This window comes from Salvelinus fontinalis, unplaced genomic scaffold (genome assembly GCF_029448725.1).
Source record: "Salvelinus fontinalis isolate EN_2023a unplaced genomic scaffold, ASM2944872v1 scaffold_0396, whole genome shotgun sequence".
NCBI classification, from domain to species: domain Eukaryota; kingdom Metazoa; phylum Chordata; class Actinopteri; order Salmoniformes; family Salmonidae; genus Salvelinus; species Salvelinus fontinalis.
In genome coordinates this window covers 54,755-126,843 of record NW_026600605.1, presented here as the reverse complement: position 1 = coordinate 126,843, position 72,089 = coordinate 54,755, and the positions used below count along the sequence as shown (strand labels likewise).

Below are 72,089 nucleotides of genomic sequence, written 5' to 3'. Positions count from 1 at the left end.
TTTTGTTATTAAATATTGTAAATTGGAATAGGTGAGTTGTCTTTTAGAGTTATCAGAAATATATGGAAAGGTCTGCTCAGTCCAAGATAACCAATTGATTACAGCATTACACCAAAAATGGAGGCAGGAGGAGTGGTCTGTCTAATTTAAAGGATCAAAATTTGCAGCGGAATAAAAATAAAAAATAGGAATGTATACCAGTATCATTTGAGGACCAGGATGTTGATATGTGCCATACATGTTGCAAAATTGTTGGGAAGAGATTTTTTATTTACCGATTCCATGGTACAGGGTGTATGAGATGATTCAAGACTTGTGCTTTTCAGCTAATGCAAATTTTGTTGTGAGAATACAGAATTGACCATTTCTTTTAGTATTGCCCTCAAGTAGGTTCTCAGGAATAGCTGAAAATGCAAAACATTGATCTAAAATTGACCCTAGATATACTGTTGGAGATCAATTACTAATAACGGTTTTCAAGTCTGTAGAGTCTATTCAATAGAAATGGTATTTTAATCACAGCATAGTTGAAATATACATGCTGCGTAGAAATATAAAGTGTGTGGCCAGCAGAGACAGGTGGGATGGGCTAAGGGAAGTGGAGGGTTGGGATGTGGGGGTGGAGTTGCTGGGTGAAGGATAGAATGAGATGTAAAATAAATTCCAGATAAAACATACATTTGAATGACACTGAGGGGCTGTGTTGATACAGTTGAGGCTTATGCCATGAAGGTGTTTGTACAAATGCATACTACTTCAAATGCTCAGATGGACATGGTGCCATACATGCACTCAAACATTGTTGGCCTGGCTGTTTCTCTTATTTGGTGGTGCATGGGGTAGGGAATGGATTTCTTTTATGTCTCAGGTTGGAATGTGATGGTTGAGGGGCAGCTCTTGGATGGCTGTATCGGTCAGGTCCCCCTTTGACATTGTGGGAGATTTGTTGACGTGCGTCTCTGGATAAGAAGCTGTTAGACTAATGTGATGTAGTTGGGCAGCTTCACTGCAAGTATGTTTATTAACCTCTACTGCCTCAGAAACCCGGATCCGGGAGCACCCCCCACCCCCCACACACTGTTTAGCATAGCTTCACAAGTAGATAGTAGCATCTAAATATCATTAAATCACAAGTCCAAGACACCAGATGAAAGATACAGATCTTGTGAATAAAGCCACCATTTCCGATTTTTAAAATGTTTTACAGGGAAGACACAATATGTAAAGATGTAAATCTATTAGCTAAAAACACATTAGCATAATCCACCATCTTTTATTTGTCCACCAACACCAGTAGCCATCACCAATTCGGCTAAACTAAGATATTTATAGCCCCTAACCAAGAAAAAAACTCATCAGATGACAGTCTGATAACATATTTATGGTATGGGATAGGTTTTGTTAGAAAAATGTGCATATTTCAGGTAGCTGACATAGTTTACAATTGCACCCACCGTCACAAATGGACTAGAATAATTACAATGAGCAACGTGTTTACCTAACTACTAATCATCAAACATTTCGTAAAAATACACAGCATACACTAATCGAAAGACACAGATCCTGTGAATACAGACAATATTTCAGATTTTCTAAGTGTCTTACAGCGAAAACACAATAAATCGTTATATTAGCATAGCACATAGCACATAGCAGCCCAGCATTGATTCTAGCCAAAGTGAGCGATAAAAGTCAACATCGCCAAAATATATAAATTTTTTCACTAACCTTCTCAGAATTCTTCCGATGACACTCCTGTAACATCATTTTACAATATACATATACAGTTTGTTCGAAAAGGTGCATATTTAGCCATACAAAACCGTGGTTACACAATAAAAATACTAGGAAATCAAGCCTCAATATGTCTGACGTCATCTATCAGAGTGATCTAGTTTATTCGAAAGCTAATCATATACTTGACTAAAAAATACAGGGTTTACAGGAATCGAAAGACAAATTAGTTCTTAATGCAACCGCTGATTTACATTTTTAAAATTATCCTTACTTTTCAATACAGGGTTCGCCAAGTGAAGCTATACCAAACAAAATGGCGAAATATGCGTTTAAAATATTTCGACAGAAACACGATTTATCATATTAAATATTGCTTACTTTGAGCTGTTCTTCCATCAGATTCTTGGGCAATGTATCCTTTCTATGTTATAAACGTCTTTTGGTCGATAGATGTCCTCTGTCCTTCGAAATGTCCACCACCAACGACCGACACCCCAAAACGTGTCCAAAGTTTCAGAGTGCACAACAAATAAATTCCTCAAAATCGCACTAAACGGATATAAATTGCTATAAAACGGTTCAAATTAACTACATTATGATGTTTTTAACACCTATAACGAGTAAAAACATGACCGGAGAAATATTGCTGGTTAAAAAACGATTTGGAACGAGGCAGGTCCGATGTCCTTCACGCTTTTTTATAATGGCTGTGAATGTCCCATCGATTCCATTGAAAACGTGATGACGTACAGACACCCAGAGGAAGACGTAGGCAGTGTCGGTTTCTTCATAGCATTCACTGTCGCCTTAAAAACAGACCCCAGATCAGAGGTAAAAATTTCTGAAATCTGAACCCTGTCATGAAAAGTGCTGTAGAAATTGTTCTGTACCACTCAGAGACAAAATTCCAACTTCTATAGAAACTAGAAGGTGTTTTCTATCCAATAATATGCATATTGTACGATCAAGAATTTAGCACGAGGCAGTTTAATTTGGAGACACAAATATGCTAATGCGGAACAGCACCCCCTATAGTTCCAAGAAGTTAAGAGAAGAAATAGTCTAGCTGAATTTACACAGTAACATTTGGTTCATGATCCAACCACTTCACTATCAATATTTGTAGGGTCTACACAGTGTATAAAAATGTCTCACGCATCCAGGTCTGCTTTGTGACCAGATTAGCTGATGATTAATTACAAATTAGGACCATTAAGGCACAAAGGTACAAATGAGACCGGTGAACACCGTGTGAGAGAATACCGGACACATGGTAAGTAATATTGATGTGACATTTAGTAATATACAAGAGTCAACCAGTATCTTCTTCCAGCCACGTCATTTAATTCAGACCAACAACCACAGTTCAGAGATTGTTTAAGAAATGTTTCAGCACAAAATGCACAGGTTTACAATGGTCACTGAAGTTGATTTGGCGGTTGGAGGAAAACAGCAAGACCCAATGAAAATGTCCCAGAAGCCTTGTACATCTTCAGGTTCCCCAGGAAGATATCCTGCAAGACAAACCATCAGTACCAGCATTCTAGTTCCCAGTCATGTGTGCGTGAACATATACAACACTCACATTCAGTAACAGGTGTAAGCCACATCCAAGTACTTATAGGTTCCGACACAGGGGTCACCGAACACGGAGTTGGATACCTTGACGATACACTGGCGCTCTCCGTCACACCTGTGTGAAACAGGTAGAGGTTAACATCACAGCCAATGAGTGCCTAAGGGTAAATGCACACTAAAGGTTTCAGTACCTTTCTGCCATAGTGCTGGTGGTGGATGGGCTGAGGCAGTTGGTGTTTTTGAGTTGTTTATGTGGGCGCCCAATGGAACACACATCGTGTTGACGACGACCATAGTTGGCACGCTGAATATGGATCTCACCCCGATCTGAGGAAGAGGATGAAGAAAAGGATTACCAAATCTGGTTGTATGTGTGGGCTAGTGACTAACATACGTCTCCACATGAATACACTGTACGGTAGTGTTGACCAGCTTACCACATAGTAGTTGAGAATCAGAGCCTTCACATATGATGCTGCAAGGACAACACAGGAGTTACACCACACTGGCCAGACATACATTAGCCTGGTGAAGTGTTATTGACGGGCACTAATAAGGTACGTTGATTTCAGGTGCATTTTAAGCATGAACTAGAACATATAAAGTTAAGTGTGTCATCTTCCACCGTTATTACCTTATAGCTTAAATCCCTTATGAACAGTTCAAAATACTTACATTAAGCAAACTGGCTGGCTAGACCTAAACTGGTGAAAAATTCATCAACCCGCTACACCAAATACATCTTTCTATGCAGTTTGTGCTGTGACATCTGTCAGATTAGCTATAAGCCCTACAAAGCTGTTGGAGTTGTGCTAGCTAGTTACCGTTCACTGAAACATGTTCAGTTGTAAATCAGATTAAGTGAGAACAAACATCAAATGATCTTAAGCCACTTCCCCACCATGTTCTTGCTGGCTAAATGATCTAGATATGTAAATAAAACAAGGAACAGCAGCATAGTCAAAGATGTTACTGCATAAAGGGTCAATGCAGATGGTCGGGCTAGTCATTCAGCAGTTTTATGGCTTGGGGGAAGTAGAAGCCGTTCAGGGTTCCAGACTTGGTGCATCCGTACCATTTTTCATGGAATAGTAGAGACCAGTATGACTTGGGTGGCTCGAGTCTGTATGTAGGGCCTTCAGACATGTGGTGTCGAGATCCTGATGGCAGGGAGCCCAGCCTGAGTGATGATAGTGTGTACGGCCCGGTACCTCTGTAACACCTTGCAGTCAGATGCCATACTTAGTGGTGATGCAGCCAGTCAAATCTCTCAATGGTGCAGCTGTAGAATTGAGGTTCGGAGGGCTGATACCAAATATTTCTAGCCTCCTGGTAGGGAGGGGCTCGGCCCTCTGTTTCCGGTAGTCCACTATCAGTTCCTTTGTCGTCTTGGCACCTCACTTCCAGGTCCCTGACCTCCCTATAGGCTACGCTGACTAAAGTTGTTGCCGGCTACATTTTTCAATAACCACAGCTTGTTGGCTAGCTAGCAGGTGAGGGTGGTTTACACGTTGAGAAACACATGCATGTATTAAACCCCTTTTGGCCATAAGAAAACATAAATTAAAACATAGTTAGCAAGCTGGTACCAACCTATTCTATTCCTTTTCTAACTATCAGCATAGAACACTCTTTTACAAAATAGTAAAGTGGGTAGGAGTATTAAACAATATCCCAACATGCCACAGTCATACATATAGTAAGTTGAATCTAATTATGGATCTTGGTGCCCACCACTTGGTGCCCAAGCATTATTAGCACACATTCAGAGACTGACTTGTTTCTTGCTGTTGGACACAGGAGTATTTGATGTCCAAGTATTTGTAAGTCCCGACACAGGGGTCTCCAAAAACGAAATTGGATGCCGGCACAACACACTCGCTCTTCCCACCGCACCTGTGTGTTTCAAAGACAGGTAGAGTTCATGAGTTACTACAGGTACACACTACAGGTTCCAGTACCCTTCTACCATCTTCCTGGTGGTGGTTAACACTATAACCAAGGAGTTTCTACAGGTAAACAGCACAGGTTCCAGTACCTTTCTGCCATCTTGCTGGTGGTGGATTGGCTGAGGCAGTTGGTGTCGGTGAGTTGGTTATCGGGGCGCCCAATGGAACACATATCGGGTTGACGACGACCATGGTTGGCACGCTTGATTTGAATCTTACCTCCATCTGAGGCAGACGGGGAAGAGAGAATGAAAAGGAGAAAGGTGAGGGACAAAGGAGAGCCAAGTCTGGGTCTCTATGGTGTGGGCTAGTGACGCTAATCTACAGTACAAACTATCTTAGGTGGTCAGTGAGTATACTGTTCAGCAGTGTGGACTAGCTTACCACATTGCAGTAAAGCATCAGAGCCTTCACACGTGATGCTGATTGCTGCCAGGACAAATAAACAGGAATTACACACTACTCACATTAGCTTGGTTAAGTAGCATCATCATTATTACATACAGTACCTCCATCCGTTAGTGTACAGCAAGCTGCAGCCAGCACTGAAACAACATCACACAGCTAGTTCAGCAACATTCAACATCATATGCACTTGGACCATGAAGCTACAATTCAGCATTTGAGTTAAACCTAGTGGATTATAGTTAAATTCAGCATTTGGTCTCTTATTCCAGAAATGCAACGTGACAATTATATATATTTTTTGACCAATAGAAATTGAATGTACCTCAATTCATATAACATGTACTTCATTTACTCTCAAATACAAACATTTGGTCATACATATTTAAATTGTAATCTGCATCACATACAGAGTTTGTATACTCACATGTGACCACCGTCAGTCTGAACATGCTCATGATGCCAGGTACAGGAGTGGTAGTACCAGAGAAAATGCAACTGATGATATCTAGACCAAATACACCTGGTATTTATGTTATGTGACATGTCTTAATTGACCCAGGTTTATCTATTTGTCTCCAGGTGCACCTCATTGCAATTAGGGGCCGGCGTTTGCTGGTCTTTACCTGGCTATTGAGTCAGTCTCATGGAGTTAGATGGAGGACTCTAGGTGGATAAAATCCATTTTGACATGAACATTGCCATTGAGGGCTTCCAACATTTTAAAGTAGTCATCTAGGTGGGGATCTTTGTTAAGGAAGAATCACACGGGCCACATGCAGTCGCAAAACCTTTGAGCATTGCAGATATAATTTTCATGATTAGAGACAATGTATTTCCTGGTCAGTCCCTGGATGGTAGACCAGATGCTGCTGGAAGTGGTGTTGGAGGGGCAGTAGGAGGCACTCTTTCCTCTGGTCTAAAAAATATCCCAATTCCCCAGGGCTGTGATTGGGACACTGCTCTGTGTAGGGTGCTGTCATTTGGATGGGATGTTAAAACCTCTACCGCTTCTCTCCATCATTTCCGATTTTTAAAATGTTTTACAGCGAAAACACAATATGTATTTCTATTAGCTAACCACAATAGCCAAACACACAACTGCATATTTTCACCATGTTTCCACCGCATAGGTAGCTTTCACTAAACCGACAAAATAGAGATTAGTCACTAACCAAGAAACAACTTCATCAGATGACAGTCTTATAACATGTTATACAATACATTTATGTTTTGTTCGAAAATGTGCATATTTGAGGTATAAATCATAGTTTTACATTGCAGACACCATCAAAAATAGCACCAAAGCAGCCAGAATAATTACAGAGAGCAATGTGAAATACATAAATACTCATCATAAATGAATCCAGCCAATATTTCCGATTTTTTAAGTGTTTTACAGCGAAAACACAATATAGAATTATCTTCTTTGGGATAGGGGGGTGCTGTTTTCACTTTGTAAAAAATCGTTCCCAAATTAAACTGCCTCGTACTCAATTCTTGCTCGTACAATATGCATATTATTATTGCTATTGGATAGAAAACACTCAAGTTTCTAAAACCGTTTGAATTATATCTGTGAGTAAACCTAGCTATTTTGTCCCACAACGTCCAGATTTGTTTCTGACACTTTTTCTGACACACATATTCTGACCAAATAGCTATTCATAAACATAACTAAAAAATACATGTTGTATAGGAAATGATAGATACACTAGTTCTTAATGCAATCGCCGTGTTAGAATTCTAAAAATAACTTCATTACCACATAAGGCTTACGTTATGTCGACTGAGTGCCCAAAACCTGGGCGCAAAACCAATAGTACACAGTTCGACAGATATATGAAATAACATCATAAAATGGGTCCTACTTTTGCTGATCTTCCATCAGAATGTTGTACAAGGTGTCCTTTGTCAAGAACAATCGTTGTTTGGATTTAGAACGTCCATTTTCCTTCTTGATTTAGCAAGCGCACTAGCCAAGTGGCGCGAAGATCTCCTTTTTGAACAAAGGCACACAACGCAACACGCCTAACGTCCCGAATGAATTTAAAAAATCTAATAAAACTATATTGAAAAAACACACTTTACGATGATTTTGTCACATGTCTCAAATAAAATCAAAGCCGGAGATAGTAGTCGCCTATAACGAAATCCAGGTCCAACTTTGCGCCTTCCTGAAAACAGAAAATGGGAGACACGTCATTCAAAGAGGACGTATTCCATCTCAGACCAAGATAAACACTCCATTTCTTCTCTCACTGCATCTTGACATCCAGGGGAAGTTGTATGACGTGCATGGATACTAATAGGTATCATTCCCATTTATAGGTATGACTTTGGAATAGTGTTTAATACTCCTACCCACTTTTACTCTCTTGTAAAAAGTTAGCTCTGCTGATAGCTAGAAAAGGAATATAATGGGTTGGTTCCCCTATGGTACCAGCTTGTTAACGTTATTGGATTAAATGCGGTTTTATGGCCACAACGGTTTTCATGCAGGCATTTGTTTCTCCACGTGTAAACCACCTGTTAACTAACCCTAGCAAGCACATAAAATGTGGTTATGCAAGATCTTTAGTTTACGTAGCCTACAGGGAGGTCAGAGACATTTACATTTTACGTCATTTAGCAGCCGCTCTTATCCAGAGCGACTTACGGTGGTAGTGAGTGCATACAGTTTTTTTTTTATACTAGTCCCCCGTGGGAATCGAACCCACAACCGTGGCGCTGCAAGCGCCATGCTCTACCAACTGAGCTACACGGGACTACAGAGACCTGGCGGTGTGGTACTAAGAAGACAAAGGAACTGATAGTGGACGACAGGAAACGGAGTGCTGAGCCCCTCCCTACCAGGATGCTAAAAGGATTTGGTATCAGCCCTATGATCCTCAAATCTACAGCTGCAACCGAGTATTTTGACTGGCTGCATCACCACTAGGTATGGCGTCTGACAGGAAGGTGCTACAGAGGGTATTGCGTACGGCCCAGTACATCACTGAGGCCGCACTCCCAGCCCTCAGGATCTCGACACCACGTGTGTCTGAAGGCCCTACATATTCATTGACTCAAGCCACTCAAGTCATACTGGCCTCTGATACTCCATAACAGATGGTATGGGTGCACCAAGTCCAGAACCAACAGGACCCTGAATGGCTTCTACTTCCTCCAAGCCATAAAACTGCTGAATGACTACCCTGACCATCTGCATTGACCCTTTTTGCAGTAACCTTTTTGACTTGTCTCATATGCTGCTGCTGCTGTTCCTTGTTATATGTACATATCTCGCTCAATTAGCTAGCAAGAACATGGAAGGGAAGTGTCTCAAGCTAATTTGATGGTTGTGCACACTAAATCTGGTTTACCACTGAATGTTTCAGTGAACGGTAACTAGCTAGCGCAACTCCCACAGATTGATAGGGTCTATAGCTAATCTGACAGATGGCACAGCACAAACTGCATAGAAATACAGATTTGGTGTAGCGGGTTGACCTGTTTCACCAGCTTACCAACTGTTCATAAGTAAGTGAAACTACAAGGTAATGGTGGAAGATGACGCGCATAACTTTAGTTCATGCCAACACGTTTAAAATGCACCTGAAATCAACATTCCCTATTAGTGCCCATCACTAACACTTCACCTGGCTAATGTGTCTTAATTTGTGGTCTAACTCCTGTTGTCCTTGCAGTAAGCAGCATCATATGTGAAGGCTCTGATTCTCAACTACTATGTGGTAAGCTGGTCAACACTACCGTACAGTGTATTCATGTGGAGACGTATGTTAGTCACTAGCCCACACATACAACCAGATTTGGTAATCCTTTTCTTCGTTCTCTTCCTCAGATCGGGGTGAGATCCATATTCAGCGTGCCAACTATGGTCGTCGTCAACACGATGTGTGTTCCATTGGGCGCCCACATAAACAACTCAAAAACACCAACTGCCTCAGCCCATCCACCACAAGCACTATGGCAGAAAGGTACTTAAACCTTTAGTGTGCATATACCTGTAGGCACTCATTGGCTGTGATGCTAGCCTCTACCTGTTTCACACAGGTGTGACGGAGAGCGCCAGTGTATCGTCAAGGTATCCAACTCCGTGTTCGGTGACCCCTGTGTCGGAACCTATAAGTACTTGGATGTGGCTTACACCTGTTACTGAATGTGAGTGTTTAATATGTTCATGCACACATGACTGGGAACTAGAATGCTGGTACTGATGGTTTGTCTTGCAGGATATCTTCCTGGGGAACCTGAAGATGTACAAGGCTTCTGGGATATCTTCATCAGGTTGTGCTGTTTTCTGCCAAATTAACTTCAATGACCTTGTAAACCTGTGTATTTTGTGTAAACATTTCTTAAACAATTTCTGAACTGTGGTTGTTTGTGTGAATTAAATGAAGCGGCTGAAGAAAAGACTTGTTGCCTCTTGTATGTTTCTAAATGTCACAATTGTTACTGACCATGTGTCCATTATTCTCCTTTCAGCTGACTCGTTGGTACCTGCTGTTAACGTGCCTTTGTCTTGATGTTTGTATTCTGTGCCCACCTTTAGGCAGTTGTAGACAAGGGAAATACTCATTGTGATCAGACTTTCCTGACCACCTCAGGCGGCGTGATCTGGATGGTCAAACTATTTATAAATCAATTGTACCTGCCTCTTAAATTACTGACAGGTAGTACCGTTGACTTATGTCAGCAGGCCTCATGGTCCAAATTTGTATGCGTCACCAGCTAATCTGGTCACAAAGCAGACCTGGATGGGTTAGACATTATTATACAATGTGTGGAACCTACAAACGTGATGGGATCAGGTCGAAGTGTAAATTAAGCTAGAGGCTATTTCTGCTCTTAACCTGTTGGGGATGGAGGCGCTGTTTAGACTATTTATGCTAATTTGGCTAATTTTTTAAACGGCTTCCCACAAAATCCTTGATCGTACAATATGCATATTATTATCATTATTGGATAGAAAACAGTCTATAGTTTCTATAGGAGTTGAAATTTTGTCTCTAAGTGGAACAGAGCCCATTCTACAGCAATTTCCCTGACATGGAGTCAGATTTGAGAAATGTTGGCCACTCTTCTGAAGTCAGTTAAAAGGGCACTGTCGTTGCTATGACTATACGGACACTTCTTACGTCTTCCCCTGGATGCCTTTACGTGATGACGATTCCAACGGGGTTGATTGCGCGTTCACAGGCCCTACAAATGAAAAAACCCTGAAGCTAGTCATTCTTTGTGAACTGCGTCATGAGCCTAGAGGACACCGGCGCGCACCTGTTCCAAGCGTTAGTTTAGCCTGTTATATTTCTCCGGTCATCTTTTCACTCGTTATAGGAGTTAAAAACATCATAAGGTAGTTAATTTAAAGCGTTTTATAGCAATTTATATCCGTTTAGTGCGATTTTGGGACATTTATTTTTGCAACGATGTGAAAAGTTGGGCACGCTTTTCAGTTCATCCCGAACGCAGTTGACATTTCCACATGGCAAGAGGACAGCTTTCCACCAAAAGACGATTTCTCCCAAGAAAGGATCCTTTGCCCAAGATACTGATGGAAGAACAGCTCAAAGTAGGACATTTTTATTATGATAAATCGTGTTTCTGTCGAAACATTTTAGTGGCTTAGGACGCCATGTTTTTTGACGTAGCTTCGCTTGGCGCAAACTGTATTGAAAAGTAAGGATAAATTAAAAAATGTAATAACGCAATTGTATTAAGAATTAAATTGTCTATCAATCCCTGTCCACCCTATATTTTTTAGTCACGTTTATGAGTATTTATGTATAAGAGTAGATCACTGTCTAAGTGGCGCAAGGAAATTTTCTGACCAGCTGAGTTACATTTCACATTGTCTAACCATGATTTTGGTGGCTAAATATAAACATTTTCGATCAAACTGTATATGCATGTTGTAATGTGATGTTACAGGAGTGTCATCGGAAGAATTCTGAGAAGGTTAGTGAAAAAATTAATATCTTTTGGCGATGTTGACTTTTATCGCTCACTTTGGCTAGAATCAATGCTGGGCTGCTAATTGCTATGTGCTAAGCTAATATAACGATTTATTGTGTTTTCGCTGTAAGACACTTAGAAAATCTGAAATATTGTCTGTATTCACAGGATCTGTGTCTTTCGATTCGTGTATGCTGTGTATTTTTACGAAATGTTTGATGATTAGTAGTTAGGTAAACACGTTGCTCATTGTAATTATTCTAGTCCATTTGTGATGGTGGGTGCAATTGTAAACTATGCCATCTACCTGAAATATGCACTTTTTTCTAACAAAACCTATCCCATACCATAAATATGTTATCAGACTGTCATCTAATGAGTTTTTTTGTTGGTTAGGGGCTATAAATATCTTAGTTTAGCCGAATTGGTGATGGCTACTGGTGTTGGTGGACAAATAAAAGATGGTGGATTATGCTAATGTGTTTTTAGGTAATAGATGTACATCTTTACATATTGTGTCTTCCCTGTAAAACATTTTAAAAATCGGAAATGTTGACTGGATTCACAAGATCTGTGTCTTTCATTAGCTGTATTGGACTTTAATGTGTGAAAGTTAAATATTTTAAAAAAATATTTCTTTTGAATTTCGCGGCACTGGTTTTTCAGTGGGGGGGGGGGGGGGTGTGCCGCTAGCGCCACGCTGATCCTAGACAGGTTAAACATACTTGCAGGGAAGCTACCCAACTACATCAAATTAGTCATCGAACATCCTCTGATCCAGAGAGACACACAGGTGCAACACCCTGCTCAAAGGCACATCGAGAGATCTCAACACTGTCAAATGTGCCCCCCCCCGAACCACAGTTCCAAGAGCAGCCCCTCAACCATGTGATTCCAGCCAGAGAATATGTAGAATAACATTCCCTACCCTATGCACCACCAACGAACAAGAGAAACAACCATGAAAAACATCCAGGACAATATAACAGCAAGGTCAACAATGTTTGAGGGCATGTACGACACCATGTCCATCTTGGTGCCATTGAATGTATGCCTTTGTTCAAACACATGCATGGCATCAGTTTAACTGTAACAATATAGTCCCTCGGTGTCAATAATGTATTTACCTTTAATATGGAATTTTTGTCTTTCATTCTATCCTTCGCCCAGCAACTCAACTCCCACTTGACTCTATTGGCAACCCTTTTTGGCTTTCTACGCAGCATATCCTTCAACAATACAATTTATTTCTAATTGAATCTACAGACTGAGTTAATATTTTACTAAGCGTTAGTATATTACTATTTCACTGACCTGGTCTCCAGATATCCAACAGTATTTCTAGGGTCAATTTTAGATCAATGTTATGCATTTTCAGCCATTCCTGACCGGCTGCTTGAGGACAATACTGAAATAACTTGTCAATTAACCTGATGAGGACATGGGGCGATGTTGTCACTTTGGGGGAAAAACGTGCCCAATTTAAATGGCCTCGTACTCAATTCTTGCTCGTACAATATGCATATTATTACTATTGGATAGAATACACTAGTTTCTAAAACCGTTTGAATAATATCTGTGAGTGAAACAGAACTCATTTGGCACAAACTTCCTGACCAGGAAGTGGAAAATCTGAAATCGATGCTCTCTTCTGGGTCCTGCCTATAAATGGACATGATATCTATTAGTATACATGCACGTCATACACCTTCCCCTGGATGTCAAGACGCAGTGAGAGAAGAAATTGAGTGTTTATCTTGGTCTGAGATTGAATACATCCTCTTGGAATGACTTGTCACCGATTTCTGGTTTTCAGGAAGGCGCGAGGAGGACAGTGGGATTGCCTTTTGAAAAGCTGTCGTTATAGGCGACTACTATCTCCGGCTTTGATTTTATTTGATACATGTGACCATGTCGTAAAGTATGTTTTCAATATAGTTTAATTAGAATCTTGAAATTTATTCGGGACTTTAGGCGTATTGCGTTCTGTGCCTTAATTCAGAAAGGAGAGCTTCGGGCCACTTGGCCAGTGTGCTTGCTAATTCAAGAGGTAAAAACGACGTTCTAAATCCAAACAACGACTGTTCTGGACAAAGGACTCCTTGTCCAACATTCTGATGGAAGATCACCAAAAGTAAGAAACATTTTATGATGCTATTTCATATATCTGTCGAACTGTGTACTAGTAGTTTTGCGCCCAGGTTTTGGGCACTCGGTCAACATAACGTAAGCCTTATGTGGTAATGAAGTTATTTTTAGAATTCTAACACTGCGATTGCATTAAGAACTAATGGATCTATCATTTCCTATACAAAATGTATTTTTTTGTAATGTTTATGAATAGCTATTTGGTCAGAATAGATGAGTCTAATAGAAATATCCGCACATTCTGGGAAAAGGACGCTACGTTAGCATAATGGATAACCACTGATTTCAGCTCTAAATATGCACATTTTCGAACAAAACATAAGTGTATGTATAACCTGATGTTATAGGACTGTCATCTGAGGAAGGTTTATGAAGGTTAGTGAAAATTAATATCTTTTGCTGGTTTATTCGCTAACGCTAACGTGCCTATTGCTATCTCTAACGTGCCTTGATTAATGTTTGCGGTTTTGTGTAGGCTATTCTATTAAGCTAATATAATGCTATATTGTGTTTTCGCTGTAAAACACTTAAAAAATCGGAAATATTGGCTGGATTCACAAGATGCTTGTCTTTCATTTGCTGTACACAATGCATTTTTCAGAAATTTTTTATGAGTATTTAGGTATTCCACGTTGGTCTCTATAATTACTCTGGCTGCTTTGGTGCAATTTTTGACGGTAGCTGCAATATAAAACTGATTTATACCTGAAATATGCACATTTTTCAAACAAAACATAGATTTATTGTGTAACATGTTATAAGACAGTCATCTGATGAAGTTGTTTCTTGGTTAGTTTGGTTGGTTCTTGGTTAGTTAGATTGCCTTTGTGCATGCTACCTGTGCTGTGAAAAATGTCTGTCCTTTTTTCTATTTGTTGGTGAGCTAACGTAAATATATATTGTGTTTTCCCTGTAAAACATTAAAAAAATCGGACATGTTGGCTGGATTCACAAGATGTGTATCTTTAATTAGCTGTATTGGACTTGTTAATGTGTGAAAGTTAAATATTAAAAAATAATAATAATTGAATTTCGCACTCTGCCTTTTCAGTGGAATGTGGGAGGAGTTCCGCTAGCGGAACCCCGAGGCTAGACAGGTTAATGTGTGAAAGTTAAATATTTCAAAATATTTTCAGTGGGAGGAGGTCCGCTAGCGGAACGCCTGGGCAGACAGGATAAATCTGTATCACCAAAAAATCTGCAGCGCTTTGATTGTATGCCACAAATATTCAGCATTTTATTGGCAAGAATTCTATGAAACTTTAGCTGATAAGCACAAGTTTTTAATCTACGGATACACCCTGTACCATGGAATCAAAAATCTCTTCCCAACAATTTTGCAATCTGTATGGCACTGATGTCAACATCCTGGTCATCAAATGAAACTGTCATACATTCCCATTTATGGTATTTTTTTCCCCTCCAAGTTTTGGTCCTTTATATTTGGCAGACAGACCAGTTCCCTACTTCGTCCTTCTGCCACCTGCCTCCATTTTTGGGGTAATCAATTGGTTATAATCTTGGATTGAGCAGACTTAAATAAAAATAAACAAATGAATTAATATGGATAGGCACATTGTGTCTGGTTTAGCGTCCCAGATAAAGCTAAATATTTTTTACTTAATGATTTGAAAAATGAGTCAGGAGTACAGTCAGTGTCTAAAGTTTTGAGAATGACACAAATATTTTTTTCCACAAAGTTTGCTGCTTCAGAGTCTTTAGATATTTTTGTCAGATGTTACTATGGAATACTGCATTATAATTACAAGCATTTCATAAGTGTCAAAGGCTTTTATTGACAATTACATGAAGTTGATGCAAAGAGTCAATATTTGCAGTGTTGACCCTTCTTTTTCAAGACCTCTGCAATCCACCCTGCAGTCAATTAACTTCTGGGTCTGACTGACTGATGGCAGCCCATTCTTGCGTGATCAATGCTTGGAGTTTGTCAGAATTGGTGGGTTTTTTTTGTCCACCCACCTCTTACGGATTGACCACAAGTTCTCAATGGGATTAAGGTCTGGGGAGTTTCCTGGCCGTTGACCCAAAATATCAATGTTTTGTTCCCTAAGCCACTTAGTTATCACTTTTGCCTTATGGCAAGGTGCTCCATCATGCTGGTAAAGGCATTGTTCGTGACCAAACTGTTCCTGGATGGTTGGGAGTAGTTGCTCTCGGAGGATGTGTTGGTACCATTCTTTATTCATGGCTGTGTTCTTAGGCAAAATTGTGAGTGAGCCCAGAAGCAACCTCACAAATGAATGGTCTCAGGATGCTTTACTGTTGGCATGACACAGGACTGATGGTAGCGCTCACCTTGTCTTCTCCGGACAAGCTTTTTTCCGGATGCCCCAAACAATCGGCTGGTCTTTTTGTGGCAGGGCTGAAATACAGTGGAAATGTTTTTTTCAGATTCCGTCATCGCAAAGAGGGACTTTGCAAATAATTGCAATTCATCTGATCACTCTTCATAACATTCTGGAGTATATGCAAATTGCCATCATACTAACTGAGGCATCACACTTTGTGAATCTTAATATTTGTGTCATTCTCAAAACGTTTGGCTATTACTGTAGGCAGCGAAATAAATAAGTGAGTAAACTGAGATGTGACTAAGTAGTTAATCAGGGCAAATGTTCCATAAATAGACAGGTATTTACCTCTCCATGGTTACAGGATCTTGTCTGTTATCAATTGTAATTTATTGTGTAGGGCTCATTTAATATTTTTTTATATAAATATCAGTTATGCTCATTTTAAAGATACAACTTTTACAATAATATTCAGTTTTTTTTTAAAGATCCAATATGTAACATTGTACACTTATCATAATTAGGTTTTAGTCCAGAGAGTCCAGAAAAGATATCTAGATCTTCTATGAGAATTTACCGGCATCTAGCTTGCGGAACTAATATAAAACTTGAGTCATCGGCATACATGGACACCTTTGTTTTTAAGCCTTGGATTTCAAATCCTCTAATGTTGTTATTTGATCTGATTTTAATAGCTAGCATTTCGATGGCCATAACGAATAGATATGGAATAGATATGGTGGCAGCGGACACCCTTGTTTTTCTCCGCTGACAATTCAAAACTCTCTGAGTTCATAAAATGTTTCTTACTTTTGCTGATCTTTCATCAGAATGTTGGACAAGGTGTCCTTTGTACAGAACAGTTGTTGTTTGGATTTAGAACGGCAACTTTCCCTCTTCATTTAGCAAGCGCGCTAGCCTAGTGGCACAAAGCTCTCCATGTCAACAAACGGAAGAGAACGGAACACGGCAAAACTCCTGAAAAATTTTCAATAATCTGATGAAACTAGATTGAAAAAACATACTTTACGATGAAATGGTGACATGTATCAAATAAAATCAAAGCCGGAGATAATAGTCGCCTATAACGGCAGCTAAACAAAAGGCAATCCCACTGTCCACCTCGCGCTCTTCAGAGTACCGAAAATTTATTTTTTTATTTATTTTATTTATCCGTTATTTTACCAGGTAAGTTGACTGAGAACACGTTCTCATTTGCAGCAACGACCTGGGGATTAGTTACAGGGGAGAGGAGGGGGATGAATGAGCCAATTGTACACTGGGGATTATTAGGTGACCGTGATGGTTGAGGGCCAGATTGGGAATTTAGCCAGGACACCGGGGTTAACACCCCTACTCTTACGACAAGTGCCATGGGATCTTTAATGACCTCAGAGAGTCAGGACACCCGTTTAACGTCCCATCCGAAAGACGGCACCCTACACAGAGCAGTGTCCCCAATCACTGCCCTGGGGCATTGGGATCTTTGTTTAGACCAGAGGAAAGAGTGCCTCCTACTGGCCCTCCAACACCACTTCCAGCAGCATCTGGTCTCCCATCCAGGGACTGACCAGAACCAACCCTGCTTAGCTTCAGAAGCAAGCCAGCAGTGGTATGCAGGGTGGTATGCTGCTGGCAAATGGGGGACACGTCATTCCAAGATGATGTGTTCCATCTCAGACCAAGATAATCACCTCATTTCTTCTCTCACAGCCTCTTGACACCCAGGGGAAGGTGAATAACGTGCATGTATACTAATAGGTCTCGTGCCCATTTATAGGCAGGAAGAAGAACAGAGCATCGATTTCAGACTTTCCACTTCCTGGGCAGGAAATGTGCTGCAGAATGAGTTCTGTTTCACTCAGAGAAATAATTCAAACGGTTTTAGAAACTAGATAGTGTTTTCTATCCAATAGTAATAATAATATGCATATTGTATGAGCAAGAATTGAGTACGAGGCCGTTTGAAATGGGCACCTTTTATCTGGCTACTCAATACTGCCCCTTGCAGCCCAAACAGGTTAATCATGTTTACAGTAGAGTACCTGTACTGGGGATCTGTGGTCAATAAACTGCCTTCAAGCGCAGGGGTCTCCCTTCACAGGAGTGGCAAATGGGATCATATAAATGCACAAAATCACTCGGACCAGCCTTTCCGGACCGTGGCGGTGAAGCCTGATAAGTGCAACACCCAAAGGGCTCGCACGTTGAAGGGCTAGGCACCTGTCCAGCAGCCCTGAGAATCGACAGTTGAGAGGAAGAGGACATACGCTCAGCCACCAGAACAACACATTATGGGGATCTGACCATAGAGAATGATAATCACAGTATATCATCTTTATATGTGTCCCAATATGGTGTCCGTGAGCCCACGGGCAGCTCCATTCCAATCAAATAACAAATGTAATTACATTAGAGACAATCGAGACGATATTCATTTTATTAAATTAGACAATTTTCTTCTATAATTTCATGATTTGGCAAAGACACTAAAAGGATGCAGAGCGCAACAGAGTGTTTTGTTTGAAAAGGGACTGTATGAAGCAAAATCTGGCAATTTACTGCCACCAACAGTTATCTTCTTATGGATAGGGGGCAGCATTTTCACATTTGGATGAAAAGCGTGCCCAGAGTAAACTGCCTCCTACTCAGTCCCAGATATTAATATATGCATATTATTAGTAGTATTGGATAGAACACACTCTGAAGATTCTAAATCTGTTTGAATGATGTCTGTGAGTATAACAGAACTCATATGGCAGGCAAAAACCTGAGAAAAAATACAACCAGGAAGTGGGGAATCTGAGGTTTGTAGTTTTTCAACTCAGCCCCAATTGAATAAACAGCAGGATATGGGTCATCTTGCACTTCCTAAGGCTTCCACTAGATGTCAACAGTCGTTAGAACGTTGTTTCATGCTTCTAATGTGAAGGGGGGCTGAATGGGAGGGGAATGAGTCAGAGGTCTACCAGCAGCCTCGGTCTCATGATGCGCGGTCAGAAGAAAGTTACCTCTCGTTCCATTGCTTTTCTACAGACAAATTAATTCTCCGGTTGGGACATTATTGAACATCTATGATAAAAACACCCTAAAGATTGATTCTATACATCGTTTGATTTGTTTCTACGACCAATATTATAACTTTTTGGAATTTTCGTCCGACATTTCCGCTGGACTTGCCCACGCCTCGTGAGTTTCGATTTGTTTACTAAACGCCCTAACAAAAGGAGGAATTTGGACATAAATGATGGACTTTATGGAACAAATCAAACATTTATTGTCGAACTGGGATTCCTGAGAGTGCATTCTGACGAAGATCATCAAAGGTAAGTGAATATTTATAATGCTATTTCTGACTTATGTTGACTCCATCATGGCGGATATCTTCTTGGGTTGTGATTGTCACTGAGAGCCGTACTCAGATTATTGCATGGTTTGCTTCTTCCGTAAAGTTTTTTTGAAATCTGACACAGCGGTTGCATTAAGGAGAAGTATATCTTTAAATCTGTGAATGACACTTGTATCTTTTATTAATGTTTATTATGAGTTTTTCTGTGATTTGATGTGGCTCTGTGCAAATTCACGGGATGTTTTGGAGTCAAAGCCAAATGTAAACTGAGGTTTTTGGATATAAATATGAACTTGATCGAACAAAACATATATGTATTGTGTAACATGTTGTCCCAGGAGTGTCATCTGATGAAGAATATCAAAGGTTAGTGATTCATTTGATCAATATTTCTGCTTTTTGTGACTCCTCTCTTTGCTTGGAAAATCACTGTCTGCTTTCTGTGACTAGTTAATGACCTAACATAATGATATGCTCTGCTTTCGCAGAAAAGCTTTTTTGAAATTGGACACTGTAGTTGGTTTAAAATACCATTTCTATTGAATAGACTCTACAGACTTAAACCGTTATTAGTAATTGATCTCCAACAGTATATCTAGGGTCAATATTAGATCAATGTTTTGCATTTTCAGCTATTCCTGAGAACCTACTTGAGGGCAATACTAAAATAAATGGTCAATTGATTCTGTATTCTCACAACAAAATTTGCATTAGCTGAAAAGCACAAGTCTTGAATCATCTTATACACCCTGTACCATGGAATCGGTAAATCAAAAATCTCTTCCCAACAATTTTGCAATATGTATGGCACATATCAACATCCTGGTCCTCAAATGATACTGGTATACATTCCTATTTTTATTCCGCTGCAAATTTTGATCCTTCAAATTGGGCAGACAGACCACTTCCCTGCCTCCTTCTGCTGCCACCTGCCTCCATTGTTGGTGTAATGCTGTAATCAATTGGTTATAATCTTGGACTGAGCAGACCTTTCCATCTATTTCTGATAACTCTATAAAAGACAACTCACCTATTCCAATTTACAATATCATTTAATAACAAAATTCCCCTTTCAAACTGTTTCCTGGAAAATACAGGTATTTTATCAACCAGCGCATTTAAATTCAGCATTAATATTTATTCTATCTTTTCAGGTGGATGACATTTAAATTGTAGCCAGCTCTGCAATGCTTGTTTGAAAAAGAGAGATACTTAGAAAAAGGTATCATTTGCAATCAATCAAAAATCAAACATCGAAATCTGTACACAGGCAAAAGGGCTATTTAACAGTGGATCAACTTTTCTTAGTATTTTACTTGAGAACCATTTAGGGTTCAAATAAATCTTTTGACTAAGTGAAGATTTTAGAGATGTTAGTGCTTTTATATTTAATAATCTCACAACACCCAAATCATATTCATTATAGCTAGGCCTGCATACCACCTCATTCATCCCCCCTCTTCTCCCCTGTAACTATTCCCCAGGTTGTTGCTGTAAATGAGTATGTGTTCTCAGACAACTTACCTGTTTAAATACAAATATACAAATGGATAAATATAGATAGGCACACTGTATCTTGTCATAATTAGGTTTTAGTCCAGAAAAGTTATCTAGATCTTCAATGAGACATTACAGGGATCTAGCTAGCAGACTAAATATAAAACTTGAGTAATCGGCATACATGGACACCTTTGTTTCTAAGCCTTGGATTTCTAATCCTCTAATGTTGTTATTTGATATGATTTAATAGCTGGCATTTTGATGGCCATAACGAATAGATATGGTGACAGCGGACACCCTTGTTTAACTCTTCAAAACTCTCTGAGAAGTAGCCGCTATTTACTATTTTACACCTGAGGTTGCTATCCAGTACTTTTACCCATTTCTAAGAGAATCACCGAAATTGTAAACATCCAGGCATTTTATGAATACATTTCTAGCACGTAATTGCCTGTAGACCCTGTCACATACGTCTATTGTCTGGGCCATTGAATTGCGACTCCATTTTGTCCCTATACTGACATTCTGCTTGTTTGATTGCCTTGTGGAGGGAATAACTACACTGTTTATATTCAGCTATATTCCCCGACCTCTTTCCATGTTTGAATGCGGTGGTTTGCGCTTTCAGTTTTGCGCGAATGCTGCCTTCTATCCACAGTTTCTGGTTGGGGTAGGTTTTAATAGTAACACTGTGTACAACCTCTCCAATGCACATTCTAATAAGTTCACTCACAGAGTCGGCGTATAAATCGATTTTATTGTCTGAGGCTTCCCGGAATATTTTCCAGTCCACGTGATCAAAACAATCTTGAAGTGTCGATTCCGATGGGTCAGACCATCGTTGAATGGTTTTAGTCACGGGTACATCCTGCTTGAGTTTCTGCCTATAGGGCGGTATGAGCAAGATGGAGTCGTGTTTGGATTTGCTGAAAGGAGGGCGGGGGAGGGCCTTGTATGCATCGCGGAAGTTAGATTAACAGTGGTTGAGTGTTTTGCTTGAGCAGGTACGAAAGTCAATGTGCTGGTAAAATTGAGGTATACTTGTTCTCAAAATAGCTTTCCTAACATCCCCAGCTTCAATAAATCAGCCTGAGGATATATGGTTTCCGGGGGAAGGGGGGGGTATATACGGCCGTGACTATAATCAAAGAGAATTGTCTTGGGAGATAATGCGATCGGCATTTGACTGTAAGGATTTCTAGGTCAGGTGAACAAAAGGACTTGAGTTACTGTATGTTCAGAAACCACCACCCTTCCACTTACCAGAGAGATGGTTTTTTTCTGTCGGCGCGAAGCATGACGAAACCCGACAGCTGTATCGACTCTGACAACATATCCCGAGTGAGCAATGTTTCCATGAAACATAGCATGTTACAATCTCTGATGTCTCTCTGGAAGGCAACTCGTGCCCTAATTTCGTCCACAAATTATTACTTAATTTCCAACGGACGTGAAACGAGGCGACCATCTCTGTCTGTGCCAACTTTTGATCATTTAGCTTCCTCCTTTAAAATATAATTTGGAGAATCACAGGTAACTTTATTTTTGTAATAGATTACATTAGATGGTTCTAAAATAAGTTCATCCATTTCTTTTTGTTTTTCCTCTAACTTATTTTTTATCTGTAGTTTTTTTTTTGCTTCCTGTACGATTAGAGAATGTATTTCCCTTGTTAGTCCTGTCTCTTTAGCCAGAAACTGCTTTTTAATTGTTGTTGAAAATTGAAGTGAATAACCTCTGAAGGTACATTTTAAAGGTATTCCAAACAATAAGGGGATTTGCTGAACTTATGTTGTACTGGAAAAATTCAATTATAAATTATTTTGTCTAAGTTAAAAATAAATTGTCACCCAGTAAACTTTGATTACATGTCCAATATCCCCATCGGCGTGGACATTCCGTAAGAGTTATGTGAAACTCCAATTAGATGTTGATCCGATCACATTCAGTCTCCTATTGTCCATTGGTTTGATTTGGGATGAGCACAGCAGTACCACAACGACAGTACCACGGGACATATTAATGATGGTATAATTAAATAAAAAATTAACTATGTGGATCACGTCGCCATTTCCAGGTTGCTGATATTCTGTTTCGCCTAATTTAAGTTTGACAAAAGTATAGTGTCGCATCATTGTACCATCTAAACTGCAGTGAAATATATTTTCAGACCAAAAAGTACTATTTTCAGCTGTTGAACACTGGTGTACAACAATGTAACTCAGCATTGAAATAGCGCATTACAGATCTACCACTTTGACTTGATTTCAATGAGGGATAGATCAATGTTGGTGTATTGCCAAAATGTGTGGGACAGTGCCAGAGATACCTTTGAGGAGATGGGGAAACTCCATTGGCATCATATTAATGCCCATTTTGTATGTTGCCCATACGTTGTCAATGGGCTGCGCAGTGCGTTCTGGACTATTCTGGAACAGGGAGAGCTCTTCAAGGAGTGAATGGGAATCAATTGGGCGCTAGCTCAAAACCCCAACTTTAGCATGAATTCCGTGAACAAGTGCAAAATTGTAACTTTGATCCGAGATGTTTGATAATATCGTATTGCTTTGGAATAGTGACATGATCTACTTTTGAGGAAAATAGGCAGGTTACTCGACTTTGAGAAGGCATTGCGCGATGATTAGCTTAGCAACCGTGTGACGCATTATGCCAACGTGAATGTGATTCGTCAAAAGTTTGTGGGGCGTTATACGTTTCTCCATTCATTGGCCAATGGGAGTTTATCTCCTACTGTTCTTTAAAAATGTAAGGGAAGTCCCCCCCCAATTGTACAAAATAACATGGCAAGTTATTGGCACCGGGCGCAGCATATGCACGATGGACAAATACACTATTTCTGGAGGTGTTTCATCCAAAGTTGATGGCAAATGCATGCTGCAAATGAGCTGTGTAACACTCCAAAATTCCTATAGTGGGCGAGTGTGTTCTAAATTTTTCATAGGCCTTTTGTAACGCAAGTCAAGACCCAAGAGTAAAATTTTGAAATTTTGAAAGTTTTGGCAAAAACTTATCACCCCCTTAAAAAAGTGCCAATTGCAAATGTAACGTGCATTCTTTAAATACTTTAGAAATACAAAAGTGAACGTCCTGATGACCTCAGGATGGCCAGGCAGTGATAATGGTTCCTCTCCATCGCTCGTTGTGTGAAATTTCATCATGTCGATTTTGGTGATGGTACCCTCCCGTTGAAACAAATTGCAAATGCACAAAAGTCAACAAGCAAGTCAACTAGCAAGTGTCAACAAAAGTCAACTAGCAAGTGTCCATCAGTCAATTGGAGAGTTTCAGACACCAAACTCACTTTTTCCAACTCCTTTAGAAGCCAACTATAACATATTTCAGAGCAGGCCCAAAATTCACAGCGCCTTCCATTTAAACCATAATAAAACAAATAATACGTAGTTATGTTCTAGCTGCGGATCCAGTTCTCACATTGTGTTTAGCCCTATGTGAGGCGACCTCGAATACCAAGTTTCGGCTCGATAGGTCATTCGGTGCCTGAGAAATACCTTAATTGGTGCTGAAAATCCACTTTTTTCATTGCCTTGCTACGCGGTCCTTGAACGAGCAATCAAAAAGGCTCGTTGGGGTCTGTCTCTATGGGCCGAGCCGGTTTCTATGCACCTAGTCTTGAGACTCTGGGACTTTTCTAAATGTCGTCAGTTTCGTTGAGATGAAAAGGAATTGAAAACATAGCCAATACACAAGGCTGTTTATCGGTCTGAGAACCTTCTAGAGCCACATAACTCACCATGCACAATCAACCTGAGGTCTAGAACAGGTTTGTAAAGTTTCAGAACTCTAGGTCTGACGGTTCTTTAACCTCTACAGAGTACCTAACCCGGATCCGGGAGCACCCCCCCCCCCCCACACACTGATTAGCATCGCTAGCATAGCGTCACAATTAAATAGTAGCATCTAAATATCATTAAATCACAAGTCCAAGACACCCAATGAAAGACACAGATCTTGTGAATAAAACCACCATTTCAGGTTTTTTAAATGTTTTACAGGGAAGACAAAATATGTAAATCTATTAGCTAAACACGTTAGCAAAAGACACCATTTTCTTACTCCAACAGTTTCTTACTCCATCAGGTGCTATCACCAATTCGGCTAAACTAAGATATTGATAGCCACAAACCAACAAACAAATTTATAAGATGACAGTCTGATAACATATTTATGGTATAGCATAGTTTTTTTTTTTTAAATGTGCATTTTTCAGGTATAAATCACAGTTCTACATTGCAGCTGCAATCTGATATAGTGCTGATGCAGCTAGAACAATTACAGAGACCAACGTTATATAACTAATTACTTGTCTTAAAACATTTCAGAAAAAATACACAGCGTACAGACATTGAAAGCCCAACATCTGGTGAATCCAAACAATATTTCAGATTTTTTAAATGTTTTATAGCGAAAACAAAATGTATCGCTAATTAGCATAACCAGGCCAGCCAGAACCGGCTGGACGCGCCCGACCAGTTCACATGCACGACAGATATATGAAATAACATCGTAAATTGGGTCTTACTATTGCTGGTCTTTCATCAGAATGTTGATCAAGGTGTCCTTAGTCCTGATGAGTCGTTCAATCCATTCACAATGGCAACCTCCCCTCTTCATTTAGCCTGGTACTGGTCGACTGGCACGGTCAATTCCCAAAGTTAAAAAACTCAAAGAACGGAACACGGCAAAACTCCCGAAAAAATTCTAATAATCTGATTAAACTATATTGAAAAAACATACATTACGGTGATATGGTCACATGTAGCAAACAAACTTCGACACGGAGATAGTTTTCATCCGTAACGTCAGCATAACAAAAGACAATGCCACCTCTGAAAACGCGCATCTCAGAAACCGGAAGTTGTCGGTCACGCTAAAGAAATAAGTCTTATTTCACGTCAGTACAAGATAAACAAAAAATTTCTCCTCTGACGTCTTCCAAACACCCATAGGAAGAAGTAGGAAGTGTCATTCGGGTCATAGGTGGCGTGACCATATATAGGCAGAGCTTTGAAGCGAGCATACACATCTTGCAATCTTTTTCAGGCTCAGGGAAAGTGCTGTGAAATGACCTGTGTTTGACTCAGAGACTCAATTGGAACGGTTTTAGAAACCATAGCTTGTTTTCTATCCAATGCTATATGGTTATATGCATATAGTAACAGCAATAATTGAATAAGAGGCAGTTTAGTCTGTAGAGGCAATTATGCTAATGCGAAATAGCACCCCCTGTATTCTCAAGAAGTTAAAAGTTGGAACAAAAGTAATTACCACAGGCACTGTCTGCCTCTTAGCCCCTCAGTGTGTCCCTCCATCATTTCTGTTTGGGTGTGTAAATTTTTCTTTGAAATCTGATGGGACTAATGACTGATTTACAGTTCAGGAGGGTTGCCTAATCACAAATATGAAGTTTTGGAAAGATTTGACATTTTTAACCCTTCAAAACAGCCCATTTGACACCAATTATGGCACTTCCGGTTGGCACAGGAAGCTGAAAGTAAACACATATTCTCACTGGAGCATGCTGTTAGAGAATCCTGAGTTTTAAGTCTATATGTTAAAAATTGACTGATTTACATAGGGCTGAATGCACTATTTCTCTCAAATTGCAGGTTGGGTATTGCAAAGACTTTTAGGGTGATTTTCACCACTTCCGGTTGCTCCAGGAAGCTTAGAATCGACACAGGTAGACCTCATGTTGGCCTGATGGACTGTCATCAAAGACAGGATCATAAGACATTCATAACCCACAAAGGCTTCAGGTTGAATTTAGGGGAGCAGTCAATGTATTCCTATGGAGCGAAATGTCATTGTAAACTGTTTGATGTAAACACCTTCTTTTAACTGTGAAGGGTTAATGCCACAAGGTCAAAGTTAGGCTTGCACAGATCGGGAGGACCTTAAGAACATTCCTGAGGTGAAATTGTGTTTCTAACCTTAACGGTTCTCTCTCTGTCTCCCAAAAGCAAATGAAATTGACATTGAGGTCAAAAGGTCATTTGTGTCCGTTCTCTTGTAACGGTCGCTGCGCTCAGACCGAGCGAGCTACGGTCAAGCGGGGCATCCCGTTGAACTCGGCACGGCCTGGAGAATATGGGGATGTCATTTTAGTGGTGATTTCAGAATGCTATTTCGGTGCATTCATGGAAGGCGCCGTGAATTTCGGGCCTGCTCTGAAATATGTGATAGTTGGCTTCTAAAGGAGTTGGAATAAGTGAGTTTGGAGTCAGATGGTATCAGTTTGGTGTCTGAAAATATCCAATTGACTGATGGACACTTGCTAGTTGACTTTTGTTGACACTTGCTAGTTGACTTGCTAGTCGACTTTTGTACATTTGCAATATGTTTCAACGCGGGGGTACCATCACAAAAAGCGACATGATGAAATTTCACGCAACGAGCGATGGAGAGGAACCACTATCACTGCCCGGCCATCCTGAGGTCATCAGGACGTTGACTTTTGTATTTCTAAAGTATTTAAAGAATGCACGTTACATTTGCAATATGAAAAACATCACATCATATTGCAAATGTAACGTGCATTTGCAATATGAAAAACATCCCATCATATTGCAAATGTAACTTGCATTCTCTTAAATACTTTAGAAATGCAAAAGTCAACGTCCTGATGACCTCAGGATGGCCGGGCAGTGATAGTGGTTCCTCTCCATCGCTCGTTGCGTGAAATTTCATAATGCCAATTTTGGTGATGGTACCCTCCCGTTGAAACATATTGCAAATGTACAAAAGTCAACTAGCAAGTTAGTGTCCATCAGTCAATTGGATATTGTTAGACACCAAACTGATACCATCTGACTCCAAACTCACTTTTTCCAACTCCTTTAGAAGCCAACTATAACATATTTCAGAGCAGGCCCAAAATTCACAGCGCCTTCTCTTTAACTTCTACCGACTCAGAAACCCGGATCCGGGAGCACCCCCACCTCCCCCACTAGTAAAAAAGCTGAATAGCATAGCTAGCATAGCGTCACAATTAAATAGTAGCATCTAAATATCATTCAATCACAAGTCCAAGATACCAGATGAAAGATCCACTTCTTGTGAATCCAGCAATCATTTCTGATTTGTAAAATGTTTTACAGGGAAGACACAATATGTAAATCTATTAGCTAACCACGTTAGCAAAAATCACCATTTTTCTTTGTCCACCATTTTTTCTCACCACCAGTAGCTATCACCAATTCGGCCAAATAAAGATATTGATAGCCACTAACCAAGAAAAAACCTCATCAGATGACAGTCTGATAACATATTTATTGTATAGGATAGGTTTTGTTAGAAAAATGTGCATATTTCAGGTATAAATCATAGTTTACAATTGCACCCACCATCACAACTCGACTAGAATAAATACAGAGAGCAACGTGTATTACCTAATTACTAATCATAAAACATTTCTTAAAAATACACAGCGTACACTAATTGAAAGACACAGATCCTGTGAATCCAGACAATATTTCAGATTTTCTAAGTGTCTTACAGCGAAAACACAATAAATCGTTATATTAGCATAGCACATGTGCAAACATTACCCCAGCATTGATTCACGGCAAAAGGAGCGATAGCATTATCACCACTAAAATGTATTAATTTTTTCACTAACCTTCTCAGAATTCTTCAGATGACACTCCTGTAACATCATATTACAACATACATAGAGTTTGTTCGAAAATTTTGGGAAATTATGTAGTAATTTGTGGATGAAATTAGGGCACGAGTTGCCTTCCAGAGAGACATCAGAGATATTAACATTCTATGTTTCACGGAAACATTGCTCATTCAGGATACTTTGTCAGAGTCGATACAGCCATCGGGTTTCTTCATGCGTCACGCCGACAGAAAAAAACATCTCTCTGGTAAGTGGAAGGGCGGTGGTTTATGAACATACAGTAACTCAAGTCCTTTTGTTCACCTGACCTAGAAATCCTTACAGTCAAATGCCGACCGCTTTATCTCCCAAGACAATTCTCTTTGATTATAGTCACGGCCGTGTATACTCCCCCCTTCCCCCGGAAACCATATATCCTTAGGCTGATTTACTGAAGCTGGGGATGTTAAGAAAGCTATTTTGAGAACAAGAATACCTCAATTTTACCAGCACATTGACTTTCGTACCTGCTCGAGCAAAACGCCTCGACCCCTGTTAATCTAACTTCCGCGTTGCATACAAGGCCCTCCCCCGCCCTCCTTTCAGCAAATCCAACCACGACTCCATCTTGTTCATACCGCTCTATAGGCAGAAACTCAAGCAGGATGTACCCGTGACTAAAACCATTCAACGCTCATCTGATCCATCGGAATCGACGCTTCAAGATTGTTTTGATCACGTGGACTGGAAAATATTCCAGGAAGCCTCAGACAATAAAATCGATTTATACGCCGACTCTGTGAGTGAACTTATTAGAATGTGCATTGGAGAGGTTGTACACAGTGTTACTATTAAAACCTACCCCAACCAGAAACTGTGGATAGAAGGCAGCATTCGCGCAAAACTGAAAGCGCAAACCACCGCATTCAACCATGGAAAGAGGTCGGGGAATATAGCTGAATATAAACAGTGTAGTTATTCCCTCCACAAGGCAATCAAACAAGCAGAATGTCAGTATAGGGACAAAATGGAGTCGCAATTCAATGCCCCAGGCAAGAGACGTATGTGACAGGGTCTACAGGCAATTACGTACTAGAAATGTATTCATAAAATGCCTGGATGTTTATAATTTCGGTGATTCTCTTAGAAATGGGTAAAAGTAATGGATAGCAACCTCAGGTGTAAAATAGTAAATAGCGGCTACTTCTCAGAGAGTTTTGAAGAGTTAAACAAGGGTGTCCGCTGTCACCATATCTATTCGTTATGGCCATCAAAATGCCAGCTATTAAATCATATCAAATAACAACATTAGAGGATTAGAAATCCAAGGCTTAGAAACAAAGGTGTCCATGTATGCCGATTACTCAAGTTTTATATTTAGTCTGCTAGCTAGATCCCTGTAATGTCTCATTGAAGATCTAGATAACTTTTCTGGACTGTCTGGACTAAAACCTAATTATGACAAGATACAGTGTGCCTATCTATATTTATCCATTTGTATATTTGTATTTAAACAGGTAAGTTGTCTGAGAACACATACTCATTTACAGCAACAACCTGGGGAATAGTTACAGGGGAGAAGAGGGGGGATGAATGAGGTGGTATGCAGGCCTAGCTATAATGAATATGATTTGGGTGTTGTGAGATTATTAAATATAAAAGCACTAACATGTCTAAAATCTTCACTTAGTCAAAAGATGTATTTGAACCCAAAATGGTTCTCAAGTAAAATACTAAGAAACATTGATCCACTTAAATAGCCCTTTTGCCTGTGTACAGATTTCGATGTTTGATTTTTGATTGCAAATGATACCTTTTTCTAAGTATCTCTCTTTTTCAAACAAGCATTGCAGAGCTGGCTACAATTTAAATGTCATCCACCTGAAAAGATAGAATAAATATTAATGCTGAATTTAAATGCGCTGGTTGATAAAATACCTGTATTTTACAGGAAACAGTTTGAAAGGGGAATTTTGTTATTAAATGATATTGTAAATTGGAATAGGTGAGTTGTCTTTTATAGAGTTATCAGAAATATATGGAAAGGTCTGCTCAGTCCAAGATTATAACCAATTGATTACAGCATTACACCAAAAATGGAGGCAGGTGGCAGCAGAAGGAGGCAGGGAAGTGGTCTGTCTGCCCAATTTAAAGGATCAAAATTTGCAGCGGAATAAAAATAGGAATGTATACCAGTATCATTTGAGGACCAGGATGTTGATATGTGCCATACATATTGCAAAATTGTTGGGAAGAGATTTTTTATTTACCGATTCCATGGTACAGGGTGTATGAGATGATTCAAGACTTGTGCTTTTCAGCTAATGCAAATTTTGTTGTGAGAATACAGAATCAATTGACCATTTATTTTAGTATTGCCCTCAAGTAGGTTCTCAGGAATAGCTGAAAATGCAAAACATTGATCTAAAATTGACCCTAGATATACTGTTGGAGATCAATTACTAATAACGGTTTTCAAGTCTGTAGAGTCTATTCAATAGAAATGGTATTTTAATCACAGCATAGTTGAAATATACATGCTGCGTAGAAATCCAAAGTGTGTGGCCAGCAGAGACAGGTGGGATGGGCTAAGGGAAGTGGAGGGTTGGGATGTGGGGGTGGAGTTGCTGGGTGAAGGATAGAATGAGATGTAAAATAAATTCCAGATAAAACATACATTTGAATGACACTGAGGGGCTGTGTTGATACAGTTGAGGCTTATGCCATGAAGGTGTTTGTACAAATGCATACTACTTCAAATGCTCAGATGGACATGGTGCCATACATGCACTCAAACATTGTTGGCCTGGCTGTTTCTCTTATTTGGTGGTGCATGGGGTAGGGAATGGATTTCTTTTATGTCTCAGGTTGGAATGTGATGGTTGAGGGGCAGCTCTTGGATGGCTGTATCGGTCAGGTCCCCCTTTGACATTGTGGGAGATTTGTTGACGTGCGTCTCTGGATAAGAAGCTGTTAGACTAATGTGATGTAGTTGGGCAGCTTCACTGCAAGTATGTTTATTAAGAGAAGAAATAGTCTAGCTGAATTTACACAGTAACATTTGGTTCATGATCCAACCACTTAACTATCAATGTTTGTAGGGTCTACACATTGTATAAAAATGTCTCACGCATCCAGGTCTGCTTTGTGACCAGATTAGCTGATGATTAATTACAAATTAGGACCATTAAGGCTGCTGATTTCAGAAGTACTACCTGTCAATGATTTGAGGATCAGGTTCAATTGATTAAAATCTAGTTTGACCATCCAGATCACACCGCCTGAGGTGGTCAGGAAAGTGATCACAATGAGTATTAAACTTGTCTACAACTGCCTAAAGGTGGGCACAGATTACAGACAGCAAGACAAAGGCACGTTAGCCCCAGGTACAAATGAGACGGTGAACACCGTGTAAGAGAGAATACCAGACACATGGTAAGTAATATTGATGTGACATTTAGTAATATACAAGAGTCAACCAGTATCGTCTTCCAGCCACTTCATTTTATTCAGAGATTGTTTAAGAAATGTTTCAGCACAAAATGCACAGGTTTACAATGGTCACTGAAGTTGGTTTGGCGGTTGGAGGAAAAAACAGCACGACCCGATGAAAATGTCCCCAGAAGCCTTGTACATCTTCAGGTTCCCCAGGAAGATATCCTGCAAGACAAACCATCAGTACCAGCATTCTAGTTCCCAGTCATGTGTGCATGAACATATTCAACACTCACATTCAGTAACAGGTGTAAGCCACATCCAAGTACTTATAGGTTCCGACACAGGGGTCACCGAACACGGAGTTGGATACCTTGACGATACACTGGCGCTCTCCGTCACACCTGTGTGAAACAGGTAGAGGTTAACATCACAGCCAATGAGTGCCTACAGGTATATGCACACTAAAGGTTTCAGTACCTTTCTGCCATAGTGCTGGTGGTGGATGGGCTGAGGCAGTTGGTGTTTTTGAGTTGTTTATGTGGGCGCCCAATGGAACACACATCGTGTTGACGACGACCATAGTTGGCACGCTGAATATGGATCTCACCCCGATCTGAGGAAGAGAACGAAGAAAAGGATTACCAAATCTGGTAGTATGTGTGGGCTAGTGACTAACATACGTCTCCACATGAATACACTGTACGGTAGTGTTGACCAGCTTACCACATAGTAGTTGAGAATCAGAGCCTTCACATATGATGCTGCTTACTGCAAGGACAACACAGGAGTTACACAGCACTGGCCAGACATACATTAGCCTGGTGAAGTGTTAGTGATGGGCACTAATAAGGTACGTTGATTTCAGGTGCATTTTAAGCATGAACTAAACTATATAAAGTTAAGTGTGTCATCTTCCCCCGTTATTACCTTGTAGCTTAAATCCCTTATGAACAGTTCAAAATACTTACATGAAGCAAACTGGCTGGCTAGACCTAAACTGGTGAAAAATTTGTCAACCCGCTACACCAAATACATCTTTCTATGCAGTTTGTGCTGTGACATCTGTCAGATTAGCTATAAGCCCTACAAAGCTGTTGGAGTTGTGCTACCTAGTTACCGTTCACTGAAACATGTTCAGTTGTAAATCAGATTAAGTGTGCACAAGCATTAAATGAGCTTAAGCCACTTCCCTGCCATGTTCTTCCTGGCTAAATGATCTAGATACATACAAGGAACAGCAGCATAGTCAAAGATGTTACTGCAAAAAGGGTCAATGCAGATGGTCGGGGTAGTCATTCAGCAGTTTTATGGCTTGGGGGAAGTAGAAGCCGTTCAGGGTTCTGTTGGTTCCAGACTTGGTGCATCCGTACCATTTTTCATGGAATAGTAGAGACCAGTATGACTTGGGTGGCTCGAGTCTGTATGTAGGGCCTTCAGACACGTGGTGTCGAGATCCTGATGGCAGGGAGCCCAGCCTGAGTGATGATAGTGTGTACGGCCCGGTACCTCTGTAACACCTTGCAGTCAGATGCCATACTTAGTGGTGATGCAGCCAGTCAAATCTCTCAATGGTGCAGCTGTAGAATTGAGGTTCGGAGGGCTGATACCAAATATTTCTAGCCTCCTGGTAGGGAGGGGCTCGGCCCTCCGTTTCCGGTAGTCCACTATCAGTTCCTTTGTCGTCTTGGCACCTCACTTCCAGGTCCCTGACCTCCCTATAGGCTACGCTGACTAAAGTTGTTGCAGGCTACATTTTTCAATAACCACAGCTTGTTGGCTAGCTAGGGTTAGTTAGCAGGTGAGGGTGGTTTACACGTGGATAAACACATGCATGTATGAAACCCCTTTTGGCCATAAGAAAACATTGAATAAAACATAGTTAGCAAGCTGGAACCAACCTATTCTATTCCTTTTCTAACTATCAGCATAGTACACTCTTTTACAAAATAGTAAAGTGGGTAGGAGTATTAAACAATATCCCAACATGCCACAGTCATACCAATAGTAAGTTGCATCTAATTATGGATATTGGTGCCCACCACTAAGTATTATTAGCACACATTCAGAGACTGACTTGTTTCTTGCTGTTGGACACAGGAGTATTTGATGTCCAGGTACTTGTAAGTCCCGACACAGGGGTCTCCAAAAACGAAATTGGATGCCGGCACAACACACTCGCTCTTCCCACCGCACCTGTGTGTTTCAAAGACAGGCAGAGGTCATGAGTTCCTACAGGTACACACTACAGGTTCCAGTACCTTTCTGCCATCTTGCTGGTGGTGGATTGGCTGAGGCAGTTGGTGTCGGTGAGTTGGTTATCGGGGCGCCCAATGGAACACATATCGTGTTGACGACGACCATAGTTGGCACGCTTGATTTGAATTTTACCTCCATCTGTGGGAGATGGGGAAGAGAGAATGAAAAGGAGAAAGGTGAGGGACAAAGGAGAGCCAAGTCTGGGTCTCTATGGTGTGGGCTAGTGACGCTAATCTACAGTAGAAACTATCATAGGTGGTCAGTGAGTATACTGTTCAGCAGTGTGGACTAGCTTACCACATTGCAGTAAAGCATCAGAGCCTTCACACGTGATGCTGATTGCTGCCAGGACAAATAAACAGGAATTACACACTACTCACATTAGCTTGGTTAAGTAGCATCATCATTATTACATACAGTACCTCCATCTGTTAGTGTACAGCAAGCTGCAGCCAGCACTGAAACAACATCACACAGCTAGTTCAGCAACATTCAACAGCATATGCACTTGGACCATGAAGCTAGAATTCAGCATTGGTCTCTATACTCCAGCATTTCAGTTATACTTAGTGTATGATAGTCAAGTTGAGCATTTGGTCTCTTATTCCAGGCACACAATGTGACATTTGTTATATGACTTTGTTTTGAATAGTTTTTTGCCCAATAGGAACTGAATGTCCCCCAAATCATATGACATGTACTTCTGTTACAAACATTTTGGTCATATATATTTAAATTCTAATCTTCATCACATACAGAGTTTGTATACTCACATGTGACCACCGTCAGTCTGAACATGCTCATGATTCCAGGTACAGAAGTGGTAGTAACAGAGAAAATGCAACTGATGATATCTCGACTAAATACACCTGGTATTTATGTTATGTGACATGTCCTAATTAAACCAGGTGTATCTATTTGTCTCCAGGTGCACCTCATTGCAATTAGGGGCCGGCGTTTGCCGGTCTTTACCTGGCTATTGGGTCAGTCTCATGGAGTTAGATAGAGGACTCTAGGTGGATAAAATCCATTTTGACATGAACATTGCCATTGAGGGCTTCCAACATTTTAAAGTAGTCATCTAGGTGGGGATCTTTGTTAACCTGTTTGGGCTGCAAGCTGAATATTGAAAAAACTGGAAAATGTGTGCACATTTTCAAACGGCCTCCTAAGAAACTTTTTATTTTCCAATATGCATATATACTGTTGGATAGATAACAGTCTATAGTTTCTAAAAAGGTTTGAATTGTTTCTCTAAGTCGAACAGAAATATTTTTACAGCCATTTTCCCAGCCGAATTGAGATTTCCAAAATGCGATGTGTCTCTTTAAGACCTTCTCTATAAAAGGCCCTTTGACTTGGGACCATAGAAACACTTCACACGCCTTCGTCAGGCTGTAATGCGGAAGTGAGAATTGAAAGGAGTCGAATATCTCGTCCATGGACTGAATAACACACCTTCTTGTGAGACCTGCGCAGTTAAAAAAAAATTCCGGGCGCGAAGCAGAATTTGGTCTCGGCTTCTGGAACAAGGTAGATAACGGTGAATATGATCTCTGACTACGATATTATTTGATACATGTCACAAAATCATCCTAAAGTATGTTTTTTCAATATACTTTAATTATATTATTGCAATTTATTCTGGACTTTAGATGTGATACGACGGAAGAATTTTTTGAAGAAACGCTGAGTAGCGCCGCAATGCTATTGTGCTTGCTAACCAAAGAGGGAAATAATTCGTTCTGGAACCCAACTAAAGACTCTACTGGACATTGGACCCCGTTACAACATTCTGATGGAATATCAACAAAGATAAGACCCAATTTGGGATGCTTTTTCATATATCTGTTGAGCTGTGCTGTGCTAACTGGGCTAACTGTGCTAGGCTAGCGCTTGACCAATGCTAGTGCTGACTTATGCTAGCTTATGTTGTTAGCTAATATAACAATATATTGTGTTTTCGCTGTAAAACACTTCAAAAATCGGAAATGTTGGCTTTATTCACACGATATCTGTCTTTCATTAGCTATCCACCATATGTTTTTCTGAAATGTTTTATGAGGTGTAATTAGTAGCCGACGTTGGTGTATGTATTTTCTCTGGCTACTCCCGTCTGGATTCAGACTCTAGCTATGTGTTAGCATTTTTGGGTAGCATCAATGTAAAACTGATTTATAGCTAAAATATGCACTTTTTATGAACAAAACATAGATTTATTGTGTAACATGTTATATGACTGTCATCTGAGGTAGTTTTTTCTGGGCTCTTTAGGTTGGTTTTAGTTTATTTCGGTTGGCTTGTGCATGCTACTTGAATCATAATTCATACTTCATAATCATATCCATACGTGTCTGTCCACTTTTGTATTTGGTGGTGAGCTAACATAAATATATGTGGTGTTTTCTCTGTAAAACATTTAAAAAATCGGACATGTTGGCTGGATTGACAAGATGTTTATCTTTCAAATGCTGTATTGGACTTGTTAATGTGTAAAAGTTAAATATTTTTAAAAAATAGATTTTGAATTTCACGCCCTGCAGCTGTTGTCATTTTCGTCCGATTTCGGGCTTGCACCCCAAACAGGTTAATGACCTAACATAATGATATGCTCTGCTTTCGCAGAAAAGCTTTTTTGAAATTGGACACTGTAGTTGGTTTAACATCTGGGACTGAGTAGGAGGCAGTTTACTCTGGGCACGCTTTTCATCCAAATGTGAAAATGCTGCCCCCTATCCATAAGAAGATAACTGTTGGTGGCAGTAAATTGCCAGATTTGGCTTCATACAGTCCCTTTTCAAACAAAACACTCTGTTGCGCTCTGCATCCTTTTAGTGTCTTTGCCAACTCATGAAATTATAGAAGAAAATTGTCTAATTTAATAAAATGAATATCGTCTCGATTGTCTCTAATGTAATTACATTTGTTATTTGATTGGAATGGAGCTGCCCGTGGGCTCACGGACACCATATTGGGACACATATAAAGATGATATACTGTGATTATCATTCTCTATGGTCAGATCCCCATAATGTGTTGTTCTGGTGACTGAGCGTATGTCCTCTTCCTCTCAACTGTCGATTCTCAGGGCTGCTGGACAGGTGCCTAGCCCTTCAACGTGCGAGCCCTTTGGGTGTTGCACTTATCAGGCTTCACCGCCACGGTCCGGAAAGGCTGGTCCGAGTGATTTTGTGCATTTATATGATCCCATTTGCCACTCCTGTGAAGGGAGACCCCTGCGCTTGAAGGCAGTTTATTGACCACAGATCCCCAGTACAGGTACTCTACTGTAAACATGATTAACCTGTTTGGGCTGTAAGGGGCAGTATTGAGTAGCCAGATAAAAGGTGCCCATTTCAAACGGCCTCGTACTCAATTCTTGCTCGTACAATATGCATATTATTATTACTATTGGATAGAAAACACTATCTAGTTTCTAAAACCGTTTGAATTATTTCTCTGAGTGAAACAGAACTCATTCTGCAGCACATTTCCTGGCCAGGAAGTGGAAAGTCTGAAATCGATGCTCTGTTCTTCTTCCTGCCTATAAATGGGCACGAGACCTATTAGTATACATGCACGTTATTCACCTTCCCCTGGGTGTCAAGAGGCTGTGAGAGAAGAAATGAGGTGATTATCTTGGTCTGAGATGGAACACATCATCTTGGAATGACGTGTCCCCCATTTGCCAGCAGCATACCACCCTGCATACCACTGCTGGCTTGCTTCTGAAGCTAAGCAGTGTTGGTCCTGGTCAGTCCCTGGATGGGAGACCAGATGCTGCTGGAAGTGGTGTTGGAGGGCCAGTAGGAGGCACTCTTTCCTCTGGTCTAAACAAAGATCCCAATGCCCCAGGGCAGTGATTGGGGACACTGCTCTGTGTAGGGTGCCGTCTTTCGGATGGGACGTTAAACGGGTGTCCTGACTCTCTGAGGTCATTAAAGATCCCATGGCACTTGTCGTAAGAGTAGGGGTGTTAACCCCGGTGTCCTGGCTAAATTCCCAATCTGGCCCTCAACCATCACGGTCACCGAATAATCCCCAGTGTACAATTGGCTCATTCATCCCCCTCCTCTCCCCTGTAACTAATCCCCAGGTCGTTGCTGCAAATGAGAACGTGTTCTCAGTCAACTTACCTGGTAAAATAAATTTTCGGTACTCTGAAGAGCGCGAGGTGGACAGTGGGATTGCCTTTTGTTTAGCTGCCGTTATAGGCGACTATTATCTCCGGCTTTGATTTTATTTGATACATGTCACCATTTCATCGTAAAGTATGTTTTTTCAATCTAGTTTCATCAGATTATTGAAAATTTTTCGGGAGTTTTGCCGTGTTCCGTTCTCTTCCGTTTGTTGACATGGAGAGCTTTGTGCCACTAGGCTAGCGCGCTTGCTAAATGAAGAGGGAAAGTTGCCGTTCTAAATCCAAACAACGACTGTTCTGTACAAAGGACACCTTGTCCAACATTCTGATGAAAGATCAGCAAAAGTAAGAAACATTTTATGAACTCAGAGAGTTTTGAATTGTCAGCGGAGAAAAACAAGGGTGTCCGCTGCCACCATATCTATTCGTTATGGCCATCGAAATGCTAGCTATTAAAATCAGATCAAATAACAACATTAGAGGATTTGAAATCCAAGGCTTAAAAACAAAGGTGTCCATGTATGCCGATGACTCAAGTTTTATATTAGTTCCGCAAGCTAGATGCCTGTAAATTCTCATAGAAGATCTAGATACCTTTTCTGGACTCTCTGGACTAAAACCTAATTATGATAAGTGTACAATGTTACATATTGGATCTTTAAAAAAAAACTGAATATTATTGTAAAAGTTGTATCTTTAAAATGAGCATAACTGATATTTATATAAAAAAATATTAAATGAGCCCTACACAATAAATTACAATTGATAACAGACAAGATCCTGCAACCATGGAGAGGTAAATACCTGTCTATTTATGGAACATTTGCCCTGATTAACTACTTAGTCACATCTCAGTTTACTCACTTATTTATTTCCCTGCCTACAGTAATAGCCAAACGTTTTGAGAATGACACAAATATTAAGATTCACAAATTGTGATGCCTCAGTTAGTATGATGGCAATTTGCATATACTCCAGAAAGTTATGAAGAGTGATCAGATGAATTGCAATTATTTGCAAAGTCCCTCTTTGCGATGACGGAATCTGAAAAAAACATTTCCACTGTATTTCAGCCCTGCCACAAAAAGACCAGCCGATTGTTTGGGGCATCCGGAAAAAAGCTTGTCCGGAGAAGACAAGGTGAGCGCTACCATCAGTCCTCTGTCATGCCAACAGTAAAGCATCCTGAGACCATTCATTTGTGAGGTTGCTTCTGGGCTCACTCACAATTTTGCCTAAGAACACAGCCATGAATAAAGAATGGTACCAACACATCCTCCGAGAGCAACTACTCCCAACCATCCAGGAACAGTTTGGTCACGAACAATGCCTTTACCAGCATGATGGAGCACCTTGCCATAAGGCAAAAGTGATAACTAAGTGGCTTAGGGAACAAAACATTGATATTTTGGGTCAACGGCCAGGAAACTCCCCAGACCTTAATCCCATTGAGAACTTGTGGTCAATCCGTAAGAGGTGGGTGGACAAACAAAAACCCACCAATTCTGACAAACTCCAAGCATTGATCATGCAAGAATGGGCTGCCATCAGTCAGTCAGACCCAGAAGTTAATTGACTGCAGGGTGGATTGCAGAGGTCTTGAAAAAGAAGGGTCAACACTGCAAATATTGACTCTTTGCATCAACTTCATGTAATTGTCAATAAAAGCCTTTGACACTTATGAAATGCTTGTAATTATAATGCAGTATTCCATAGTAACATCTGACAAAAATATCTAAAGACTCTGAAGCAGCAAACTTTGTGGAAAAAAATATTTGTGTCATTCTCAAAACTTTAGACACTGACTGTACTCCTGACTCATTTTTCAAATCATTAAGTAAAAAATATTTAGCTTTATCTGGGACGCTAAACCAGACACAATGTGCCTATCCATATTAATTCATTTGTTTATTTTTATTTAAGTCTGCTCAATCCAAGATTATAACCAATTGATTACCCCAAAAATGGAGGCAGGTGGCAGAAGGACGAAGTAGGGAACTGGTCTGTCTGCCAAATATAAAGGACCAAAACTTGGAGGGGAAAAAAATACCATAAATGGGAATGTATGACAGTTTCATTTGATGACCAGGATGTTGACATCAGTGCCATACAGATTGCAAAATTGTTGGGAAGAGATTTTTGATTCCATGGTACAGGGTGTATCCGTAGATTAAAAACTTGTGCTTATCAGCTAAAGTTTCATAGAATTCTTGCCAATAAAATGCTGAATATTTGTGGCATACAATCAAAGCGCTGCAGATTTTTTGGTGATACAGATTTATCCTGTCTGCCCAGGCGTTCCGCTAGCGGACCTCCTCCCACTGAAAATATTTTGAAATATTTAACTTTCACACATTAACCTGTCTAGCCTCGGGGTTCCGCTAGAAAAGGCAGAGTGCGAAATTCAATTATTATTATTTTTTAACTTTCACACATTAACAAGTCCAATACAGCTAATTAAAGATACACATCTTGTGAATCCAGCCAACATGTCCGATTTTTTAAATGTTTTACAGGGAAAACACAATATATATTTACGTTAGCTCACCAACAAATAGAAAAAAGGACAGACATTTTTCACAGCACAGGTAGCATGCACAAAGGCAATCTAACTAACCAAGAACCAACCAAACTAACCAAGAAACAACTTCATCAGATGACTGTCTTAACATGTTACACAATAAATCTATGTTTTGTTTGAAAAATGTGCATATTTGAGGTATAAATCAGTTTTACATTGCAGCTACCGTCAAAAATTGCACCAAAGCAGCCAGAGTAATTATAGAGACCAACGTGGAATACCTAAATACTCATAAAACATTTCTGAAAAATGCATCGTGTACAGCAAATGAAAGACAAGCATCTTGTGAATCCAGCCAATATTTCCGATTTTTTTAAGTGTTTTACAGCGAAAACACAATATAGCATTATATTAGCTTAATAGAATAGCCTACACAAAACCGCAAACATTAATCAAGGCACGTTAGAGATAGCAATAGGCACGTTAGCGTTAGCGAATAAACCAGCAAAAGATATTAATTTTCACTAACCTTCATAAACCTTCCTCAGATGACAGTCCTATAACATCAGGTTATACATACACTTATGTTTTGTTCGAAAATGTGCATATTTAGAGCTGAAATCAGTGGTTATCCATTATGCTAACGTAGCGTCCTTTTCCCAGAATGTGCGGATATTTCTATTAGACTCATCTATTCTGACCAAATAGCTATTCATAAACATTACAAAAAAATACATTTTGTATAGGAAATGATAGATCCATTAGTTCTTAATGCAATCGCAGTGTTAGAATTCTAAAAATAACTTCATTACCACATAAGGCTTATCTTATGTTGACCGAGTGCCCAAAACCTGGGCGCAAAACTACTAGTACACAGTTCGACAGATATATGAAATAGCATCATAAAATGCTTCCTACTTTTGGTGATCTTCCATCAGAATGTTGGACAAGGAGTCCTTTGTCCAGAACAGTCGTTGTTTGGATTTAGAACGTCGTTTTTACCTCTTGAATTAGCAAGCACACTGGCCAAGTGGCCCGAAGCTCTCCTTTCTGAACAAAGGCACACAACGCAATACGCCTAAAGTCCCGAATAAATTTCAAGATTCTAATTAAACTATATTGAAAACATACTTTACGATATGGTCACATGTATCAAATAAAATCAAAGCCGGAGATAGTAGTCGCCTATAACGACAGCTTTTCAAAAGGCAATCCCACTGTCCTCCTCGCGCCTTCCTGAAAACCAGAAATCGGTGACAAGTCATTCCAAGAGGATGTATTCAATCTCAGACCAAGATAAACACTCAATTTCTTCTCTCACTGCGTCTTGACATCCAGGGGAAGGTGTATGACGTGCATGTATACTAATAGATATCATGTCCATTTATAGGCAGGACCCAGAAGAGAGCATCGATTTCAGATTTTCCACTTCCTGGTCAGGAAGTTTGTGCCAAATGAGTTCTGTTTCACTCACAGATATTATTCAAACGGTTTTAGAAACTAGTGTATTCTATCCAATAGTCATAATATGCATATTGTACGAGCAAGAATTGAGTACGAGGCCATTTAAATTGGGCACGTTTTTCCCCCAAAGTGACAACATCGCCCCATGTCCTCATCAGGTTAATTGACAAGTTATTTCAGTATTGTCCTCAAGCAGCCGGTCAGGAATGGCTGAAAATGCATAACATTGATCTAAAATTGACCCTAGAAATACTGTTGGATATCTGGAGACCAGGTCAGTGAAATAGTAACATACTAACGCTTAGTAAAATATTAACTCAGTCTGTAGATTCAATTAGAAATAAATTGTATTGTTGAAGGATATGCTGCGTAGAAAGCCAAAAAGGGTTGCCAATAGAGTCAAGTGGGAGTTGAGTTGCTGGGCGAAGGATAGAATGAAAGACAAAAATTCCATATTAAAGGTAAATACATTATTGACACCGAGGGACTATATTGTTACAGTTAAACTGATGCCATGCATGTGTTTGAACAAAGGCATACATTCAATGGCACCAAGATGGACATGGTGTCGTACATGCCCTCAAACATTGTTGACCTTGCTGTTATATTGTCCTGGATGTTTTTCATGGTTGTTTCTCTTGTTCGTTGGTGGTGCATAGGGTAGGGAATGTTATTCTACATATTCTCTGGCTGGAATCAGATGGTTGAGGGGCTGCTCTTGGAACTGTGGTTCGGGGGGGGGGGGGGGGGGGGGGGCACATTTGACAGTGTTGGAGATCTCTCGATGTGCCTTTGAGCAGGGTGTTGCACCTGTGTGTCTCTCTGGATCAGAGGATGTTCGATGACTAATTTGATGTAGTTGGGTAGCTTCCCTGCAAGTATGTTTAAGAGCAGAAATAGCCTCTAGCTTAATTTACACTTCGACCTGATCCCATCACGTTTGTAGGTTCCACACATTGTATAATAATGTCTAACCCATCCAGGTCTGCTTTGTGACCAGATTAGCTGGTGACGCATACAAATTTGGACCATGAGGCCTGCTGACATAAGTCAACGGTACTACCTGTCAGTAATTTGAGAGGCAGGTACAATTGATTTATAAATAGTTTGACCATCCAGATCACGCCGCCTGAGGTGGTCAGGAAAGTCTGATCACAATGAGTATTTCCCTTGTCTACAACTGCCTAAAGGTGGGCACAGAATACAAACATCAAGACAAAGGCACGTTAACAGCAGGTACCAACGAGTCAGCTGAAAGGAGAATAATGGACACATGGTCAGTAACAATTGTGACATTTAGAAACATACAAGAGGCAACAAGTCTTTTCTTCAGCCGCTTCATTTAATTCACACAAACAACCACAGTTCAGAAATTGTTTAAGAAATGTTTACACAAAATACACAGGTTTACAAGGTCATTGAAGTTAATTTGGCAGAAAACAGCACAACCTGATGAAGATATCCCAGAAGCCTTGTACATCTTCAGGTTCCCCAGGAAGATATCCTGCAAGACAAACCATCAGTACCAGCATTCTAGTTCCCAGTCATGTGTGCATGAACATATTAAACACTCACATTCAGTAACAGGTGTAAGCCACATCCAAGTACTTATAGGTTCCGACACAGGGGTCACCGAACACGGAGTTGGATACCTTGACGATACACTGGCGCTCTCCGTCACACCTGTGTGAAACAGGTAGAGGCTAGCATCACAGCCAATGAGTGCCTACAGGTATATGCACACTAAAGGTTTAAGTACCTTTCTGCCATAGTGCTTGTGGTGGATGGGCTGAGGCAGTTGGTGTTTTTGAGTTGTTTATGTGGGCGCCCAATGGAACACACATCGTGTTGACGACGACCATAGTTGGCACGCTGAATATGGATCTCACCCCGATCTGAGGAAGAGAACGAAGAAAAGGATTACCAAATCTGGTTGTATGTTGGGCTAGTGACTAACATACGTCTCCACATGAATACACTGTACGGTAGTGTTGACCAGCTTACCACATAGTAGTTGAGAATCAGAGCCTTCACATATGATGCTGCTTACTGCAAGGACAACAGGAGTTAGACCACAAATTAAGACACATTAGCCAGGTGAAGTGTTAGTGATGGGCACTAATAGGGAATGTTGATTTCAGGTGCATTTTAAACGTGTTGGCATGAACTAAAGTTATGCGCGTCATCTTCCACCATTACCTTGTAGTTTCACTTACTTATGAACAGTTGGTAAGCTGGTGAAACAGGTCAACCCGCTACACCAAATCTGTATTTCTATGCAGTTTGTGCTGTGCCATCTGTCAGATTAGCTATAGACCCTATCAATCTGTGGGAGTTGCGCTAGCTAGTTACCGTTCACTGAAACATTCAGTGGTAAACCAGATTTAGTGTGCACAACCATCAAATTAGCTTGAGACACTTCCCTTCCATGTTCTTGCTAGCTAATTGAGCGAGATATGTACATATAACAAGGAACAGCAGCAGCAGCATATGAGACAAGTCAAAAAGGTTACTGCAAAAAGAGTCAATGCAGATGGTCAGGGTAGTCATTCAGCAGTTTTATGGCTTGGAGGAAGTAGAAGCCATTCAGGGTCCTGTTGGTTCTGGACTTGGTGCACCCATACCATCTGTTATGGAGTATCAGAGGCCAGTATGACTTGAGTGGCTTGAGTCAATGAATGTAGGGCCTTCAGACACACGTGGTGTCGAGATCCTGAGGGCTGGGAGTGCGGCCTCAGTGATGTACTGGGCCGTACGCAATACCCTCTGTAGCACCTTCCTGTCAGACGCCATACCTAGTGGTGATGCAGCCAGTCAAAATACTCGGTTGCAGCTGTAGATTTGAGGATCATAGGGCTGATACCAAATCCTTTTAGCATCCTGGTAGGGAGGGGCTCAGCACTCCGTTTCCTTTCGTCCACTATCAGTGCCTTTGTCTTCTTAGTACCACACCGCCAGGTCTCTGTAGTCCCGTGTAGCTCAGTTGGTAGAGCATGGCGCTTGCAGCGCCACGGTTGTGGGTTCGATTCCCACGGGGGACTAGTATAAAAAAAAATGTATGCACTCACTACCACTGTAAGTCGCTCTGGATAAGAGCGGCTGCTAAATGACGTAAAATGTAAATGTCTCTGACCTCCCTGTAGGCTACGTAAACTAAAGATCTTGCATAACCACATTTTATGCGCTTGCTAGGGTTAGTTAACAGGTGGTTTACACGTGGAGAAACAAATGTCTGCATGAAAACCGTTGTGGCCATAAAACCGCATTTAATCCAATAACGTTAACAAGCTGGTACCATAGGGGAACCAACCCATTATATTCCTTTTCTAGCTATCAGCAGAGCTAACTTTTTACAAGAGAGTAAAAGTGGGTAGGAGTATTAAACACTATTCCAAAGTCATACCGACATAACGTTAAATCCAAATATGGACATTGGTGCCCACCACTAAGTATTATTAGCACAAATTCAGAGACTGACTTGTTTCTTGCTGTTGGACACAGGAGTATTCGATGTCCAAGTACTTGTAAGTCCCGACACAGGGGTCTCCAAAAACGAAATTGGATGCCGGCACAACACACTCGCTCTTCCCACCGCATCTGTGTGTTTCAAAGACAGGTAGAGGTCATGAGTTCCTACAGGTTAACAGCACAGGTTCCAGTACCTAACTGCAATCTTCCTGGTGGTGGTTAACACTATAACCAAGGAGTTTCTACAGATAAACACAGGTTCCAGTACCTTTCTGCCATCTTGCTGGTGGTGGATTGGCTGAGGCAGTTGGTGTCGGTGAGTTGGTTATCGGGGCGCCCAATGGAACACATATCGGGTTGACGACGACCATAGTTGGCACGCTTGATTTGAATCTTACCTCCATCTGAGGCAGATGGGGAAGAGAGAATGAAAAGGAGAAAGGTGAGGGACAAAGGAGAGCCAAGTCTGGGTCTCTATGGTGTGGGCTAGTGACGCTAATCTACAGTACAAACTATCATAGGTGGTCAGTGAGTATACTGTTCAGCAGTGTGGACTAGCTTACCACATTGCAGTAAAGCATCAGAGCCTTCACACGTGATGCTGATTGCTGCCAGGACAAATAAACAGGAATTACACACTACTCACATTAGCTTGGTTAAGTAGCATCATCATTATTACATACAGTACCTCCATCCGTTAGTGTACAGCAAGCTGCAGCCAGCACTGAAACAACATCACACAGCTAATTCAGCAACATTCAACATCATATGCACTTGGACCATGAAACTACAATTCAGCATTTGAGTTAAACCTAGTGGATTATAGTTAAATTCAGCATTTGGTCTCCTATTCCAAGAATGCAACGTGACAATTATATATATATATTTTTTGACCAATAGAAATTGAATGTACCTCAATTCATATAACATGTACTTCATTTACTCTCAAATACAAACATTTGGTCATACATATTTAAATTGTAATCTGCATCACATACAGAGTTTGTATACTCACATGTGACCACAGTCAGTCTGAACATGCTCATGATGCCAGGTACAGGAGTGGTAGTAACAGAGAAAATGCAACTGATGATATCTAGACCAAATACACCTGGTATTTATGTTATGTGACATGTCTTAATTAACCCAGGTGTATCTATTTGTCTCCAGGTGCACCTCATTGCAATTAGGGGCCGGCGTTTGCTGGTCTTTACCTGGCTATTGAGTCAGTCTCATGGAGTTAGATAGAGGACTCTAGGTGGATAAATTCCATTTTGACATGAACATTGCCATTGAGGGCTTCCAACATTTTAAAGTAGTCATCTAGGTGGGGATCTTTGTTAAGGAAGAATCACACGGGCCACATTCAGTCGCAAAACCTTTGAGCATTGCAGATATACATTTCATGATTAGAGACAATGTATTTCCTTATTCTACATCTCGGAGAGACATATTTGTTAAACACAGCATATGTGTTTATAACCTTCCAAAATGTTGCATCCTTCTGAATGCACCCCATTATTAATTTCTCCATTATTCATTATACATTGCCAGCAGCATACCACCCTGCATACCACTGCTGTCTTGCTTCTGAAGCTAAGCAGGATTGGTCCATGTCAGTCCCTGGATGGTAGACCAGATGCTGCTGGAAGTGGTTTTGGAGGGGCTGTAGGAGGCACTCTTTCCTCTGGTCTAAAACATGCCCCAGGGCTGTGATTGGGACACTGCTCTGTGTAGGGTGCTGTCCTTTGGATGGGATGTTAAATGGGTGTCCTCACTCTCTGAGGTCATTAAAGATCCCATGGCACTTATCGTAAGAGTAGGGGTGTTAACCCCGGTGTCCCTACTAAATTCCCAATCTGGCACCCAAACCATCAAGGTCACCTAATAATCCCCAGTTTACGATTGGCTCATTCATCCCCCTCCTCTCCCCTGTAAATATTCCCCAGGTCATTGTTGTAAATTAGAATGTGTTCTCAGTCAATTTACCTGGTAAAATAACAGATAACTAAAATTTTAATGATTCAATCAGGAGGGATCAGTCAATTAATTATACTCTTGTGCAAACACTGCATAACCTGTCTCCCTCGCCAGCAGCCAATGAAATTGCAGTGAGCCAAAAAAAACAGAAATCTCATAATTCAATTTTCTCAAACATACAAGTATTACGCACCATTTTAAAGATAAAATTCTCGTTAAACCAACTACAGTGTCCGATTTCAAAAAAGCTTTTCTGCGAAAGCAGAGCATATCATTATGTTAGGTCATTAACTAGTCACAGAAAGTAGACAGCGATTTTCCAAGCAAAGAGAGGAGTCACAAAAAGCAGAAATATTGATCAAATGAATCACTAACCTTTGATATTCTTCATCAGATGACACTCCCGGGACAACATGTTACACAATACATGTATGTTTTGTTCGATCAAGTTCATATTTATATCCAAAAACCTCAGTTTACATTTGGCTTTGCCTCCAAAACATCCCGTGAATTTGCACAGAGCCACATCAAATCACAGAAAAACTCATAATAAACATTAATAAAAGATACAAGTGTTATTCACAGATTTAAAGATTTACTTCTCCTTAATGCAACCGCTGTGTCAGATTTCAAAAAAACTTTACGGAAGAAGCAAACCATGCAATAATCTGGGTACGACTCTCAGAGACATTCACAACCCAAGAAGATATCTGCCATGATAGAGTCAACATAAGTCAGAAATAGCATTATAAATATTCACTTACCTTTGATGATCTTCGTCAGAATGCACTCCCAGGAATCCCAGTTCGACAAGAAATGTTTGATTTGTTCCATAAAGTCCATCATTTATGTCCAAATTCCTCCTTTTGTTAGGGCGTTTAGTAAACAAATCGAAACTCACGAGGCGCGGGCAAGTCCAGCGGAAATGTCGGACGAAAATTCCAAAAAGTTATATTACTGGTCGTAGAAACAAATCAAACGATGTATAGAATCAATCTTTAGGATGTTTTTATCATAGATGTTCAATAATGTCCCAAACGGAGAATTAATTTGTCTGTAGAAAAGCAATGGATCGAGAGGTAACACTCTCATGACCGCTTATCATGAGACCGAGGCTGCTGGTAGACCTCTGACTCATTCCCCTCCCATTCAGCCCCCCTTCACAGTAGAAGCATGAAACAACGTTCTAACGACTGTTGACATCTAGTGGAAGCCTTAGGAAGTGCAAGATGACCCATATCCCACTGGTTATTCAATTGGGGCTGAGTTGAAAAACTACAAACCTCAGATTCCCCACTTCCTGGTTGTATTTTTTCTCAGGTTTTTGCCTGCCATATGAGTTCTGTTATACTCACAGACATCATTCAAACAGATTTAGAATCTTCAGAGTGTGTTCTATCCAATACTACTAATAATATGCATATATTAACATCTGGGACTGAGTAGGAGGCAGTTTACTCTGGGCACGCTTTTCATCCAAATGTGAAAATGCTGCCCCCTATCCATAAGAAGATAACTGTTGGTGGCAGAAAATTGCCAGATTTGGCTTCATACAGTCCCTTTTCAAACAAAACACTCTGTTGCGCTGTGCATCATTTTAGTGTCTTTGCCAACTCATAGAAATTATAGAAGAAAATTGTCTAATTTAATAAAATGAATATCGTCTCGATTGTCTCTAATGTAATTACATTTGTTATTTGATTGGAATGGAGCTGCCCGTGGGCTCACGGACACCATATTGGGACACATATAAAGATGATATACTGTGACTATCATTCTCTATGGTCAGATCCCCATAATGTGTTGTTCTGGTGGCTGAGCGTATGTCCTCTTCGTCTCAACTGTCGATTCTCAGGGCTGCTGGACAGGTGCCTAGCCCTTCAACGTGCGAGCCCTTTGGGTGTTGCACTTATCAGGCTTCACCGCCACGGTCCGGAAAGGCTGGTCCGAGTGATTTTGTGCATTTATATGATCCCATTTGCCACTCCTGTGGAGGGAGACCCCTGCGCTTGAAGGCAGTTTATTGACCACAGATCCCCAGTACAGGTACTCTACTGTAAACATTATTAAAGTGAACCGTGTTGAATGACTATGTACATATGGCAGCAGTCTCTATGGTTCAGGGTAGAGTACCAGTTGGTATCAGCCCAGTACCCTGCTTTTAACAGTGACTAAGTTTGGGCAGGGTTCTGGGCGGAGGCCGGCTAGAGGTTACTATTTCAACGTCCGATGGCCTGGAGTAAGACACTTCTATCTCCAGTTTCTCAGTCTCTTGGTTACAGCTTTGATGCACCTGTACTATCATCTCCTTCTAGATGGTAGCGGGGTGAGCAGGCCATGGCTCGGGTGGCTGGTGTCCTTGATGATCTTCTTGGCCTTCCGGTGACACCTGGTGCTGTAGATGTCTTGGAGGGCAGGCAGTGTGCCCCCGTTGATGCGTGGGGCTGACCGCACCACCATCTGGGGAGCCCTGTGGTTGCAATTGCCGTACCAGGCGTTGATACAGCCCTACAGGATCCTCTCAATGGTGCACCTGTGGAAGTTCATGAAGCCAAATTTCTTCAGCCTCCTGAGGTTGAGTAGACGCTGTTGCGCCTTCATCACATTGTCTCTGTGAATGGACCATGTCAGGTTGATTGTGATGTGGACGCCGAGTAACTTGAAGCTTTTCATCCTCTCCAGTGCGGCCCCGTAGACATGGATGGGGACTAGCTCTCTCTGCTGTCTACTGTAGTCCACAATCAACTCCATTGTTTTGCGGGAGAGGTTATTTTCCTGGCACCATTCCGTCAGGGCCCTCACCTCCTCCCTGTATGCTGTCTTGTCGTTGTTGGCAATCAGGCCTACCACTGTTGTCAGCAAACTTGATGATTGAGTTGCCACTCAGTCATGGGTGAACAGGGAGTACAGGAGGAGGCTGAGCACACACCCTTGTGGGGCCACAGTCTTGAGGAACAGCGTGGCGGAGGTGTTCTTGCCTACCTTCACAACCGAGGTCTGCCCGTCTACCCAGCTGCAAAGGGCGGGGTTGAGACCAAGGGCCCAAGCTTAGGGATGTGGTATGATTCTGCTATTTTCTTTACTTTTGAACAGGAACCCCCAACAGAAGCTAGCCAGATAACTAGCTATTAGCTAGTAGTCAGCTAGCCACTGCTAGTGGTCATCAACTACTTTTAGCCAGGACATCTCTCGCCAGTCTGCACAGCACGACTCAAACCAGTGCAAATCAGGCTTATTTTCTCCATATCTCCGGATTCCTACCGCAAGCTCTGAACCTTTTCATCTGGGTCATCGCAGCTAGCTAGTTGCTATCTGATTGGCTTCTCCTGGCTAACGTCTCTGTCCCGAAGCAAGCACTAATTAGCCTGGAGCTAGCCTATGCTAGGCCCATCTCCCGGCTAGCTGAAGAGGTCGATCAGCCACTCCTTAAGCTACAATACCTATTTTGACAATTGGCCTGGACCCCTTTAATTGCCGATATGGAGCCCTGCCGATCCTTCACTACTGGACTACTGACGTAATCCGCCCGAGGGGGTTTCAACTGGCTCCCCCATCGCGACGTTCCCTGAATGCCCATCTGCTATTCTGCTATCAGCGGCTCGCTAGCTGTCAAGAGGACACCGGACTGTTCGCTGAAGAAGTCCATAAAACAATTTTTTGGGGGCTACTATACATATTTTGACAATTGGCCTGGACCCTTTACTACAGGAAGTCCTGCTGATCCATCATGACTTCTCTGCCGACGTAACCGCATGTAGGGGCTACAAATGACTTCTTCCGTCGCAAATGTCCCTCTAAGACCCTGCTGCTAGCGTGCATAACCAGGCCCGCAAGCTGTCTGAATCGATGTGTCTCCAGCTCGCCCAGCTACTCAATGGACCCAATGATCACTTGGATAAGCATGCCTCTCCCTAATGTCAATATGCCATGTCCATTGCTGTTTTGGTTAGTAATTATTGCCTCATTCCATTATAGAGCTTCTAGCCCTGCTCAATACACCTTTGCAAACCCTTTAGTTCCACCTACCACACATGCGGTGACCTCATCTGGTTTAAATTATGTTTCTAGAGACAATATCTCTCTCATCGTCACTCAATGCATAGGTTTACCTCCACTATATTCACATCCTGCTATACCTTGATCTGTACATTATGCCTTGAATCTATTCTACTTTGCCCAGAAACCTGCTCCTTTTACTCTCTGTTCCGAACGTACTAGACAACCAGTTCTTATAGCATTTATCCGTACCCTTATCCTACTCCTCCTCTGTTCCTCTGGTGATGTAGAGTTTAACCCAGGCCCTGCAGTGGCTAGCTCCACTCCCATTCCCCAGTCGCTCTCATTTGTTGACTTATGTAACCGTTAGAGCCTTGGTTTCATGCATGTCTGAATCCTGACTTAGGAATACCACCAAAAACCCTGAAATTTCCATCCCTAACTATAACATTTTCTGAACAGATAGAACTGCCAAAGGGGGCGGAGTTGCAATCTACTGCAGCCTGCAGAAATTTCTCTTACTCTCCAGGTCTGTGCTCAAACAGTTTGAGCTTCTACTTTTAAAAACCCACCTTTCCAGAAACAAGTCTCTCACCGTTGCCACTTGCTACAGACCACCTTCTGTCCCCAGCTGGGCCCTGGACACCATATATGAATTGATTTCCCCAATCTATCTTCAGAGCTCGTGCTGTTAGGTGACCTAAAATAGGACATGGTTAACACCCCGGCCATCCTACAATCTAAACTTGATGCCCTCAATCTCATACAAATTATCAATGAACCTACCAGGTACAACCCCAAATCCGTAAACACGGCACCCACATAGATATCATCCTAACCAACCTGCCCTCCAAATGCACCTCTCCTGTCTTCAACCAGGATCTCAGTGAGCACTGCCTCATTGCCTGAGTCCGTATTGGGTCTGTGGTCAAACGACCACCCCCCATCACTGTCAAACGCTCCCGAAAACACTTCAGCGTGCAGGCCTTTTTAATCGACCTAGCCCGGATATCCTGGAAGGATATTGACCTCATTCCGACAGTAGAGGATGCCTGGTTATTCTTTAAAAGTGCTTTCCTCACCATCTTAAATAAGCATGCCCCATTCAAAAAATGTAGGACCGGGAACATATACAGCCCTTGGTTCACTCCAGACCTGACTGCCTTTGACCATCACAAAAACATCCTGTGGCGTACTGCGTTAGCATCAAATAGCCACCTCAATAAGCAAATATTCAGGGAAGTTAGGAACCAAAATACACAGGCAGTTAGGAAAGCTAAGGATAGCTTTTCAAAAAGAAATTTGCATCCATGTAGCACAAACTCCAAAAAGTTCTAGGACACTGTAAAATCCATGGATAATGAGAGCACGTCCTCCCAGCTGCCCACTGCACCCAGGCTAGGAAACACTGTCACAACCGATAAATACATAATATTTGAGATTTTCAATAAGCATTTTTCTACGGCTGGCCTTGCTTTCCACCTGGCTACCCCTACATCGGTCAACAGCCTTGCACCCCTAGATCAACTTGCCCAAGCCTCCCTCGTTTCTCTTTCACCCAAATCCAGATAGCTGATGTACTGAAAGAGATGTAAAATCTGGACCCCTACAAATCAGCTGGGCTTGACAATCTGGACCCTCTCTTTCTAAAATGATCCGCAGAAATTGTTGCAACAACTATGACTAGCTTGTTCAACCTCTATTTCGTATCGCCAGAGATCCACAAAGATTGGAAAGCTGCCGCGGTCATCCCCCTCTTCAAATGGGGAGATACTCTAGACCAAAATTGCTACAGACCTATATCTATCCCACCCTGCCTTTTTTAAGTCTTCGAAAGCCAAGTTAACAAACAGATCACCGACCACTTCGAATCCCACCGTACCTTCTCCGCTATGCAATCTGGTTTCCGATCTGGTCATGGGCGCACCTCAGCCACGCTCAAGGTCCTAAACGATATCATAACCGCCATCGATAAGAGACAATAGTGTGCAGCTGCATTCATCGACCTGGCCAAGGATTTCTACTCTGTCAATCACCACATTCTTATCGGCAGACTCTACAGTCTTGAATCCTCAAACGACTGACTCGCCTAGTTCACCACCTACTACGACGGAGTTCATTGTGTCAAATCGGATTTATACACTTAGTATACTGCTCAATTTATACACTTAATATACTGCTCAATTTATACACTTAGTATACTGCTCAATTTATACACTTAGTATACTGCTCAATTTATACACTTAGTATACTGCTCAATTTATACACTTAATATACTGCTCAATTTATACACTTAATATACTGCTCAATTTATACACGTAGTATACTGCTCAATTTACACACTTAGTATACTGCTCAATTTATACACTTAGTATACTGCTCAATTTATACACTTAGTATACTGCTCAATTTACACACTTAATATACTACTCAATTTATACACTTAGTATACTGCTCAATTTATACACTTAGTATACTGCTCAATTTATACACTTGGCAGGTTACATGACAGGCTACATGACAGACTACATGACAGGCTACATGGCAGGCTACATGACAGGTTACATGACAGGCTACATGACAGACTACATGACAGGCTACATGACAGGCTACATGACATACTACATGACAGGCTACATGACAGACTACATGACAGGCTACATGGCAGGCTACATGACAGGTTACATGACAGACTACATGACAGGTTACATTACAGGCTACATGTCAGGCTACGTAAGGAATGGATATTGCGGTAGAACTAAAAGAGAAACAGACAATGTTGCAACACTGATTCATCATTATTACATCATTATCATTATTATCATCATCATCATTATTATTACATCATTATTACAGAAACTACATCTCTGTTTCCAGGTAACAAACCATGTGCTAGGCTGGATGTCAGGAATGTATTGGCGCTAAACTATATTGGTAACTACTACTGGTAACTATAATGGCAATTACTGGTAGTTAACTAGTAAAATAACATAATTATACCATGTTAATATCCTGTTATTACCAAGCTGGAATGTAAAGCTCTACTGAAAAGTGTCTACTGAAAAGTGTCTACTGAGTCCCCAAGTCTGAGTCCCCATGGACTTGTTTATAACAAGATGCAATGATTCTTTGAAGGTCAGGAAGACATCTAGAATTATAAGATAGTCTCATTCGACTTCTGTATGAAGTGGACTAGAGTAGGTCCCACCTAATTTCTTTGTAATTACTGTACTACAATCAAATGTTTTATCTAGGCCTCAACAGTTGGTCTTATTCCTGACACTTGTAATGTTGTCAGTGTAATACTGTAATGGTGGTCAGGGTAATAATGTAACGGTTATAAGGGTAAATATGTAACGATTGTTGGGGTAATAATATAACGGTTGTCAAGGTAATACTGTAACGGTGGTCAGGGTAATAATATAACGGTTGTTGGGGTAATAATGTAATGGTTATCAGGGTAATAATGTAACGGTTGTCACGGTAATAATGTAACGATTGTCAGGGTAATAATGTAACGATCGACAGGATAATAATGTAACGGTTGTCAGGGTAATAATGTAACGATCGACAGGATAATAATGTAACGGTGGTCAGGGTAATAATGTAACGGTGGTCAGGGTAATAATGTAATGGTTGTCAGGGTAATAATGTAACGATCGACAGGATAATAATGTAACGATCGACAGGATAATAATGTAACGGTTGTCAGGGTAATAATGTAACGATCGACAGGATAATAATGTAACGGTGGTCAGGATAATAATGTAACTGTAACGGTCCTGACCTGTTTTATGTTGTTTTTGTATGTGTTTTTGGTCAGGGCGTGTGTTTTGGGTGAGCAGTCTATGTTTTGTATTTCTAGGTTGGTTTTTGTGTTCGGCCTGGTATGATTCTCAATTAGAGACAGGTGTGTATCGTTTGTCTCTAATTGAGAGTCATACTAAGGCAGCCAGGGTTTCACTGGGGTTTTGTGGGTGTTTGTTCCTGTGTCCACACATGGACAGTTGAAGGTTAGTCACGTTTGTTGTTTTGTAGTTTTGTAGTGTCTTGTTTGCTGTTTTCATTAAAAGATGGCTTATTTCCCTCAATCCGCATCTTGGTCCTATCCATGCTCCTCCTCGTTTGAGGAGGAGAACAACAATGACTGCCTTTACAGTAACGGTGGTCAGGGTAATAATGTAACGGTGGTCAGGGTAATAATGTAACGGTGGTCAGGGTAATAATGTAACGGTGGTCAGGGTAATAATGTAACGGTGGTCAGGGTAATAATGTAACGGTGGTCAGGGTAATAATGTAACGGTGGTCAGGGTAATAATGTAACGGTGGTCAGGGTAATAATGTAACGGTGGTCAGGGTAATAATGTAACGGTGGTCAGGGTAATAATGTAACGGTGGTCAGGGTAATAATGTAATGGTTGTCAGGGTAATAATGTAACGATCGACAGGATAATAATGTAACGGTGGTCAGGGTAATAATGTAATGGTTGTCAGGGTAATAATGTAACGATCGACAGGATAATAATGTAACGGTGGTCAGGATAATAATGTAACGGTGGTCAGGGTAATAATGCAACGGTGGTCAGGGTAATAATGTAATGGTTGTCAGGGTAATAATGTAACGATCGACAGGATAATAATGTAACGGTGGTCAGGGTAATAATGTAATGGTTGTCAGGGTAATAATGTAACGGTTGTCACTGTAATAATGTTACATTGGTCAGGGTAATAATGTAACGGTTGTCAGGGTAATAATGTCATGTTGTACCACAGATTTTTTTCCATAGCAATATACCATATCATATTTTACCGGACAAATATAGTGTAAAACAGATACAGTGGTGATTTTAGCATGCACATCTTACTGGAATAGCTCAACTTTTGTTTAGGGGGGTGATGCATGCCAGCAACATGGAGTGAATCCTTACAACCGCTACACCTGGTTATCAGCGGAGTCTTGTCTGGCAGCGAAACAGCTCATTTTACATAATTTACTGCCTTTTTAAAAATCATAGCTGATATGAATGTGGTTAATACTGACTCCTTGTGGATTTGATTAAGTCGAGAGAAAAAAAAAACTCTTCCTCCTTCACTAATAACGAATGCCAAAATTCGTTTTGAACCATACAGAAACATTATGTTCAGTAAATTCATAATGTTTATTCTTATATTATTAACACTTTGCTCTAAGACATCTCCCTGGCATGTTACATCATTTATGCCTACATTATGTAATATGTCAGGGAGATTTGTATACTGAGCTGAGAAAGTAATACTAAGTCTATGTTGTGTTGTAAGCTGTTAGTAGCCCATGTGACTTACCATTATTATTTAGTCTATTTTTTCCCTCATAATTTAGCTTACTCTTCTGACTTTGTGGTGCACATGTATCTCAAACACATATGATCTGTTTGAGATAAATGTCATTATCGGATATTGTAAGAGCTGTCCTTGTCTGCTTATATGCCCCCTTTATTTATCCTATGGTTCTGACTTGGTGTACAGGGAGAATACTGTAAGAACAAACAATGGAAAGCATGCTCCTCCTCGTTTGAGGAGGAGAACAACAATGACTGCCTTTACAGAAACACCCACCACAACAGGACCAAGCGGATTGAGGAGAGAGAAAAGGAACTACAGCAATGGGGAAAAGAGGAATGGACTTGGGAGGAGATTCTGGACGGAGAAGGACCCTGGGCAGAGCCAGAGGAGTGTCGCCGCCCCAAAGGGGAGCTGGAGGCAGCAAAAGCGGAGAGGAGGTTTTATGAGGCAAAAGCAAGGCAGAGCGGCTGGAAGCCCGAGAGGCTCACCCAAAAATTTCTTGGGGGGGGGTGGCTAAAGGGGAGTGTGGCGAAGCCGGGTTGGATACCTGAGCCAACTCCCCGGGCTTGCCGTGGAGTAAGAGGGCGTCGTACTGGTCAGACACCGTGTTATGCGGTAAAGCGCACGGTGTCCCCAGTACGCGTGCTTAGCCCAGTGCGGGCTATTCCACCTTGCCGCACTGGGAGGGCTAGGTTGGGCATCGAGCCGAGTGCCATGAAGCCGGCCCAACGTATCTGGTCTCCAATACGTCTCCTCGGGCCGGCGTACATGGCACCAGCCTTACAGGTGGTGTCCCCGGTTCGCCTGCATAGCCCAGTGCGGGCTATTCCACCTCGCCGCACTGGCAGGGCTACGGGGACCATTCAACCTGGTAAGGTTGGGGAGGCTCGGTGCTCAAGAGCACGTGTCCTCCTTCACGGTCCGGTATATCCGGCGCCACCTTCCCACCCCAGCTCAGTACCACCAGTGCCTACACCACGCACCAGGCTTCCAGTGCATCTCCAGAGCCCTGTTCCTCTTCCACGCACTCTCCATATGGTGCGTGTCTCCAGCCCGGTACCTCCAGTTCCGGTACCACGCACCAGGCCTAGAGTGCGCCACGAGAGTCCAGTGTGCCCAGTTCCTGTTCCCCGCACTCGCCCTGAGGTGCTTGCCCTCGGCCCGGTGCCTCCAGTTCCGGTACCACGCACCAGGCCTATAGTGCGTCTCAGCCGGCCAGAGTCTGCCGTCTGCCTAGCGCCAGAGCCGTCCTGCCATGACCAGCCGGAGCCGTCCTGCCATGACCAGCCGGAGCCGTCCTGCCATGACCAGCCGGAGCCGTCCTGCCATGACCAGCCGGAGCCGTCCTGCCATGACCAGCCGGAGCCGTCCTGCCATGACCAGCCGGAGCCGTCCTGCCATGACCAGCCGGAGCCGTCCTGCCATGACCTGCCGGAGCCGTCCTGCCATGACCTGCCGGAGCCGTCCAGCCAGGACCTGCCGGAGCCGTCCAGCCAGGACCTGCCGGAGCCGTCCAGCCAGGACCTGCCGGAGCCGTCCAGCCAGGACCTGCCGGAGCCGTCCAGCCAGGACCTGCCGGAGCCGTCCAGCCAGGACCTGCCGGAGCCGTCCAGCCAGGACCTGCCGGAGCCGTCCAGCCAGGACCTGCCGGAGCCGTCCAGCCAGGACCTGCCGGAGCCGTCCAGCCAGGACCTGCCGGAGTCCCTCAGCCCGGACCTGCCGGAGTCCCTACGCCCGGACCTGCCGGAGTCCCTACGCCCGGACCTGCCGGAGTCCCTACGCCCGGACCTGCCGGAGTCCCTACGCCCGGACCTGCCGGAGTCCCTACGCCCGGACCTGCCGGAGGCCCTACGCCCGGACCTGCCGGAGTCCCTACGCCCGGACCTGCCGGAGTCCCTACGCCCGGACCTGCCGGAGTCCCTACGCCAGGACCTGCCGGAGTCCCTACGCCAGGACCTGCCGGAGTCCCTCAGCCAGGACCTGCCGGAGTCCCTCAGCCAGGACCTGCCGGAGTCCCTCAGCCAGGACCTGCCGGAGTCCCTCAGCCAGGACCTGCCGGAGTCCCTCAGCCAGGACCTGCCGGAGTCCCTCAGCCAGGACCTGCCGGAGTCCCTCAGCCAGGACCTGCCGGAGTCCCTCAGCCAGGACCTGCCGGAGTCCCTCAGCCAGGACCTGCCGGAGTCCCTCAGCCAGGACCTGCCGGAGTCCCTCAGCCAGGACCTGCCGGAGTCCCTCAGCCAGGACCTGCCGGAGTCCCTCAGCCAGGACCTGCCGCCCCTTATCCCGGTGCTGCCCCTTATCCCGGTGCTGCCCCTTATCCCGGTGCTGGTCCTTGTCCCGGTGCTGCCCCTTGTCCCGGTGCTGCCCCTTGTCCCGGTGCTGCCCCTTGTCCCGGTGCTGCCCCTTGTCCCGGTGCTGCCCCTTATCCCGGTGCTGCCCCTTCATTTAGGTGGTGTTAGTGGGAGGGTGGTCATTGGGAGGGGGATAAAGAAGCGGGGATTGATTATGGTGGGGTGGGGACCTTGCCCTCAGCCTGAGCCACCACCGTGGTCAACTGCCCACCCAGACCCTCCCCTGGACTTTGTGCTGGTGCGCCCGGCGTTCGCACCTTGAGGGGGGGGTTCTGTAACGGTCCTGACCTGTTTTATGTTGTTTTTGTATGTGTTTTTGGTCAGGGCGTGTGTTTTGGGTGGGCAGTCTATGTTTTGTATTTCTAGGTTGGTTTTTGTGTTCGGCCTGGTATGATTCTCAATTAGAGACAGGTGTGTATCGTTTGTCTCTAATTGAGAGTCATACTAAGGCAGCCAGGGTTTCACTGGGGTTTTGTGGGTGTTTGTTCCTGTGTCCACACATGGACAGTTGAAGGTTAGTCACGTTTGTTGTTTTGTAGTTTTGTAGTGTCTTGTTTGCTGTTTTCATTAAAAGATGGCTTATTTCCCTCAATCCGCATCTTGGTCCTATCCATGCTCCTCCTCGTTTGAGGAGGAGAACAACAATGACTGCCTTTACAGTAACGGTGGTCAGGGTAATAATGTAACGGTGGTCAGGGTAATAATGTAACGGTGGTCAGGGTAATAATGTAACGGTGGTCAGGGTAATAATGTAATGGTTGTCAGGGTAATAATGTAACGGTGGTCAGGGTAATAATGTAACGGTGGTCAGGGTAATAATGTAATGGTTGTCAGGGTAATAATGTAACGATCGACAGGATAATAATGTAACGGTGGTCAGGATAATAATGTAACGGTGGTCAGGGTAATAATGCAACGGTGGTCAAGGTAATAATGCAACGGTGGTCAGGGTAATAATGTAATGGTTGTCAGGGTAATAATGTAACGATCGACAGGATAATAATGTAACGGTGGTCAGGGTAATAATGTAATGGTTGTCAGGGTAATAATGTAACGGTTGTCACTGTAATAATGTTACATTGGTCAGGGTAATAATGTAACGGTTGTCAGGGTAATAATGTCATGTTGTACCACAGATTTTTTTCCATAGCAATATACCATATCATATTTTACCGGACAAATATAGTGTAAAACAGATACAGTGGTGATTTTAGCATGCACATCTTACTGGAATAGCTCAACTTTTGTTTAGGGGGGTGATGCATGCCATTAACATGGAGTGAATCCTTACAACCGCTACACCTGGTTATCAGCGGAGTCTTGTCTGGCAGCGAAACAGCTCATTTTACATAATTTACTGCCTTTTTAAAAATCATAGCTGATATGGCTGACTAGCTTAAAGAAATGTGGTTAATACTGACTCCTTGTGGATTTGATTAAGTCGAGAGAAAAAAAAAACTCTTCCTCCTTCACTAATAACGAATGCCAAAATTCGTTTTGAACCATACAGAAACATTATGTTCAGTAAATTCATAATGTTTATTCTTATATTATTAACACTTTGCTCTAAGACATCTCCCTGGCATGTTACATCATTTATGCCTACATTATGTAATATGTCAGGGAGATTTGTATACTGAGCTGAGAAAGTAATACTAAGTCTATGTTGTGTTGTAAGCTGTTAGTAGCCCATGTGACTTACCATTATTATTTAGTCTATTTTTTCCCTCATAATTTAGCTTACTCTTCTGACTTTGTGGTGCACATGTATCTCAAACACATATGATCTGTTTGAGATAAATGTCATTATCGGATATTGTAAGAGCTGTCCTTGTCTGCTTATATGCCCCCTTTATTTATCCTATGGTTCTGACTTGGTGTACAGGGAGAATACTGTAAGAACAAACAATGTTCGTAATTCCGTCGCTGTACATTTCAAAAGTGCTGAACAAATAGTTATATTGACTACGTCCGTCCTAGCTCGCTCATTAATGTCTTAACCTAAAATGATGGACTACTCGTCATCCCCTTCTACCAAAGTTTGTACATTTCAATTGTCAGTAGAAACCACATCAGACATTTCAGCTATGTTTTTTGAAACGGCAGTAAATGAGGCTGAATGAACTGTTTCCCTGCCAGACAAGGCTCCACTGATAGCCAGGTGTAGCAGTGGTAAGGTGTTGGGACTGCTGTTGGGACAGCTTTATGTAGGCCCTAACAGTTTGTGGGCACCGTATGTATCCATTATAGTCCAATTAATGCATTGTTTAGTGTTGTGTAGTGGCTTTGCTCGCAGTCATCAACAACATTTGTTTTGAGTTTGTCCCTTCAAGATGTACATGCTAAAATCGCCACTGGTCTCTTCACAGTGCTCGTTCTAACGTAAGTTATTATTAAATACTGTTAGTTTCCCAGCCTGTTCTGGACCGGGGGACTGTGAGGAGACCTCTGGTTGCATGTCTTGTGTTGTACCTTCTTGTGTTGAACCAGTTCGGTACCATCAACCGCTCGCACAAAGACAAGATTGACATGCATATTACTGACATTTGCACTCCGTGTACATCAAAGTGCAAAAACCAAGGGCCTTTAGGACCTGTCTGGTCGACTGAGATGTCAAGGAAGCAGCCTTATCATGGACAGACCTCTTCCCATTTTAGCAACATTGAGTCTATATGTTTAGACCATGACAGCTTACTATCTAGGGTTACAATTGCCACAATATTCAAAAATAGATCCAAATGAGATTTAGCGTTGAGCGAGTGATTTTTTTCCAAAAACAATACTTTTTGTTTTTGAGATATTTTTTGGTCATGGAGTGTATGTGGACATATGGACACCAGCTCATCGAACATCTAAATACAAAATAATGGACGTTATTATGGAGTTGGTCCCCCCTATAACAGCCTCCACTCTTCTGGGAAGGCGTCCACTAGATGCTGGAACATTGCTGCGAGACTTGCATTCATTCAGCAACAAGACCATTAGTGAGGTCGTGCACTGATGTTGGGCAATTGGGCCTGGCTCGCAGTAGTCGTTCCAATTCATCCCAAAGGTGTTCGATTTGGTTGAGGTCAGGGCTCTGTGCAGACCAGTCAAGTTCTTCCACACCGATCTTGACATTCCATTTCTGTATGGACCTCTCTTTGTGCACAGGAAAGGGCCAAAACGGGAAAGGGCCTTCCCCAAATTGCACAGAAAGCACAGAATTGTCTAGAATGTCATTGTAAGCTATAGCGTGAAGATTTCCATTCACTGAAACTAAGGGGCTTAGTTCGAACTATGAAAAAAGCCCCAGACCATTATTACTCATCCATCAAACTTTACAGTTGGCACTATGCATTCGGGTAGGTAGCGTTCTCCTGGCATCCGCCAAACCCAGATTCATCTGTCAGACTGCCAGATGGTGCAGCACGATTCATCACTCCAGAGAACACGTTTAGACTGCTACAGAGTCCAGAATATTAATCAACCTATCAGGGTTTGTTACCAAAATCTACAGGAACAAGATCATTCACATGTATCGATCACAAGATCAAATAGAGCTCTGTTCTAAAGCTGTATCCATACCCATTGGATGCAGTGATCACAAGATAGTGGCTATATCTAGGAGAGCCAAGGTTCCAAAAGCTTGGCCTAAAATAGTGTACAAGAGATCATCTTATGTGCATGATGTAAGTAATATTTGTTCGTCCTATGTGATTAATAAGGAGCAATTATTAATTAAAACCTGTTATGAAACAGACTGTTAACTGTTAAGGCTCCATGGATTGATTAACTGTATGTTTGAAAGAGATGGGGCAAAAGGAGTGGCTAATAAGTCTGGCTGCACATCTGACTGGCTGACTTACTGCAAACTGATCAATTATGTGACTAAACTCAACAAAAAGAAGAAGTAACTGTATTATGAAGCCAAGATCAATGACATACTGTAAAGAATGATGGGGAAAAAACTTGAGTACTTTAAATGAAATGAAGGGCAGAAAGACAAATTCAACTCCATCTTTCATCGTATCACATGGCTTATTCATCACAAAACCATTTGATGTTGGCATTTCTTAGAATGATTACTTCATTGGCAAAGTGAGTAAACTTAAGCAGGAAATGCCAACAACGAAGAGTGTGCCATCATACTAACGCATAAAAACAACTAATAATGAAAGAATAGAGTAAGTGTAAAGTTAGTGTGGGACAGGTGGAAAAATTACTGTTATCGATCAATAATGACAAACCACCTGGCATTAAAAACTTTCGGTGCCTTCGGAAAATATTCAGACCCATTTACTTCTTCCACATTTTAATGTTATAGCCTCAATCTAAAATAAATTAAATCGCTTTTTTTTCTCATCAATCTACAAACAATACCCCATAATGACAAAGCAAAAATAGGTTTTTAGATTTTTGCAAATGTATTACAAATAACAAACAGAAAATCACAGTTACATAAGTATTGAGACCCTTTATTCAGTACTTTGTTGAAGCACCTTTGGCAGCGATTACAGCCTTGAGTCTTCTTGGGTATGACGCTACAAGCTTGACACACCTGCATTTAGGAAGTTTCTCCCATTTTTCTCTGCAGATCCTCTCAAGCTCTGTCAGGTTGGATGGGGAGTGTTACAGCACAGCTATTTTCAGGTCTCTCCTGGAGATGTTCGATCGGTTTCAAGTCCAGGCTCTGGATGGGCCACTAAAGAACATTTAAAGACTTGTCCCGAAGACACTCCTGCATTGTCTTGGCTGTGTGCTTAAGGTCGTTGTCCTGTTGGAAGGTGAACCTTCGCTCCAGTCTGAGATCCTGAGCACTCTGGAGCAGATTTTCATCAAGGATCTCCCTGTACTTTGCTCCGTTCATCTTTCCCTCGATCCTGACTAGTCTCCCATGTGCCTTTTTATTGAGGAGTGGCTTCCGTCTGGCCACTCTACCATAAAGGCCTGATTGGTGGAGTGCTGCAGAGATGGTTGTCCTTCTGGAAGTTTCTCCCATCTTCTCCCATCTTCTCTAGAGCAACTCTAGAGCTCTGTCCAATTGACCATCGGGTTCTTAGTCACCTCCCTGACCAAGGCCCTTCTCCCCGATTGCTCAGTTTGGCCGGATGGCCATCTCGAGGAAGATTCTTGCTGGTTCCACACCTCTTTCATTTAAGAATGATGGAGGCCACTGTGTTCTTGGGGACCTTTAACGCTGCAGACATTTTTTGGTACCCTTCCCCAGATCTGTGCTTCGACACAATCTACTGACAATTCCCTCAACCTCATGACTTGGTTTTTGCTCTGACATGCACTCTCAACTGTGGGCTATTATATAGACACGTGTGTGCCTTTCCATATCATGTCTAATCAATTGAATTTACCACAGGTGGATTCCAATCAAGTTGTAGAAACATCTCAAGGATGATCAATCGAAACAGGATGAACCTGAGCTCAATTTTGAATCTCATAGCAAATAGTCTGAATACTTCTGTGAATAAGATATTTCTGTTTTATTTTTTATAAATTTGCTAAAACTACAAAAAACCTGTTTGCTTTGTCATTATTATTGGGTCATTATTTGTGTGTAGATTAATGAGGAACAACTTTTATTAAATCCATTTTAGAATTAGGCTGTAACGTAACAGAATTTGTAAAAAGTAAAGTGGTCTGATTACTTTCTGAAGGCACTGTATACAGCTAATGTCCCGCCCTGACCATAGAGAGCCTTTTTATTCTCTATCTTGTTTAGGTCGGGGTGTGACTAGGGGGGGGGGGGGTGTTCTAATCTAGGTTGTGTATTTCTATGTTGGCCTGGTATGGTTCCCAATCAGAGGCAGCTGTTTTTCGTTGTCTCTGATTGGGGATCATATTTAGGCAGCCATTTCTCCACTGTGTTTTGTGGGATCTTGTTACTGTGTAGTTGCCTGTGAGCACTCCATAGCTTCACGTGCTGTTTGCTCTTTATTGTTTTTTGGTGCGGTTCACTTCAAATAAAATGTCGAACCAATTTCAATCTACGCTTTGGATGTTATTGGATGTTATCCGAATGTTAGTACGACGATCGTGACAGCTAATGAAGTCACTGAAACCCTTAAGAAGGAGTTGCAGTCAGTTGTAATGGGTGGCCAGTAATAAACTGGTCCTGAACAACTCTAAAACTAAGATAATTGTATTTGGTTCAAATCATTCCCTAAGTTCTAGACCTCAGCTGTATCTAGTAATGAATGGTGTGGAAGTTGAACAAGATGAGGAGATTAAATTACTTTCTGTTACCTGTTACAGATTCAATAATTGTAAAGATGGGGAGAGGTATGTCTGTAATAAAGAGATGTTCTGCTTTTTTGACACCCCACACACCCCACAAAGCGAGTCCTGCAGGCTCTAGTTGAATCATATTATTGTCCAGTCGTGTGGTCAAATGCAGCAAAGAAAGGCCTAGTTAAGCTGCAGCTGGCCCAGAACAGTGGCACATCTTGCTCTTTATTGTAATTTATTGTTATTGTTATTGTAATCAGAGTACTAATATAAATACTATACCACTCCTACTTCCAGAGGCAGTTTGGAACTCGGTAAGGAGTGTTGCAACCGAGGAAAAACAATTTTTACGTGCTACGTACTTCAGCACTCGTGAGCTTGTGTGGCCTACCACTTCACGGCTGAGCCGTTGTTGCTCATAGACCTTTCCACTTCACAATACAGTTGACTGGGGCAGATCTAGCAGATCCAGCAGGGCAGAAATTGACGAACCTACTTGTTGGAAAGGTGCCATCTTATGACGGTGCCACGTTGAAAGTCACTGAGCTCTTCAGTATGGAGATTGCATGGCTCTGTGCTTGATTTTATACACCTGTCAGCAAAAGGTGTGGCTGAAATAGCCGAATCCACTAATTTGAAAGGGTGTCCACATACTTGTGTATATATTTTGATTTTAGCACCAAACCTATTGCTAGTTACACATTCTAAATCTGGGTGTCAGTCATTTATTTGATTGTCATAGCTGACGTGTATACTGTTGCATTGGACACACACAGGCTTTATTCAATGTCATTAAAGGTCATGAGAAAAAAGAGAAAGCTATAATGGCCCAAGACGGCTGCCCTGCGGTACACTACAAGTCAATTTATTTATGGATAGCAACACATTTTTCACCTCTTCCCCCTCACTTCTCTGAGGAATAGATTCCCACTGGCTAGTGTTAAGGTTGGGTGTGGACATGTAGCTAGGGTTAGTTTATGCCTCAATGAAGGTTGGAGCTGAGTTTGCTTATTTACCTAGAATTTCATTTAAAGTCCTCCAGCGCTTTTTACGACCATTTTTTATACTGTATAATGTATCTTTATTCCATAGTAGTGTTTTTTTGTTCTTTAACAAAGTGATTTCTCAATGTTTGCTGTGTTTTCAGACTTATTTGTTTTTACATCTCAGCCATACACCAGTTTTTCAATTCATCGTCAATCCAGGGGGATTTGGCAATTCTAAAATTACATTTATTGATGGGCGCATGTTGATATCAATTAGGGAAAAATATATAATGACAGCCAATAAATATTGATGCCAAGGGGCTGTGGAAAAGACTGGTTGGTATTGAAAGGGCTTGCTGTGGAACAGACTGGTTGGTATTGAAAGGGCTTGATGTGGAACAGACTGGTTGGTACTGAAAGGGCTTGCTGTGGAACAGACTGGTTGGTATTGAAAGGGCTTTCTGTGGGACAGACTGGTTGGTACTGAAAGGGCTTGCTGTGGAACAGACTGGTTGGTATTGAAAGGGCTTGATGTGGAACAGACTGGTTGGTATTGAAAGGGCTTTCTGTGGGACAGACTGGTTGGTATTGAAAGGGCTTGCTGTGGAACAGACTGGTTGGTATTGAAAGGGCTTGATGTGGAACAGACTGGTTGGTATTGAAAGGGCTTGCTGTGGTACAGACTGGTTGGTATTGAAAGGGCTTTCTGTGGGACAGACTGGTTGGTACTGAAAGGGCTTGCTGTGGAACAGACTGGTTGGTATTGAAAGGGCTTGCTGTGGGACAGACTGGTTGGTATTGAAAGGGCTTTCTGTGGGACAGACTGGTTGGTATTGAAAGGGCTTGCTGTGGGACAGACTGGTTGGTACTGAAAGGGCTTGCTGTGGAACAGACTGGTTGGTATTGAAAGGGCTTGCTGTGGGACAGACTGGTTGGTATTGAAAGGGCTTGCTGTGGAACAGACTGGTTGGTACTGAAAGGGCTTGCTGTGGAACAGACTGGTTGGTATTGAAAGGGCTTGCTGTGGGACAGACTGGTTGGTATTGAAAGGGCTTGCTGTGGAACAGACTGGTTGGTATTGAAAGGGCTTGCTGTGGGACAGACTGGTTGGTATTGAAAGGGCTTGCTGTGGAACAGAGTGGTTGGTAATGAAAGTGCTTGCTGTGGAACAGACTGGTTGGTACTGAAAGGGCTTGCTGTGGGACAGACTGGTTGGTATTGAAAGGGCTTTCTGTGGAACAGACTGGTTGGTACTGAAAGGGCTTGCTGTGGAACAGACTGGTTGGTATTGAAAGTGCTTGCTGTGGAACAGACTGGTTGGTATTGAAAGTGCTGGATCGTACCATAAACCACATACGCATCTGTGATGTGGAATCAAACAATACAAAAATAAGTTGTACATATTTACATACATTTAAGTCATTTAGCAGACGCTCTTATCCAGAGCGACTTACAAATTGGAAAGTTCATACATATTCATCCTGGTCCCCCCGTGGGAATTGAACCCTGGTCCCCCCCGTGGGAATTGAACCCACAACCCTGACGTTGCAAGCGCCATGCTCTACCAACTGAGCCACACGGGACCCGTATAAAGAAAGGGCTTGATGATCAGATTTGAAGACGGCTGAAAAACAGAAGTTGTGTATTCTTTATACAAGTGGGACAAAATTCTATAACTGAGGTATTATGTAACACAAAAAAAAAATAAGAGAGTAAAAGCCAATGGTAGTCTTTTCCAAAGCCTGGTGTGGGAGTATGGAAGCCACACTGAATTATCCCAAAAAGAGCAAATCTTATGAGGGGGTGACAGTCTCAGAAAACCATGAACCGCTCCTCTTCACCAAGCCTTATGGAAACCTCTTATCTAGACGAGATAATGTGCTTATTTTCTATACGCTTACATAAACACACCATAAACAGTCCCCAGTAGGTGTGGAAATGTACTGTCCTCTGTAGAGCAGTGGTTTCACCAAGAAAATATCCCACTTTGGAAAGTACATGGAGTAGTAATTTAGGCTGAAAGTCTGTTGTTATTCTTCCTAATCTTGGTTAACACAGAACAAATATCTTGCATAATTTGGTCAGCTGTGTGATTTACACACAAAATCTGTCCACGAGAGGTTATATTCTTCCTGACGTGTCCAAAGTGGATATAATAGTTTAATTTCAGGCTTTAGAGATTCACTGATCTCCTTACAACAACAACAAATACAAAACCCAGAAAATCCCAACTTTCTCTTAAAACAAAAAAAAATGACAGACCTCAGAGTTGCCAGGACAAATAATTTTTACGCCACTTCAAGACGGCTGTGACCGGAAGTGATTTTTGTAGCAGGTTAGAAGAGCATTTTCGCTAACCCCAACCCTTTTCCTAACCTTAACCTCAGTCTCCTAACCTGCTACTTTAATTATCCTAACCTGCTGCGTAAGTTCTCCTAACCTGCTACGTTAATTATCCTAACCTGCTGCGTAAGTTCTCCTAACCTGCTATGGAAAACAGCTGTATCGAAGTGGTGTGAAAAGAGTGTTACTCCTATAGAGATAGATAGAGGACTCTTCTTTTTTTCTGTGACTGCATAGGCAGTGCCATTGAGGCAATCTCCATTTTGAAGTAGTCATTTTTCTTCTTCTTGATTGGCTGATCCTTCCTGATAACCCGGTTGGACATGAATCCAACAGGGTCACCAGGAGAGATCAGCTAAGGAAGTTGGAAGTCCCACCCAGTTGACTCCATTAAAAATGGTAGAAGCCCTCCGATGGCTATACCTTTTGGCCACTAGAGGCCTCTATCATTCTCTATGGTTTCTCAAGAGTTGCCTCCTCATTGCCATATTGTCCTGTTCCTGGTTTAGGTTCATAGAGCCTCTCTGTAAATAGAGTGCTGAATGCTGTGGAAATGAATTGGAGGAGGGATATGCTTAAGTTCTGCTTCTATCACTGACCTTTATGTACTGTGCTTTGTATTCAGCGGAGCGGAACAGAATAAATGAAATGGCATCAAACCATGTATTTGATGTAGTTCCTACCATTCCACTGATTCCTCTCCAGCCACTACTACGAGCCTGTCCTCCCCAAATAGGGTGTCACCAACCTCCTGTGGTCGTGTGCTGTTCAAAGGATAATCCCTGGACTCTGCCGTTCCTTTCTCAAAATGTCTTTTACCATAGCTGCCAGGGTAGATGCGATTTACACACACACACACACACACACACGCACGCACGCACGCACGCACGCACGTACGCACACACACACGCACGCACGCACGCACACGCACACGTGCACACACACACACACACAACATCTGGTGTGTATTATTTTCCCAGTTGCTTTAGAATATGTAGGGCATAGAAATGAGGGCAGCATGCAATTCATATCGGAAGTTAAACATGTCCTTGGCTCACAGAGGAGAATTTTCTATTTCCCAAAGCAACATTTCCCAAAGCAAATATCTCACCACTCACTACACTGCAGAAATCTTCAAGGCATTTTGTGACATAAAAGCAAGTGTGAGCTTTAAAAATAAAAACTAGTTACACAAACCACAAAAATCTAATATACTGAATAAAAATATAAACGCAACATTTAAAGTGTTGGACCCATGTTTAATGAGCTGAAATGAAAGATACCAGAAATGTTCCATACGCACTAAAAGCTTATTTTTCAAAAAAAATTTACACATTTGTTTACATCCCTGTTAGTGAGCATTTCTCCTTTGCCAAGATTATCCATCCACCTGACAGTGGCATAACAAGTAGCTGACTAAACAGCATGATTATTACACAGGTACACCTTGTGCTGGGGACAATAAAATTACACTCTAAAATGTGCAATTTTGTTACACAACACAATGCCACAGATGTCTTACGTATCGAGGGAGTGTGCAATTGACATGCGGACTGCACGAGTGTAGCTGCTTCCAGCCTCCAGCCAGTTGCTGCATGTGAAGTGACTACTGTTACTGTTGTCATTACAAGCCAACTTTAAACGCTGATGACAATCAACAGGCTATAGTCAATATTTGTTCCTGTGAGAAAAGAACGAGAAAGATTATATATAAAAAGTGATCTTTATGTATTTGTTTATACAATAGAAACTTATTGGAGAAATTACTCCCAGAAAATAAAGACTCACGCTTCACTGATCTGTCGTAATGCTTTAAACTACAAAATCATTCAACTCTAAAAGTAGTGTCAATTGAAAACGTAGAAATATGTCTGGTATTATTAAAGATAAGCAGTAAAAAGATGGCGAAACTGTTGCTGTTCTTTCAGAATGCGTGGGAAGCCTGTGGTTCCGTCCTCTGCCTCCAGGCAGTGAGTGCGTGTGATGTGAAGTGACTGGTGTTGCTCCGTCATCATCTCTGAAGACACTCTGTCTGTGAGGTCCCCCATTCATCACCTGGCGGAGCAGGACTTCTGGGTGCTCCGGCGACATTGTGTTTATGCAACTTAAAGAGGTCTTACGCTCCAGTGCTACAGTGATGAATGGCCTGCTGCAGCAAAACAGATGATGTGAGCATCCAGTGGGAGGATAGGAGAATAGACTGGCTAGCTATAGGAATGGATAGGAAGAGGCCACTGCATCACAGGTATAGGCTAGCTAGAGTAACGGATGGGTGAGGCCACTTTATCAGGGGTATAGGCTAGCTAGAGTAACGGATGGGTGAGGCCACTTTATCAGGGGTATAGGCTAGCTAGAGTAACGGATGGGTGAGGCCACTTTATCAGGGGTATAGGCTAGCTATAGGAATGGATAGGAAGAGGCCACTGCATCACAGGTATAGGCTAGCTAGAGTAACGGATGGGTGAGGCCACTTTATCAGGGGTATAGGCTAGCTAGAGGAATGGATGGGTTGAGGCCACTGCATCACAGGTATAGGCTAGCTAGAGTAACGGATGGGTGAGGCCACTTTATTAGGGGTATAGGCTAGCTAGAGTAACGGATGGGTGAGGCCACTTTATTAGGGGTATAGGCTAGCTAGAGGAATGGATGGGATGAGGCCACTGCATCACAGGTATAGGCTAGCTAGAGTAACGGATGGGTGAGGCCACTTTATCAGGGGTATAGGCTAGCTAGAGGAATGGATGGGTTGAGGCCACTTTATCAGGGGTATAGGCTAGCTAGAGTAACGGATGGGTGAGGCCACTTTATCAGGGGTATAGGCTAGCTAGAGTAACGGATGGGTGAGGCCACTTTATCAGGGGTATAGGCTAGCTAGAGGAATGGATGGGATGAGGCAACTGCATTAGGGGTATAGGCTAGCTAGAGGAATGGATGGGATGAGGCCACTGCATCACAGGTATAGGCTAGCTAGAGTAACGGATGGGTCGAGGCCACTGCATTAGGGGTATAGGCTAGCTAGA

General features: G+C 41.9%; 2 protein-coding genes across 2 annotated transcripts; both read right to left on the bottom strand.

Moving 5' to 3' along the window:
- Positions 1-3,059: 3,059 nt before the first annotated feature.
- On the bottom strand, positions 3,060-6,157 carry LOC129845887 (L-rhamnose-binding lectin CSL3-like). The gene is made up of 9 exons (XM_055913812.1): positions 6,097-6,157; positions 5,774-5,809; positions 5,649-5,693; positions 5,354-5,489; positions 5,089-5,211; positions 3,753-3,790; positions 3,507-3,642; positions 3,323-3,430; positions 3,060-3,251 (listed from the first exon to the last, which is right to left on the bottom strand). Exons 1-8 carry the CDS (start codon positions 6,125-6,127, stop codon positions 3,325-3,327), a joined length of 651 nt encoding a protein of 216 aa, XP_055769787.1. The 5' UTR covers positions 6,128-6,157; the 3' UTR covers positions 3,060-3,251; positions 3,323-3,324.
- A 25,906-nt stretch (positions 6,158-32,063) lies between these two features.
- Positions 32,064-46,939, bottom strand: LOC129845889 (rhamnose-binding lectin-like). Its single transcript, XM_055913814.1, has 17 exons — positions 46,885-46,939; positions 46,558-46,593; positions 46,433-46,477; positions 46,138-46,273; positions 45,880-45,998; positions 44,406-44,450; positions 44,161-44,296; positions 43,981-44,084; positions 35,049-35,144; positions 34,698-34,733; positions 34,573-34,617; positions 34,278-34,413; positions 34,094-34,212; positions 32,743-32,787; positions 32,497-32,632; positions 32,313-32,420; positions 32,064-32,241 (listed from the first exon to the last, which is right to left on the bottom strand). The coding sequence occupies exons 1-16, from the start codon at positions 46,913-46,915 to the stop codon at positions 32,315-32,317; spliced, it is 1,371 nt and encodes a 456-aa protein (XP_055769789.1). The 5' UTR covers positions 46,916-46,939; the 3' UTR covers positions 32,064-32,241; positions 32,313-32,314.
- Between the last annotated feature and the right edge of the window lie 25,150 nt (positions 46,940-72,089).

Excerpts from the sequence above, each read along its gene's own strand:
- LOC129845887 (XM_055913812.1), bottom strand. The coding sequence starts at position 6,127 with ATGAGCATGTTCAGACTGACGGTGGTCACAT. Across the intron at positions 5,810-6,096 it reads CAGACTGACGGTGGTCACAT|TGCTGGCTGCAGCTTGCTGT; the intron begins GTGAGTATACAA and ends ATGTTGTTTCAG. Across the intron at positions 5,694-5,773 it reads CTGTACACTAACGGATGGAG|CAATCAGCATCACGTGTGAA; the intron begins GTACTGTATGTA and ends TTGTCCTGGCAG.
- LOC129845889 (XM_055913814.1), bottom strand. The coding sequence starts at position 46,915 with ATGAGCATGTTCAGACTGACTGTGGTCACAT. Across the intron at positions 34,618-34,697 it reads CTGTACACTAACAGATGGAG|CAATCAGCATCACGTGTGAA; the intron begins GTACTGTATGTA and ends TTGTCCTGGCAG. Across the intron at positions 34,414-34,572 it reads TGATGCTTTACTGCAATGTG|ATGGAGGTAAAATTCAAATC; the intron begins GTAAGCTAGTCC and ends CATCTCCCACAG.